We start from the raw sequence: 61414 nt of genomic DNA, 5'->3' as shown, positions 1-61414 counted from the left end.
CCCCAACAACGCAGCAATTATTCCTGGAGTTCAGCATTCCTACGAGTAGCGCAACCGACACAAAACGAACTCCCCGCGAAAATACCTCGCGCCGTCCATCGGGAGCGAGCAGGGGTGCAATCGCCAAGCGATGCTTTATGGTTTTGCTATATTGTTCTTATCGTCCACCACATGCGGCTGACTGATCGCGTTGATACGCGGGACGGACCGTCGCTCTGGTCACTGGCCAAGCGCGAAAAGCACGAAAAGTATAGTCATCGTAAAGGCATAGTTCCACGATTTCACCCCATTGCGAGCATCCCGCTAAATCTGCGCTTCTTGCCGCTAGGGACGCCTTCGCTCGGGCAGCAGAGTCTGCACGGAGCCTATAGTGAGCCACATTTTTTTTCACGCAAGCACCGACGACTGGACGACTGGACGTGAGCATACGAAAGCTCAAGTCGACGCATCCAAATGCCAACAATGCTACCTGGCGTGTGGGAAATGTGGTTCGAGAGAAAAGCTTGCTAGTAATGCCACTTTTGATTAGCCGAAACCAGCCACATTCAGGTAAATATGAAGCAGTTACGTTTGCGAAAACAAAGGGTATCAATTATTTGCGAAAACGTTAAACCAGTCACGTATTCGCAGTTTCGGAGAACGCCGAGTGATGCGGAACATATAGTGGCTTTCACGTAAACATAGCTGGCTACGCGATCACACAAGCCGCGCACAGAAGCACCGCGTTGACAACTCTTTTCGACGAAAGCCTCCTGGTCGTTGTAAATATGCGTGACCCCCCAAAAATGCTCTGCCGAGGTAAGGACGTCAGCCTTTGTACTGCCGTGCACACCCATAAAGGCGGAGCCCCACTTTCCGTCGAAAAGGTCTGCTAGGAGAACGCGCTCGCAAGGAGCAAGGCAGCCAACACAAACGCGTGATGCAGCGGTTGTTTACGTTAAAACCAAGTGGATGTCGTGAAGTGGGGCGTTCTGCGTACAGTTGTGAGACACGCACTTCAAAATATATTTTAAACATGTTCTAGGCCATATGAGCCACTGATATTTCTTACATGATACGTGTGTCTAATCTATTCCAAAATTTATCTCGCCTTCAAAATTTTGTGTCGGTACTCCTTTAACAAAGCAAAGGTTAAGCGCCGCACACTTCGATGTATAAAGACACTCACTTGCGAAAAGCTACCTGACCCAGAAACAGCCCTGGGAACGTCCCCTGCTGCGAATGAGCCCCACAGCCGCAGCTTCATGGGTTTTATCGAATGAACCGCTTTCACGTGACCGTCTGGTTGCGTCATATTAGCTGAGTCACGCTAGTTCTGCGACGATCTTCAAAGTGCGATAAGAGGCCGGCCCTTTTGCCACAGCTTCCGCTGGGACACTAAACGCCATGTGTTCGATCAGTTGTCGGTCGTTCGAGCATGGAACACGTAGACAGGTAGACGTAAAGCTACTACGGCAGGTACTGTGACAAGCTACGCTCAAGGTACGTGTGGCCAAAAAACGGCCGCCATTCATCTAAAGGGGGCGCCAGGTCAGCCCCATATCGCTTAGCGCTTTACTTTTTGAAAGCGAGATCAGGTGGCCTTAGAAAGCGTAGTTGTAAAGCGAGATTCAGTAAAGAACAATGCACTTTGTGGGAAAGGTAAGGAAACGACAGAGCATGTCCAGATTGAATGTAACGATATCCACCCAGGTGTGTTTGGGCACGAGCCTACATGAAGCCTTGAGTTTTGGGGACAACAATAAAAAGCTGAAAACGACCGCGATAGAATTAAGTGGATAGAAAGGACAAAAAAGTCACAGTTTCGCCAAAGGGCGAAGCATGAATGCGATAATAAGAAATCGAAATGTCCACGAAGATCCAGAAGCAGCTCGATACTTGCAGCGTGCCGCTAAAGCACAAAGAAGGACGCCCTAAATGAACGCACAGGCATGCACAGGGCCAGCGTGAACTAACAACTGTCACAGTTGTTACGCCTATGTGCTTGAGCAACATGCTGCAAGTGTCGACAATGGAGAATCAGACGCTTGCTTGCTTACTTGCTCGTTTTCTTGCTTGCTTGCCGATTAAATCATGGCTCTTACCCACTACGGGGGATCGGCCATGAAACCGGCGGTTAATATAAGTGGGGGAATTTAGACGTTCTTAGATATTTCTTCTTTTAAACTGCGGCGTGTGGAGTGACCCTCTGCATCTTCTACCACAGGGGCCGTCTGATGCAAGGTGTGCCGGGTATTCTTTGTCTTTTTTTTTCCCCTTCACATCCCGAGTGGGTACAGAAAATGGCCACTTTGTCGTGCGCGTTTCAACGGCAGTATTCGAAATGAAAGAAATTAGGAGTGCTGCGTCTGCAAGTGTCGACAATGGAGAATCAGACGCTCTTAGATATTTCTTTTTTTTAAACTGTGGCACGTGGAGTTACCCCCTGCGTCTCCAGCCACACGGGGGCGTCTGTTGCAAGGTGTTCCCGGTGTTCTTTCTTTTTTTTTCTCTTCCACATCACGAGTGGGTATAGAAAGGGCCACTTTGTCGTGCGCGATTCAAGGGCAGTTTTCAAACTGAAAGAAAATTAGGAGCGTTGCGTGACAGAAAATACGCTCACGCTCCTCCGAGATTTGCTTACCACCAGCGGTACATGGTGTGTATACATAGCTCGCCGTTATTACGCCTGCGCATACATGGCGTGTGGCTTAGTATAGTCTAACGCAACGCGCAGGGGACCGAGGGGTTGCTGGTTCGAATCCGCGGTCGGGTACTTCAGAATTTTCTTCTGCTTTATTTTTTTGTGCCTATTTTAATACATATACATATTACATATCCGGGACGTGACGGCGACGACAAAAATCAGCCGAGAGTGTCCATATAATTGCTATCGCAATAAAATAAATAGTGCGGAAAGGTCATTCAGCCGTAAGGGACGGAGATCTGGGCTGTCTATTTGTTTTTGTTTTATACAATAAGATCGATGAAGTCGAAGTAGACACACCATTAGGCCGACTTAAAAAACTGCGTTTCTTTCTCTTTTTTTTTTTCGATGCAGGTGGCGCACTGTCATCGAACCGTTATAAAGGGGACGCTCATAGCGCCCATTCATCTTTACTCAGTTGGGCCCATCCCGTGATTGCTTGATGCGCAGGGTTACGGCCATTCATATTTCTTTACAATCATGGCGGCCGAGGACCCTTGCTGTTGAATTCCAAGAACTGTTTACCTCCTACTTTTACCCCCTGAAAGCCGTGGACCAAATGCAGGCCGTTCCATTGCGAGAATGATGTCATGGCTTCATTTTCATGTTTTTATCTATTGCGAACCACGTTTTTTTCGTGCTGAACACATCGGTGGGGGGGCTGCTCTGCAATATGCCCCTCCTTCTCCCCTTAATGGCGAACCCTGCTCACGCTTATGGATGGGTGGTTAGCACACGTGCCATTCTCATAATCATGTGGCCTCAACCATGGTCCCCCTATCGGTGTCTGTGCACAAAGCTGTCTGGCGTCGCTATTGCGCTCCTTTAGGCGCATTGGGAAGCGCGCGCAGGAGGAGCCTTGTAATACGCGAGAGTATTCTCTTAACCGAACATTTAAGCACCGTACAAGGACAGCGCGACACACACGGTACCCAACACCAGCTTCCAATAGACATCCGATGTGTAATCCTGCATTCATTTTTTTTGGCCCCATTCATTCCTCCTGCCGATGACCGTGTGCATCCTGCTCAGAGAGGAATATGCACGACCGGTGACTGAACCTAACTACGAGTTGTTTTTTTTAGGTGGGGAGATAGGCCACGCGAATATGGAGGCGCCGCACATTTATGAGCCTCATCTGCTGCGTTCCACCAGAGAATAGCTTATTCAGCCTACTCACAACGCTATTTCATAAAATTAGTAGGTGGTGCCCTTCCACCTATGCAATGCCTGATGTACAGGATGGCTGCCAAATGTCCTCTGTTGAGCAAATCTCAATAAACACCGACGAACGCCGACGCGCCAGTGCCACTACCAGACACCTGAGTGAAGGATAAGCCTCGCCTCCAATTTTCTTGCGACTTAGCTGTTTTTTTTTTGCGATAGCAATTATATGGACACTCTCGGCTGGATTTTACCGTCGCCGTCGTCATGCGCCGTATATATATATATATATATATATATATATATATATATATATTGTAAAGGACGAGATAGAGACAACGCCCGTTCCTGGGCCAAGCTGTTCTATTCTCTGTCCTCGTCTTTCTCTACCTCGCTCTAGCTGCCGCGCGCCAGGGCCTCGGTTGCGCCTCTTCGTCATCACATCACACTCGGCCATGACTGCGAGCGCGCGGAACAGTCGACAATGTCTCTGGTGGGCGGTTGGCTGCATCGCGCGTGGTCGGTCCCGACCACGCTGCAAGTTGGTTGGGAGACTTGCCAGAAGTGCCTCTGGTGGGCGACACTCGTTGAATAGCGGTGGTCGCTCCCGGCCACGCTGCGACTTGGCGTGTGGATGAGTCACAAATATCTCAGTTCGGCGACACTGGCTGCATGGCGGTGGTCGGTCCAGGCCCCGCGGCGACTTGGCTTGAGAAGGTGCCTCAGCGTGCTCTGGCGGGCGACCTGGTTGATATAATGTGGTCGTATGTAGTTCGCACGTTTATCCCGTCGCAGTTGGCAGAACAGGGCAGGATGTGGTGGGCCCTGTAGCGCCACTTGCTGCACCGAACGAGGCCACCTGCGTTTTTTGCAGTGGTTCGAGGGGCGTCTAGGTCTCTTACTAGACGTCTGTGGCAACGGGAAGCTCAGTTCACGCGTTGACCTTGACACCGCTTGTACTTTTGCAGCGTTGTCGCTGTGGAGCACCACCCCGCCGTTCCGAAGTCAGCTTTTCTTGAAGACGCGCTGCGCGCAGCAGGGGCATCCTCGCAAGAAGCCGTTCCAACAGCCCATGCCAAAGTTAGTGGTAGTCGTGTGTGCTCACAACGTGTTTTTTTTCATAACTATGCGTTAATTAGTATAATTAACCTTATTTATTTAAAGCGATTTTATCTCCAAGTAGGCCGTCTAAAACTAGAGGCCGGGTTTAGGCCCTAAAAAGCTCGTTTTAGGCGCCAAAAAAGGGAGGCAAAACCACAAAATGTGGTATTAAGTCCATAAATATTTAATTAACACATAATTTAAAAAGGGAACTGCGCGAGCTCTATCTACGAAAGCAAAACAAAAATGTTATTGCTTACGATGGCACAAAGGCGTTAAACAGTTGAACATAGCCGTACACGTGCTTTGTCCCGCACGGTTCGCAGAAACACGGTCACTCCCTGTTCTGCACGGTGAGTCAGGATTCCACTGTCGAATCAACACACACGCACACGTGTCTTCTCGGATGACTGAGAAGGGCAGAGCACGAGCAGTGAGGCAGATCGGCAACACCTGAAGGGAGTTGTCCCGGTATGTGGGAGAATCGCGTAGAGCCAATTTCTCCCCTGCCAGTGAATCACTGGCGTAGCCAGGGGTGAGAGGAAGTTCAACACCCCCCCCCCCCCCCGAACACTTTTCAGTTTTGCAGTGCATGTTATGCATATGCACGCATGCATACAAGCGCACTCACGAACATAGATAGAGTTGGTTGTGAAACCCCTCCCTCCCGAAAAAAATTCATTCGATGATGCAGATATGGCTACAATTAATACAAAAACACGCCGCGTGCGACACATATTATTCTTTTCTTTGCTCTTGCACTCTCATTTCTGCTGACGGCTCTCCACAGTCTTGCATTCGTGAACCGCGCACGCCGTGTCTCTGCGCGGCGAATGTGCGTGTCCCACTTCACGGCTGCTAGCAGTTGTTTCTGGGAGTTGGTTGAGCTACAGGACTAGGTTGAACCCGATAGTTCCGAACAGTCAGTGCTGCGCGGTAGCATGAACAACGGTCTCAAACTGCTCCCGGGAGCGCAACTTGAGGCTAAATAGTGTGAATACAAGCGCCAATTTTGAAAATAGGCATTTATAGGCACTTGTGAGCATTTAGGCACAAACGTCAAAAATAGGCATTTAAAGGCACTATAAAAACACTATAAAACCTTTCTTAACCTCTAATTCATGCTCACATATCAAAGTGGCACGATAGGAGCGCAACGAAAAAATAGGCATTTCCCTAAAATCCGGTCTCTACTAATAACCTCAGCATCAAACATTCATTAGTGCTGAAATCTTTCTAGTTGATTTTTTCTAGAAAAACCGAAAGCGCGCGATACACGTCAAATATCAAATAGACACTCGCTCGCGCGACGCTACTCAAGCGCCTCAAGCTTACTTTGGACTAAGCGGACCGTTAATCACTGCGTTATATAGGGGGAGGGAAAGCAGTAGAAAGCCGCTGACGCGTTCATCAAAGGGCGTGAAGCCTATGCACCGGGGCATTTCTGTGGTAATGGAAACCTGCTGGCCATCTGAAATGTATGCCCTCGTCGCATTGAGATTGTGGAAAAGTTTAGGGGAATAAGGACCAAGGTATATTGGCAATGGGCGCCAAACATTGGCCTCAATGCGTCTACACTCAAAGCTTAGTTAATTCCAAGGCAATGACTGAGATACACCTACCAGTACCATGTTTATATGGCTGAGATCTAGAACAAGGCGGTCCGCGAGGGTGTACATAGGCGTTCCATAAACAAGCAAATGAACAAAGGAAACGATTAAGAGTGTACTAAGTAATTACATTCCACACGCCCGTTGCAGCATTCGGATGCGGTGAATTCGCAAGATCGTCTCTATTTTGGAGACGGCATTGTTTAGTAGTCTTACGGAGACCGAAACATCCGCCTTCAGTGCGTTGCGACATCAAGTTCAAAGATGATGTTTTGGTAAAAAGCTCCAAAAGTACAACTCAAGAGTAGATATATAGCCTTGTGTAGGCGTTTCTTCGTGAACGCGATATTTACAAAAAAAAAAGTTATAGTTTGTTGCTTAGGAGAAGTTAGCGCTATTATATAACGCTACTCCTCCTTTTCACAGATATAGGATTCGTGAAAGTCACGCAATGGAAAAAAAAGTTACATAAAAGCGTACCAACGAAGAGTACTTGTAAGTCAGATTTTTCTTCGTTTATGCATGTATCTCCAGGTCTCATTATCTGGAACAGGGAGGGAGGGGTGTTAAATAAATAACAAGCACATTAGGTTGCGTCAACCGCTGATCCATTTCCCATCTTTCTTCAAGCAGAAGTAAGTGGCACAGCGCATGTAAAATTCATTACTTTCTAATCATAAGGAATATTCATTCTAAATAGTGTAAATATAAGAAACGGCGAAACGACTTTCGAGGGGAAAAAAGCGAGGATATAAGCCTGTGTGCTAAACTATAAATATATACGAAATAAGAACACATAAGACATATATTTTATACAATGATAACTAAGTAGAAAATAAACGTTATATAATGAAAATAGTTCGAATGTAGCAGGGATATAGGCTGAATTCTCTTGATACAGCACTGAATATAGGCGAAGTCCATTAAGAAAAAAATTAAGCTAGGTCATTTCTAAAAATTGCTTTTGAAGACACCACTTGAACCTTTCGACGAACATGAAGTTCAAGAAAGACCAGTGTAATTGCGTCTATGCGCCTTTCCAGAGCTACAACCATCCACTGTACTTGTTTACGTTGGACCCCGTCGCCGCTCACTTTTCATTGAACGCAATACAGCGATGCTTATATTTACAGGGCAGTGCATGTCACAATCGAAAATGACGATGACGAGGACTGCTAACAAGGCTGGTCTCATTACGTCACGAGAATGCAGCACCGTTTTTACATTCACTGCAACCGAATATTTGATTGTGCACTGTCCATATACTCTTCCCTTCTTAGAGGTTGCGTTCGCAGCACAAGCTTACAGCATGTCGCCAGATCAAAAGCACACTTTCACAGCTGTCACGGTATTCACCTCTGGAGAGATTAAAAAAATTCGGCAGATCGCACGTACCGTGGGAATCGATGTTATGCGAAGCATGCGCGGGATGGTGACTGTGGCGTAATTTTTTACATCGAGCGAAACGTTACGGAATGACGATCAAGAAATGTGGAAGTGGTATACGCACACTCATATGTTGAAGAAACGCATATGTATTATATAACCAGTTATTTACAGTTGCGTAACGTTGTCAGCAGCAACATGGGTGTTACCAACACCAGACGCGGTAAGCTGACATGTAATGCTTATATTCTTCAATTCTGGATAGCGCGAATCCTAACAGCACAAAGAAGAAACACATATACAGTACAGGGGTTACTCGCAACTAAGCTTCATTCAGGAAAGTTTCCTTGGATATGCACACAGACGAGTGGCACGCGCAGGCGCACGGCTCGTACGTTACAGTCACACTTGTTGCAGTTTCGTTACAGTTGTTATGCTTATGCTTGTCTGTTATGACGGAGAACGCACACACGTTTCACGAACCCGTGTGTGTGTAGAAGTGGTTCTTGACAGTTCTTGAACAAGGTCATCATCACCACCATGATCAGTGAGCACCAGCAGCTGGACCGGACTTGTTAATCGGATCCGTTCGTGATCGCGGATAGTAGAGGTCTAAGTGTAGTGAAGTACACGGTATAGCACAGCTGGTGGAAATCCTGGATGCCTCTTACGATGAAATGATCCTGATGCCTTCTGTCCTGGACGAGGCAGCGAGGTTTCTTGATGGCCTGTCCATATCAAGCCTTCTTTCACGCAGTATAAAGACCAGGCGTTGTTGGGTCTTGAAAAATCAATCTTGAATTCACCGGTAATGATGAGCGGCCTGGTTCTCTCGGCACATTTATTGTAGCAAGCATTGACCCCGGTTTTTGCGTATAAAACGGGGTCCGCGTTGCGGACAACGTGAACGAGTGCATGGTAGTTGAGCGTCTTCCAGGGTATCTTCTGTCTTCAGCTTCCTCACTATACTGTCCGCCGTGGTGGTGTAGCAGTTACGGTGCTCGGCTGCTGACCCGAAGGTCGCGGGTTCGATCCCGGCCGCGGCGGTCGCATTTCGATGGAGGCAAGATGCTAGATGCCCGTGTACTATGCGATCTCGGTGCACGGTAAAGAATACCAAATTGTCAAAATTTCCGGCGCCCCTCGCTACGGCGTCTCTCATAATCAAGCGTGGTTTTGGGACAGAAACCCCAACAATTATTGTTATTATTATCAATTCCTTGCGTGTCAATGTGTGTGTTCGCGTTTAGTGAGTTTGGTTGCGACTTTGTATCACCTGTGGCACATACCCGGAAAACATGAACTCCGCTATGCGGGTATGTGCCACGCGTGACTGGAGAAAAGGGTTTCATGACGTACGCGACAGGCATTTGCGTTATTCATGTCATGACCAATGAATAGTGTTTGTCATACACTGATTCCCTGCTGTGCCATTTTGGTGACAACCAGGAGCGCCCAGATGTAGGCGGCTAGGTAGATAGATAGATAGATAGATAGATAGATAGATAGATAGATAGATAGATAGATAGATAGATAGATATAAACGTAGATAGAAAAGCCCAAAATGCCTGTGGTTCGCTAAGAAATGCTTCACATTTAAAATTTCGGTTGTGGCGAAGCAATTGGTACTGTTTAACGGTTGTGTTCTCCAGTGGCTCCTAGTGGGTCGTCCTCTTGAAAACGCCGCTCGCTCTCGGAGCCCGTGCTTTGGCCTGGACTGTCGCCATAGCGAATTGTCGCCGAGTCCCGTCCAATAAACCGCTTAACAAATTGGAGGAGAGTGCTGTGCTCCCATTCGATGCCTCTGGAGCTTCGATCCCGTACCCTACCAGCTACCATGCCTCAAGACGGCGCCCAGCAGACGCCTTCGCCTACACCGACCTCATGCCCCGGTGTCCCTCGTATCCGCGACCCCCCAGTCTTCACTGGCGCAGATGGGACCGACGTGGAGGACTGGCTCGCGATCTATGAACGCGTGAGTGTCCCCAATAAATGGGACGAGGCGGGAAAATTGACCAACTTGGTTTGCTACCTCGCGGGTGTGGCCGGCCTGTGGTACAACAACCACGCATCCGATTTTACGACGTGGTCCGACTTCAAGACCGCCATCATTAACGTGTTTGGCCGCCCTGCCATTCGTAAGCTGCAGGCCGAACAGCGTTTGCGAGAACGAGCTCAGCAGGCCGGCGAAACCTTTACCAGCTACATTGAAGACATCCTCGATTTGTGTAAGAAAGCCGACGCCACCATGTCGGAATCTGACAAGATGAGGCACATTATGAAATGCATCGACGACGATGCCTTCACGATGCTGCTCGCCAAAAACCCCAGCACAGTGGCCGAGGTCATCACGCTCTGCAGAGCTACGAGGCGCTGCGCCGGCAGCGGTCGATGACCCGTCGCTCTCCATCCCGCGACGCCGAGCTCGCTGGCTTGTCGACCATATCCGACCACCCCGCCTTGCTCGCAGAGGTGAAGTCATTCGTGCGCGAGGAAATTGCGCGCCAGTTCTCGCTGCTGGACTTTGCTCAACCTCAGTACGTTCAACAGCCGTCAACCACTCTTCTCCCTCCCCTCCGTCGAGCGATTGAGCAGGAAATCGCGGAGGTCATGCCTGAGAACAACCAGCACCATCCAGCTCCTGCACCACTCAGTTACGCCCAAGTTGTCGCCAGGACGTCCCCATTAATACCTGCGGCAGCCCCACACAGTTACGCCGAAGCCGCCCCTAGACATCAGTCCTTCGAAGCGGCTGTGCCGGCTACCTACGCCGACGTCATGCAGAGGCCACGACTGCAGCCAACGATGCAGTCATGTCAGTCGCCACCCCGTCAACCACGTTCTGCGCCATGGGCGGGCCCTGCTCCAGCAAACCGATGGCGCACACCTGACAACCGCCCCATATGCTTCGCATGCGGTTACGCCGGCCACGTGGCGCGTTACTGCAATCGCGAACCAACCGCCTCAAGTCGTGTCGCCCGCCACCAGCCAGTCAAACCGCACATTTTACGCCCCACCTACGCCTCTGTCGCCGACGTCACGCCAAGCTCCATCTACTCGGCGCTCTCCGTCTCCACGACGTCGCTCACTGTCGCCGATGCGCCCACGTCCGGTCGCTCGCGACCAGGAAAACTAGTCGTCGCAGTCCAGGAGGCAAGGGCTGCGACGCTATCGAACTGCGAAAGCCCTCAGCGAAGCCCATCGAACGTGATAGACGTGTTTGTCGACGGTGTTCCCGCATCTGCCCTTGTCGACACTGGAGCCGCCGTATCCGTTATGGACCAAAAATTGAGCCGATTACTGCGAAAAGTGAGGACGTCACTTTCTGGGATGTCTCTCCGTACAGCGAGCTCCCAGAGTATTCATCCTACAGCAATATGCACAGCTCGCGTCGTCATTCAGGACGCTTTGTACGACGTCGAGTTCATTATAATTGCTGCATGCTCTCACGACGTCATCCTGGGATGGGATTTTCTCTCCCGCCACGACGCCGTAATTCATTGCGCACAAGCCGAAATCGAACTCTCCCCGTTCTCAGATCTGACGCCGGCAGACACTTCATCGGTATCGAGCAAGATCCTCGTCAAAGACGATACCAAAGTGCCTCCAAACTCGTCGACGGCTGTGTCAGTCGACTGGGCCGGTCTCTCCGACACCATTGCGCTCATTTCGCCATCTGACCACGTTTGCACAAGGAGAGGCTTGCTGGTACCTTTCGCGACCGTCCAAGTCACTCAGGGCGGCACCGCTATTTTTGTTAACAACCCATCTCCATACATTGTTACGTTGGTGCGAGGGGAATGTCTTGGCAGAGTGGAACCCCTCGAAGACGCACAAGTTATGGACGCACCCGATGACACGCACTGTCCCAGTTCCGGTACGCTCAGCGCTGTTTCCGCGTCCGATTCGTCACCTGCTGATGTGTTTAGGTCCTCCATTGCTGACGACCTCACATCGGTCCAGCGTTCCCAACTTCTGTGCCTGCTGGAAGATTTTCGTTCTTCTGTCGATGACGGGCAATCTTCTCTCGGCCGCACTTCCGCTGTTACGCATCGCATCGACACCGGCGCCCAACCACCACTGCGGCAACGTCCATATCGCGTGTCTCCCGCAGAACGCCGGGTCATTAACGAGCAAGTCGACGATATGCTTCGACGCGACGTTATTCGACCCTCGGACAGCCCATGGGCCTCTTCCGTTGTTCTCGTTGCGAAGAAGGACGGTTCCGTGCGGTTCAGTGTGGACTACCGACGGCTCAACAAGATCACTCGCAAGGATGTTTATCCGCTGCCGCGAATCGACGACGCGATTGACAGCCTGCAAGGAGTCGAATTCTTTTCGTCTCTTGATTTGCGCTCGGGGTACTGGCAAGTACCCATGGTGGATGACGCTCGACCGAAGACAGCCTTTGTCACGCCCGACGGCTCGTACGAGTTCAACGTCATGCCGTTTGGTCTGTGTAATGCGCCCGCGACCTTCGAGCGCATGATGGACACCGTTCTGCGCAACTTGAAATGGCACACGTGCTTGTGTTACCTCGACGACGTCGTGGTTTTCGCTCCGGACTTCTCCACGTATCCCCAACGTCTGCGGCATGTTTTGACGCGTTTGCGCAACGCCGGCCTCCAACTGAATCTGAAGAAGTGCCGATTTGCAGCACGGCAGCTGACAATCCTCGGCTACGTCGTGTCCAAGGACGGAATCCTTCCTGATCCGGCCAAGCTACGGGCCGTGGCCGAATTTCCCAAACCTACGACCGTAAAAGAACTTCGCAGTTTCGTAGGACTGTGTTCGTATTTTCGACGCTTCATACGGAACTTTGCCACCATCATATCGCCGCTGACGAAGCTCCTTGGAAGTAACGGACCCCTAAATTCGTGGTCGTCCGAGTGTGACGACGCGTTCGCAAAGCTCCGTCGTTTGTTGACGTCTCCTCCCATCCTACGCCACTACGATCCTACGGCCCCAACGGAGGTACACACGGACGCCAGCGGTGTAGGCCTCGGCGCTGTCCTTGCGCAGCGCAAACCAGGGTTCCCTGAATATGTCGTGGCATACGCAAGCCGTACGCTTACCAGAGCCGAGACCAATTACTCAGTCACGGAAAAAGAGTGCCTGGCGATCATATGGGCCCTTACAAAGTTTCGACCTTATTTCTATGGTCGCCCATTTGATGTCGTCACCGACCATCATGCACTATGCTGGCTGTCGTCATTGAAGGATCCCTCAGGCCGTCTCGCCCGCTGGGCACTTCGCCTGCAGGACTACGACATCCACGTGCTGTACCGCAACGGACGCCAGCATGCTGACGCCAACGCCCTCTCACGCTCTCCCTTGCCTGACGACAATGCCCCCTGCTCAGTATCTCACATGGCTGTTGCTTCAATCAAAGTTCACACCATCGCTACCGAACAGCGCAAGGATAAATTGATCACTTCGCTGATCGACTTGCTCACTGATCCGTCGGCAACATCATCCACTCGCGCGTTGCGTCGTCAAGCCCACCATTTCGCCGTTCGTGACGACCTCCTGCACCGACGCAATTACAACGCCGACGGCCGCCAGTGGCTACTAGTCATACCCCGCAGTCTGCGTTCTGAAATATGCGAAGCCTTCCACTCTGACCCGCAATGCGCGCACTCTGGGGTATCCAAAACTTACCACCGCATACGACAACGATACTTCTGGCGTGGGATGTACCGCTACGTGCAGAAGTTCGTTCGCTCCTGCCTCGATTGCCAACGCCGAAAACCTGCAACGCACGTGTCGCCAGCAGGTCTACAATCATTACCTTGCCCTAACCGTCCGTTTGGGCGCGTGGGCATCGATTTGTATGGACCCCTTGCTCTGACTTCGGCTGGCAACCGCTGGGCCATCGTCGCTGTTGACCATCTAACGCGATACGCCGAAACCGCCGCCCTCCCGGCGGCTACAGCGCGCGATGTTGCCTCCTTCCTACTACACAGATTCATACTGCGCCACGGTGCACCCCAAGAGCTTCTCAGCGATCGAGGCCGTGTCTTCTTATCGGAAGTCGTGGAAGCCATTCTGAAAGAGTGCCATGCTGTTCACCGCAAAACTATGCTTACCACCCGCAGACGAATGGCCTAACCGAACGCTTTAACCGCACGCTCGGCGACATGCTGTCAATGTACGTCGCCGCCGATCACACCAATTGGGATGCCATTCTGCCCTTCGTCACCAACGCCTATAATACCGCCCCTCAGAGCACTACTGGTTTTTCACCCTTCTTCTTACTGTACGGAAGGCACCCGTCGCACACCATCGACACGATACTTCTATACAAGCCGGATCCATCTGAGTGTGCGCCTATTTCTGACACAGCCAGGCTTGCTGAAGAGTGTCGCGAGCTTGCCAAGACATTTACGACGCAGGAACAAGAGCTGCAGAAGAGCATTCGCGACGGCACCACCACTTCTGAGCCCACGTTCCTCCCTGGAGCGCTCGTATGGCTCTCGGTCCCTACCACTGCAAGTGGCCTCTCTTCAAAACTGCTGCCGAAATACGAAGGCCCATACCGGGTCGTCGAGCGCACATCCCCGGTCAACTACTTGATCGAACCCATCGAACCAGCTTCGGACATGCGACGTCGAGGACGCGACATAGTCAACGTGGAGCGCCTCAAGGCCTACTATGACCCACTCATAGTGACGAGCTGTTAGGTCGCCGGACGGCTCCCTTTTCGTACCCGGGGTAATTGTGGCGAAGCAATTGGTACTGTTTAACGGTTGCGTTCTCCAGCGGCTCCTAGTGGGTCGTCCTCTTGAAAACGCCGCTCGCTCTCGGAGCCCGTGCTTTGGCCTGGACTGTCGCCATAGCGAATTGTCGCCAAGTCCCGTCCAATAAACCGCTTAACACGGTTAATATTGAAGAGCACAATATTCAGTACTAGTAATTATCAGAGCGCGCATAGCAGACGTACATACCTTAAGCTTAAAATATTTTTGTTCCTCTGTAGGTACCCAAACCTGACATACAGTCGCCTTATTGAGGCCAAAACCTCATATGGCTCACGAGTCAGAATGGCTCACGAGTCCGAGCTCACGAGTCCGAGCTCAATGGCTCACGAGTCCGAGCTCATATGACTGACGAGTCCGAAACACGGACGGTACAAGATGTCAGGCGGGCCGATCCCGAAAGTATAGTCAAACACTGAGGGACGTGCAGAAAGAGTCAAGGGGGTTGGGTTGGGATTGCAGTAAGGGTATCTCAAGCGCTTAGCAGCGATAATTAGCACATCAGGAGAAGAAAATGTGAATTAATATTAATAAGGGAATGAAAGGGGATTGACATGACAATCAGGTGAATCAAATTTGGATTAATACCGCGATGAACAGATCTCACCATTTAGGTGACCGAAAAAGAACCAGTAATAGGAAGTAACAATGCAATCAAATGAGAACGTGAGTGTAATGTTATGAGTGTCGCATAAGCCTTCGCGTGTGCTCTGCTCAGCGTCACATAAAGGGACTGTAAATAGTGATGTCTTTCTTTTTTGTCTAAGGAAATTAGTGGCGTTAGGGCAAACAAAGAAGTGAAGCGGCACGCTTTAACGCCACTGCATCTTCGTAAAAAAATGTCTTTAAACACTCAGAAGAACGCGAATAGAGTTATGGCGTCAATATTACTAATGTTGTTGAACTTAAACATCATTGCAGTCATCATCATGTAACCATGCACATGTCGCACCTGGCGCCTGTTCCTCTAGTGGAAAAACGGAGACTTGATACGCGCCTGGACTGTAGCACGTCCTCTATGTCATGCTTTTGCCATCTAAGGCACCAAACGTCATTTCCAAACGTCATGAAGCAACAGAAAAAAATCTACCTTTTTAATGAAGAAAACAATGCTCGTATCGCTGAATAAGACAGACAATATTTCGATCAGCGCCACTTTCTTCAATCCCGTTCTGAACGGTGACCCCTCCTTTAATTAAACTATCCTCTATTTGAAATGGAAGCGCGCTGTGTTTAAAGCAGTTCCATTTGGCGATTGCCCTAGCTGATTTTTATTCTGCTACCAAGGCGGCGCCACTGTTCCCATTATTATCACACGTGTTGTCTATTAAACAAATCCTTGTACTCAAGATAGTTTTATTTCTTAGTATTTCACGACTTGTAGGATTTACTCACATAGCTAAAGAGTGTCGTTTGTTGTTTTTTAACTGACATTTATCAGCGAATTTGCGCTGACTGCTGAGCGTCGGATGAACAAATCATTTTTTTTAGATGTGAAGCATCTTATAGCGGAGTTCAATCCGGTGGTGGTGTGCGGCGTGAACACCCTTACTGCGCATGCGCAAGCCCTCTCCCCTCCCCCTCTCCACTTCCCCTCTTCCCTCTCCCTCCGCTTTCCCCTCCCTCCTCCCCTTCGTTTTTCCCCTCTCCCCTTTCCCCCCTCACCACTCCCCCTCTGAAACGCGGGCTCTATATGCCGAAACACTGCTTCGCATCGCCTCATGGTCCCCTTTAGCGGGAGATGGTGTGATTTTTTTCTAATAACCGCTTAACGAGCGCTTAGATGTAAACATCTTCTTAAGATCTAATGAAAGTCCTTGCCACTGATTGGCTTATTATTGCGCATGTGCTGTTAGGCGGCAATTTTCCGTCGGTACCACGCTACACAATGTGTACATTCATAGTAATACATGGGCTCTCTGGGGCATATGCAGGGCGGCCAATTTCTCGAGCGCGGAACTGTAAGCTCCGAGCCCCATTGATGGCTAACGAGCCGAGATGTATCGAAGAACTGACCGTGATGACTGTAGTACAGTTAGGCAGCCGAGCTTCCGTACTGAACGAAACAACTCTGTCAGTTTCGGAACAAGGAATAATCAACGTATTTTCTTTGGACCCGCTTTTATAGGCATGCGGTTGCTTATCCACTGCGGTACCAGCGTAGGTGATGACGAAGTGGCACGTCACGCAGTAGATGTTATCACGTCATGGCACGTCATGGCACGTCATCACGTCATGGCACGTATGGCACGTCATGCAGTGACCAGTGCTCATAAGGGGTACATTTGCCTCAATGAGGTCAATAATCAGTAAAGGCGGGTAAAAACGTCCTAAAAAGTATATATAGATGTGTGCGGTTTGATTACTTCGGTAAGACATATAAGGTACGATAACGGTTACATTGAGTTCGACAAGGACCCATAAGGTCAGGATGCTTCAGCGATGACTTATCTTACTTCAATATTTCTAATTTGTTACTGTCACATTCACTGCTTAGCGCTTGCGGCGAAACTGTGACTTTTTTTCGAAAACAGCAATATTGTGAATATATTTGAGCGCACGTGCAGTTTCAACACTAGTTGCTAGCTTCGTTGTAAAAAAAAAAAAGAATTTAAGGCAGCCTGACACTAGTGGTACCACTCCTGGAGGAAGCGTGCAGCGGGGCGGCCTTCCTCGATATTCTTTATTTTTTTCCTTCGTTTCTTCCTCTCTTTCTTCCTTTTTCTTTCTTCTCTCTCTTTTTTCGTTGGCTTCATTTGTCTCTGTTTATTTAAATTTCTTTCTTTCTCTCTCAATCTGCTTCTTTCTCTTTCTCGCTGTTGCTATCTCTTTCTTCCCTTTTTCTTTCTGACTCTATTTCTCGCTTCCTCTTTTGTTCTGTGTCTTTCTCTCTGTATCTTTTATCTCTCTTTCTTTGATTCTCTCTCTTTTTCTCTTTCTTTCTCGCTCTCAATTTCTCTCTTTCTTCTCTCTCTCTACTCGTTCTCTCACCCATCAGAGTTATTGCATCGCACGCCGGACAAATAGGCGCACGTGTCCTAGGAGCAAAGCAGAAGATCAAGAAGAGGACGAAGAGAAAGAAGAGAGCGCGTGCCGGTTCATGATAATTTTTGTTCGCGACTAACGGGAATTCTCGGAGCTTAAACGGCCCCGCTGTCAAAAAAATCACAGGGTCCCTTATGCATTCGCCAAAGACGACTCGAAGGCGAAAGCCATCTTCTTCTTTATTTTCTCAGTCGATGTACTAATCATAACCCGCCCCCCTCCGAAAGCTTTATGCTAGCTGACATGGTTTTGCACTGGCACGAGAATATGAGGCATTTCAAGCTTACTGCACCTCACCTAGTTTTGCACTGCTTCCGTGATTGGCCCACCTTCGAACAAGCGACGATGTCATGTGATGAAGTTATTATGTTACGTCACGTTATTTGACGTCACAAATCATGGCGAGCTGTAGCGTCATCACGATATGATGATTTTTTGCGTCATGGGTGTTGACACCGCCGACGCGGGACGCCGAAGCCGACGGTCAATTTTGGTGTTTGATGAGGCATCTAGGAATTTCGCCTTCAAAAATTTATCGAAATAACATGTTCATCATCGCCGTTCCTGACATGCACGAATTCTCCCCAGACAAGGCTTTGCGGCGACGTGTGTTCTTTTTTAGGCCGCTGTTTAAGCTAAGCCATGTATGTTTTCATTCCTTCTGTGCTTGATATTGTAGCGTAGGGACAAGGTCACTTTTCTTCAATCTCAGCAATGCTGGTTTCGTTTTCGGGATCCCTCAACAATATGTTCCATCGAGTAACCTTTTTTCAACGAAGTAGTCGAGAGCCTTATACCTATTATCAAGCCTGGGTGGGAGAACGGAAGAAGGCATGCAGAACAGACAAGCATACATGTAGAGCTCACCAGTGCGACACGGAAAGAAAAGCGTGCAAATCAAAAACCGAGCCTGCAGCAGAAAGGTGCTCGCCTGGCGCTGAACCTCGAAGTCGAATGCATTTCCCGCGGTAGGACGACAGTCTGGTTTCGCAACAGTCGTGCATGCTACTCTTCACGGATTATTTTACTGTCCACATGGCTCATTGTTCCCGTACAGTCAGCTTCAATAGTTCAGACACCACGTGACACAAGAAGAGCACGAATATTCCTGTTGCTTCGGGAGGCAGCATTGAATTCACATTTCCGGCCTGTTCTAAACCCGCTTACAAAGTGTACGATGCAGCTCGACCGAATACAGTAAAAAATTGCTTGGGCAATTTAAAGTTTTCTCGGACATAGTGGTCTCTAACTTTTCAACACCGACTGTACGTAGGTGCACAGTCGCCACGGAAAATGAAGTGATTTGCGGCTGGTGAAGCGAAATCGCGGCACACGGCGCTGCTGTTCCCGATAGTGTCTACAGCGAAAGTACCAAGCCCATTCCATTTTCCTAAGCGGGATCGGGCGGCAGACACCGACCAATCGTAATGCTTGAATTTTAAAAACTCCATCAGCAATATGTTAGTAGAAATAGAGCTCAAAAACACATTTTCTCACAGCGCCTGCTCAGAAAATAAAACAAACAAAATACAAAAGACGGTAGCCCTTCATTAAGCCGTAATGTAGTGCATTATACGCCATCGGACAGGTGGACCTTAAGATGGGTCGCTTTCTGCCGGCCACCCCTGCGTTAGAAAACGAAGTTGGCTTATTACTCTCGCTATCGGGGCGCTTGGTAACAATAGCGCAGCATGTCGCGATTTTGCTTCTCCGACCATATGTCACTCGGGCCCTTCCCCCACGGGTCACTACACGGCCGCTGTGATCACAGGTCACCACGTCAACGGCCTCTCATTTAGAGCCGACAGTGCGACCCATGCAGTGGAGGTTGCCATCGATTTGGCCGCCTCCCATCCAACCACTCACACTATTTTGACACAATCGCGCTCAGGCTGTTCTCGATATATCCAGGATTCCATCACCCCATTGGCTGCTCGTCTCCTTCAAGCCGCCTCCTGACGCTTTAGCCCTCACTCCGTAAGAACAGCCTGGACTCCAGGACACACAGGATTTCCCGGCAACGAGGCGGCGAATGCCGCTGCCCCCGCTTCTCTCCTCCGGGCTGCTGCCCTTCCATGTCCTGAATCGGATCCTGGAAACTCGAGTCTCACACGATACCGTGATATTCTGGATTACTATCGCACTTCGCGCCGACTTTACCCTGGCCCTGCTCGCGGTCTGGCGAAAGCAGACGAACGAATACTACGCCGCCTTCAGACTAACACTTTCCTTAGTCCGGCGGTCCCCCGGCACTTCATCCTGGATATCTCTGGCGCGTGCCCGACTTGTCAGGTCCTCGCCGACACCTTTCACGTCGTGGCTTCGTGTCCTTCAACTCCACTCTCTTTCTCATCCCTCTTCCCCATCCCAACTAGAGAGGCTTGGGAGGAGTACCTGCTCCGCTGTTCTACATTGGATGCGCAACGCTCCTTGGCGCGCGCGCCCAAGCAGTGGCCATCTCCAATGGCGTCCCGGACCAGGGACTGCCACTCAAGCACACAGGAGCTCTCTTGTGAGCTTCTTGAATAAAATGTTTACCACAACCACTATCAACTAATCTTGCTTCCTTTGTGACTGTACATATAGTGGGGCATAGCCTTACCGGGGTCAGTGGAAGAAGCAGAAGAAGACGACGCCTTGGTGCGGCTTCTTCTGCCGAACAGATAGGTTAAAAGCCTAACGCTCTACTGACTGAGCTAAACGGGTTTGCACTGATTTCACAAAAGTGGACTCATGAATAGTGGAAGCATAGGGGCGCACGAAAAAAAAAAAAAGAACAACTTCAGCACACGCCCGAGTTGGAGCTCGAGCCCCGGACAGTTAGATTAAAAGCCTAACGCTCTACCGACTGAGCTACCCGGGCTCACACAGAGTGGCCTCAAGCTAACCTAGGAATAGTGGAATCGCAAATGCGCACGAAAAAATTAGTTCGCCACTCGCCCGAGCTCGAACCCTCGGCCGTTAGGCTAAAAGCCTGACCGCGCTACAGACTGAGCTACCCGGGCTCGAATAGAGCGGCCTCAAGCGGGCCTACGAATAGTGGAAGCATAAATTAGGACAAAGAAAAGTTCGGCGCTCGCGCGAGCTCGAACCCTAGACCATTAGGTTAAAAGCCTAATGCTCTACCGACTGAGCTATTTTTTTTTATTTACTGACTGAGCTACCCGGGCTTGCACAGATCGGCCTCATGCGGACCTACGAATAGTTTAATCATAAATGCGCACGAAAAAAATAGTTCGCCACTCGCCCGAGCAGGGGCTCGAACCCTGGACCGTTAGGTTAAAAGCCTAACGCTCTACCGACTGAGCTACCCGGGCTTTTTTTTTTCTTTATTGCCGAAATCATATATTACAAGGCATAAAACCTGGCAGCCAGACTTTGGCTACCGCGGGATTAAAATCTTTTCATGCATACCAATACATCAAGTACGGAGATCCAGTCTGGCGGATTTGCGAGAGCGCGATACACATCTCGCAGACGCACGACACTTTCAATGAAATGTTCGCGAACAGGGCGTATATCTTTATCAACATGCTGATATTGCGTTCTCGTTTTCCACAAGGCGTGAAGACCAGGACCATGATAACATCGTACGGAAAGCCCCCGGATACGTCTACCGGCAAGAAACGAATGCCATAAGGGTCAAGGGGTAGTTGTTTCTTTAATGTGCGTTGAAGCACATCCCAATGAAATATTGGGTCCTAACAGTCTAGAAATACGTGTTCAATCGTTTCCGGTTTTTTACATAAGATGCAGTCAGTGGTCCAGGGTATAAAGATGCCTTTATCTTGGAGCCAGGTTTTAACAGCGAGTGTGTTTGTGTGCAACTGAAAGAAGAATGTTTTAACTGATGGTTGTATAGGCATTTTCTTTACTCGTTTGAGCACATCCTGTCCAGCACCTCCGCGATGTGGGAAACGGTACAAGGGCTCTGGTAGTATGTTTTCCACTAGGTCCTTATATAACTTTTTCTTCTTAACGTTAATTAAATAATCTAAAGAAAATCGTGCGTTCAGCAACCTGAACGAGAGAACCACCTCGCGCAGGTACCCGGTTACAGACCCGTTGATCATTTCGCGGGACGACGCTATAAGTTCAGGGAGTAGTCGCCGTAGCCTCGTTTGTATGATAGTGCGAAGGAACGGGTGATTTTGTTCCCGTAAATACATAAATCGCGACACAACCTGTCGCAAAAACAAATGAACAAGACCGAGGCCACCTTTCTTAATAGGGCGGAACAAATTCATTCTGCTAGTCCGCTCCCAAGTGGACGCCCAAATAAAACAGCAAAAACGCGGTGAAGTTTTTGTATGCTAACTCGTGATGCACATAACACATTCATCACATACCAGATTTTGGAGATCAGAAAAATGTTGCAGACAGTGGCTCGTGAAAAAATAGACAATTGCCTGCCTTGCCATGCAGTAGACTTTTCTTTTGCACTTCGCGCCTGGTCAGACCAGTGCGCTTCTGGATCACGATAAGATTCAAGTGGCACGCCTAGGTAACATGTTGGAATTGCCGACCAGCGTAACCGAGAGTATTGCTCTGGCGTAACATCCCAGTCACCATGCCAAAACCCGTAACTCTTATCCCAGTTTATTCGGGCACCGGTGCAGTCACAAAAGTCGCATACAATATTAGTGGCTTGTTTGATGCTCTCCCTGTCTGAGCAGAACACAGCAACGTCATCTGCGTAAGCCAAGACTTTGACGTGTGCTGTCTCCAGCCTGAAGCCCGTAATAGCTTCCTTGTGGTCAATGGCCAAACAGAGCGGTTCGAGATAAAGTGCAAAAAGCAAAGGCGACAAAGGACATCCCTGCCTCACTGAGGAGCGGACGTTCACGCTCTCCGTAAGTTCCCCGTTTACTATAATACGCATGGTGCAGTCCGTGTACGCCATTCTGACGCCTTCTAGTATTACATGGCCAACATTTGAATGTTTGAGAATGTCCAATAAAATCTCGTGCGAGACTCGGTCAAAAGCTTTCGCCAGGTCGAGCTGCATCATTGCCACGCGCTCGCCTAGAACGTCACAACATTCAAGAACACTTCGTGCGACGTGAATGTTTGTCGCTATGCTGCGGCCTTTAATACCGCAAGTCTGATGTGGCCCTACCAGCTTTGTAATAACCCCCTGGAGTCTTTTGGCTAATACTTTCATAAATATTTTTTAGTCCACATTGGTGAGGCTGATAGGACGAAAAGAGCCCATGGAGAGGCGTTTTTCCGGGTCATCACTCTTGGGTATCAGCACAACGTGCGACCTTCTGAATGAAAGTGGAACTCGCTTACGGTCGTAAGCTTCAGCGAAAACCCCAAGCAACACAGGAGCTACCTTAAATTTAAAAGCTTTATAGAAGGCGGCCCCTAGGCCATCGGGCCCGGGCGCCTTGCCCAGCGTCAAGTCGCCGATTGAGTCCTCGATTTCTCTTAGAGAAATCTGCACCTCCAAACGTGCTTTAACTTCGTCGTCTAGCCTCGGCATAAAAGGTAAAAATCTCTCCCGAAACCCTTCCATAGTGTTCCTTTGTTGTCCAAGCAGATAAGTAAAATGATCGGCTATCACGCGCATGATGACCTTCCTATCCAACGTGACATCGTTGCCACTAGCTATTTGACGAATTTCTTTCTGGCACGCATATTTCTTTTCGTCAGACAACGCGCGTTTTCTTGGCCTTTCACCGACCCACAATTTTTCCGCTCTTGTTCGTATTATCGCGGCCTTGTACTTCTCAGCATCAATTTGCTCCAGTTGACTCTTCACGTCTCTCATTTCCTTCCTAAAAACACCAGGTTGGATGTTTTCCATGCAGGTAAAATATTCAAGCCGCTCACGAAGCTCACGTTCACTTTGGTTCCGCTTATGCTTGAGGATGCTACTTCTTTCTATGGCAGCTATTTTGATTCTTTGTTTAAACTCCTCCCATTCAGCAGCGAGATTTATTGACTGCGAAGCGTGTAGCTTCTCCAGTTCGTCGGTTACTACGCTTACGAAATTATCGTCCTCTAGGAGCTTCTCATTAAATTTCCAAAGGTTCCAATTTAAATGTGGTTTCGCCTGCACTCTGCCAAAGCCGGCAATAACCAAAGAGTGGTCGCTGAAGGAAATAGGTTTCCCTTCGTACGCACTGCACAGCACAACAAGTTCGACTGAGGCATAGATTCTGTCCAGTCTTGCATGATTATCTCGCTGAAAATGGGTATAGATTGGGCGAGTACCATTGGAAAAAACGCAGCCCACGTCATCTAAACCGCGATCATGTACTATCTCCGATAACAACTCGGCGCTCTTATCGTGAATACGGCTCTTTTTGGACCGGTCTTCAGCTGCACAAACACAGTTGAAATCGCCTAGGAGTAATGGCACTTTTTCACAGTTTAGATACGTTAGAAACCTTTCAAAAAAAATTGTGCGATCTCTTTCGACATTCGGTGCGTAAGCACAGACAACGCGGTAACTCGTACCCGAAAGACTAAAATCTACCACTAAAAGGCGGCCAGATTGGCACGACTCAACCATTTGTACGCAACTACCAAAGTCATTACGTATGAAAACAGCACAGCCGCCCGAATCGCCAACAGCGTGACAAAAATGTACATTGAAATGAGGGCGAAAAACGGACACCATTCGGTCGGCAACCTCCTGGCTTTCTATTTTGGTCTCCTGAACTGCGACCAAGTCCAAATCGTTTTCGAGCAGTAAGCGGCTTAATTGGCACTGTCGCCTTCTAGCGCTTAACCCTCGTATGTACATTCAGGGTTGCTACGCGCAAAGTCGCTTTTGTTAGCTGGGCCATGGCTGCAAAAGAGGTTGCCCTTTCGAATGGTGTCCGTTGCGAGGAACAAACCAGAGGTGAAACTTATTGCGGTATTCTTCTCGCGGATGACACCGCGAAACAAAACCCGGCCAGTGGCCGTAAAGCTGTCGCGTTTGAAGAGCAGAGCAAACAGAGTGATCCACATTGCAGCTTTTTCCTACACCATTTGCGGCCCAACCCCACCCCTCCCCCCCTTTACCCGACATAAAACCCATATTTTACGAAGGCGGATTGCCCGCCCGCCGTGGTTCGCCCAGAATGTTAGGTCGTGGTCTAAATGGAGAGCGTCTTACACCTGGCGTTTTCGTCGGTGGCTCGCCGCCTCCACCATCGTCCCGCTGCGCCTCACTGTCGACGGTCCTCTCATGCGGCCGCTTTCCGGCCATTGGGCTCCCTTCGCTGTGTGAAGAAACCATACACTTCTCGACGGGTTCAATCACGCTCACTGGAGGCTGCACCTCTGGGGGCGTATCCCGTCTAGTCGGTGCAGTGTCGACGCCTTTGACGGGCTCCTGCTGGTCCTTGGAGGCTGCGTCGACTTGCCGCTTATCACGCTCGCCCTCCGGAACAGAGGACGATGTAGATGGCTGTGTTTCACGGGTGTTTGCTTGAGGCGTCGCCTCTTCCAAGTCATCCTCGTCCATGAGCAGGTCGGCGGTGTCGTCGCTGCCCCCGGGCCCTGTCACGCTGGCGTACGTTCGTTCACACTGGCCGTCTTCGTGACCGAATCGCCGACAAAAGCCACATCGCGGAATGCGGCACTCGCGGCGGATGTGGCCCGTGCCACGGCAGCGAAGGCAGAGCGGAGCCCTGCCCGGCACAACAACAAGGGCGTGCTCACCGGACACACTTAACTGGTGTGGCAAGTCGTCGATTTTGACGCCGGAGTGCAACTTCAGAGTCACAAGCCTCGTTGTAGACCCTTTGTCGGTCAATCCCTCGGCCCTCCAGCGCTCCCTGATGATGTCGGTGACTTTACCGAAAGGCGTGAAGGCAAGGCGCACGTCTTCGTCAGGCACACTGTGGAGCAACCAGTGCACCTTCATTCGGACGTCCCTGTTGGCCGGGTCGATGACGATACAGCGCTTGCTTTTAACTTGCAGTTCACCGATGCTGACCAGCTTCTTCAACGTTTCAGCGTCCTTGAAGGTGACCGCCCACACATGGCTCATGCGGTACGCCCCCAAGGCGACTACCTCGGGGAGTACCGAATGTTGAGCCAGAGCGTCGCGAAAGTCTTCTACCCTGTAGGGCCGAGCCTTGACGTCCGCGTGCAAAAACACGGTATTTAAAATAAACCGACCTGTAGGCAAACTGGGCAGAACAACCTGGTATTCGTTTTCCATTGCAGATAACCTGTTTCCGCGACCGAGCTTGGCCGATATCGCCGCTCCGTCGGAGCTCATGAAAACACGTCCGTACGCTGTCGCGGCCGGAAGTGGAATCCCTGAGCTACCCGGGCTTGCACAGATCGGCCTCAAGCGGACCTCCGAATAGCGGAATCATAAATGCGCCCAAAAAAAATAGTTCACCACTCGCCCGAGCAGGGGCTCGAACCCTGGACCGTTAGGTTAAAAGCCTAACGCTCTACCGACTGAGCTACACGGGCTTGCATAGATCGGCCTCAAGCGGACCTCCGAATAGCGGAATCATAAATGCGCCCAAAAAAAAATACTTCACCACTCGCCCGAGCAGGGGCTCGAACCCTGGACCGTTAGGTTAAAAGCCTAACGCTCTACCGACTGAGCTACCCGGGCTTGCACAGATCGGCCTCAAGCGGACCTCCGAATAGCGGAATCATAAATGCGCCCCAAAAAAAATAGTTCACCACTCGCCCGAGCAGGGGCTCGAACCCTGGACCGTTAGGTTAAAAGCCTAACGCTCTACCGACTGAGCTACCCGGGCTTGCACAGATCGGCCTCAAGCGGACCTCCGAACAGCGGAATCATAAATGCGCCCCCCCCAAAAAAATAGTTCACCACTCGCCCGAGCAGGGGCTCGAACCCTGGACCGTTAGGTTAAAAGCCTAACGCTCTACCGACTGAGCTACCCGGGCTTGCACAGATCGGCATCAAGCGGACCTCCGAATAGCGGAATCATAAATGCGACCAAAAAAAAAATAGTTCACCACTCGCCCGAGCAGGGGCTCGAACCCTGGACCGTTAGGTTAAAAGCCTCACGCTCTACCGACTGAGCTACCCGGGCTTGCACAGATCGGCCTCAAGCGGACCTCCGAATAGCGGAATCATAAATGCGCCAAAAAAAAAAAAAACAGTTCACCACTCGCCCGAGCAGGGACTCGAACTCTGGACCGTTAGGTTAAAAGCCTAACGCTCTACCGACTGAGCTACCCGGGCTTGCACAGGTCGCCCTCAAGAGGACCTCCGAATAGCGGAATCATAAATGCGCCCCCAAAAAATAGTTCACCACTCGCCCGAGCAGGGGCTCGAACCCTGGACCGTTAGGTTAACAGCCTAACGCTCTACCGAATGAGCTACCCGGGCTCGAATTGATCGTCCTCGAGCAGGACTAAGAATAGTGGAAGCATAAATTTGGACGAAAAAAAGTTCGGCACTCGCCCGAGCAGGCGCTCAAACACTGCCCTTTTTGAATTTTCCTTGATCCTTTGTAATCTGTATGCAGGCCAGATGACTCTTTTTCGCTCATGCTCCGTGCGGATTCATGGTGCTTATATGTTCAGCTGTTTTCACAAATAAGCAGTCGTGAGTTAGCGCTCCTTTGTCTGTCTTTCTCCTGTCCCTGTCAACTGTGCGTGCTAGAGATTTAACCATGAACACCTACCAACTCGCTCAACTATCAGTTTTACTGCGAGTAAAAACTACTGTTTGCCATCGCATCTTTTCTCCCATGATTCCTCGTCGTCGCGCCCATATGCCCGTCGTGATACTTCGCTCACTGGCTTTCCCGCGATTATCCGCTCCTTTTGTTAACGCGATGGCTGCCGTGAAACGTAAGAACCTGAAAGCGTGTATGCTTGGGCATGTTGGTCATTCATGTTCACTTTTTGAGCGTACAAAAAGAACAAGGACGGAAAAGAACGACGCGGACACAGCGCTGTGTCCGCTTCGTTCTTTTCGGACCTTGTTCTTACTGTGCGCTAAAAAATGGAGTAAAAACCTGCTATTCTCCGCAAAGCTAGTGATAATAAAAAAACTAGTGATGATGATAAAAATCCACACATAACGTGGATAAAAAAATTGAAGGACGCTTTATAAATTCCAAAGTGGGTTCGGCGAAAGCCTGTGGCCATTCGACTTTCCTGGCCTCGGTGCCTGGTGACGCGGCCAGTCGCTGCTGCCGCTTTCTTTCTGCTTCCCTGGCCTTGGTTCCCGGTGACGCGGCTACTCGCTGTTGTCGCTTCCGTTCCGCTTCACTGACCTTGATGCCCGGTGACATGTTAGCCCGCCGTATGATCATTCGCTCATTCTTCTTCTGGCGTTTGGTATTCGGGGAATCCGCATTCTTGGAGCGCTTGTCCGAACCGCTTGCCGTGGAATCATCACCAGGCCGCTTTGGAGTCGTCCGATTAACTCCACTGCTGTAACGAGACGTCTGACGAAGGAGCGTTGCCGACCGCGCCGCTGTGGCATCATGTGATTGCTGAGAGAGTGTGAGGGGGCACGGACGGACGGACGCATGGACGGTCGGACTCGCCGCCACTGTGCCATCACGTGGTTGCTCAGAGAGGCGAGCGGGAGAGGCCACAGCTGGCACCGTTCCAGGGCACGGACGGACGGACGGACGGACGGATGGACGCCGCGAGTATGAGCCATTAAAGGCTTTCACCTTAAAAGTCGGACATCGTCGTTGCGTACAGCCTGCCAAGAAGCACGCTTAGTATGATATTGCAGAAGAAAACCGACCGTATGGCTAAAGCGGACTAGAGGTTTCCGGCGTTCGACGAGTACGCACGGCACAACGCGTATGCCATTGAAGCGCTATTTGTATTGATACCATATTTCCTCACGTAGAACCGCCGCTGCACATAACCCAGATCCCCAACTACGCACTACGGAAAAACAACAAAAAAATTAAAAGACGCCGCGTATTGTCGTGAAGCCGCACTCCTTGCAATATCGTTGAGCAGAGCCGTGAAGCGAATTCGCGTGTCGAAATTCGCACCGGAAATACGGCGAACTGTTTGATAGTTTCATCTCGAACTAATTTCTGTTTTTTGCGAGATCTATATATGCGGGTTTGACTGTATATCCCCATAGCACAAGCTTGGCCGATGCACAAGATAGGGAAACTTTGCTTTGTTTCAGCTGTGGCTCGACCAGTTATGTCAGTACCTCCGGGATTAGCTCACATGTTTTCATCGTGGCTAACAGCGCGAAAAACACAGACGAAGAAGAGAAGTGCACACGGCACAGCGCTGAATTTCAACTGAATTTTTATTTAAGAAAACGATAACATATATAAAAGGCGAACAGAACACCTCGTGACTAACCCGGCCTTGGCCATTCGACTAAAAAGTACACTGCGCACCTAAGCATTGTCAAGTAGATCTATAGAACGCGAAAAAATGCAAAAATAAAAAAATAAAACGTAACCAAGAACCGAAAACCAGACACGAGGTAACATAATATCCTCATCCACTATCTAATACGGAAACTTCGTTATCCAGTAAGACAATGGATGGCTGGCTGACACATTGAGACCCGTTCTTATTTATAAAGAACGCCTACGTAATCTCTCTTGATAGTTTGTCTGGGTGCCTGAATAGCATATTTATTTTATCAAAAAGAGGGTGGCACTCACAATAGCGACAATGCATATACAAATGCGAATGCGCAAAGCCTTTCAATGAACTGTGGTGCTCCCTCAACCGAATATTCAAACACCGCCCGGTCTGACCTATGTACTGAAGGCTGCATGAAAAAGGAATACACAACGTTGTGGATGCAAGGAACAAACTTCAAAGCATGTTTCATACTGCATTAGTGATCTGTTCTACTCTCTCTTCTGTCTATGCGCCTATTTAGTGCCTGACAAATTCCATTCAGCTTGGTTTTACTCGAACATCCGACGTTTATCATAAAATACGATGCGACTTTATTTAATCTGTGTGAAAAGGAATGAACATATGGGATACCGACAAAACGGCTATAATCTTCTCCACCGCGCATTAGTGAGGGCTGCCCCTTGATTTCCCGAAGCAACTTATCGCAGGTCATAGAAATAAGAGAATTAGGATAACCGGCTTCCCGCCGCCTCGCCAACTGATTTTTAACGCTGTCAGTGATAAGATGGGGGTAGCACTTGTTGGGGCGGCGGAAGTTGCGATACCTTGTTTATTCAGTTTGGAGTTCCCTGACCTGAAGTCAAGAAGAAACTTCTTTGACCTCGGTTGACAGTACCATCAAACATGATCTGCTTTGAAGGAGAGCCTAAGGTCTAGGAACAGCAACTCTTCCTTCTCTGGAACTTCAGAGGTAAACCTAAGACCTTGTCCCTGTTCCTTAAACACCTTCACAACGTCGACAATGGATCTCTGGAAGTTATGCCTGCTGACGAAAACCAAATAATCATATATATAGAGGGGGAAATGTGCGAAGCTATGTCACCCACGTTACATTTAATTTTACGATCAACGAAAATTAGAAAGATGTTGATCAATGCAGGCGCTACGCAGGAACCTATTCAAGCTCCTGCTATTAAGATAACTATATTTCCTTGTCACTCAACGGACGTGGAATTGAAGTAAAATTCCAGAAGCTTTAGTGAGCTAGCGACCGAAATTTTGCGACTATCGACGAAGCCTAACTCATTCTTTTGTCCCTGGATGCAGTTCTTCCGGAATTTTAATAGCTGTGCATGCGGCAAGGAATAATACAGAACTTCTATGTCTATACTAAAGCCTTAGCAGCCCCCGTAGGTATTTTGCTCTAAAAACTGCACTATGAGCTTAGAGCTGGAGACAAAGAAAGGGTCTTCCAACTTAAGCTGTGCGAGGTGTGTCTGCAGGTACTCTGAAACGACACATGACCAGGAATTTCTTTCCGAGACGATGGTCCTAAAAGGATACCCTTGCTTATGTGTCTTAATTTACACTAAAGAAGGCATGCAGAAGAAGTCTTTTTTCTCGCCTGACACAGTTTGCGACTTTTGTTAAGCCAGCCTTATTCAACAAACCAACAGCCGCAATTTAATCTTAACCGGATGAGCGGAAACTTCGCGAAGATTCTTAACGATTGCTGAGGCTGCTTTTTCTAGAAACATGTGTTCCGGTAAAGTTACAAAATGCCCTTCTCTGTCAGACTCAAGAATACGTTGGCACAGAATTTAATTAAAGGTCCTACTCGTCTTGAAATTCTTGAATCCCTTGACGGCTTCTCGAAGACATCCACGAACTCTGAAACGCACCGTGGTCTGTCCACTTCTGCTTGGTGAGCCCCGGTCCTGGCTAAGATGACCTTGTCCGGTTGCTTTAGACGCAGCTCGAGGTAGAACTTAGGCCCTAGTTCAAGGACCCGTTGGAACTCATCTGGTAAGCTTGGTCGCCGATGATGGTCACTTTCCCGGTTCCCTTCCCTTTTTCCTTCTTCGGCAGAGTGGGACGAACTTAATTCCACAGGAATTTCGTAGCTAGGTGTGACACTTTAGTCCACTCCCTTAGGTGGCGCCGATGCTGAGCTTCGGAACTCTGGGTTCCTCAGGCTATACGAAGATCCTTGCAGAACCTTATTTGCTGCCACCATTCTGCTCGTAAGATGCGGCACATCCTCCTAGAGTGAACCTCAGATGGAGTCATGCACCCAGGGACAAATGACAAGATGACTCCGACGGAGTCCTCTTTTTTCAGGGACAAATGGAAACGTCGTGCCAACTCTAGAAATAACTTACGCATTTAGAACAAATCGAAAACCGCCATAAGTGTGCCTAGATGGCATCCCTGCAGGCACTTGTGCACGAGTGTTGCGATCACCACATAATCGTATCCAGCGTGAGGTCCAGGCAGAACTGCTTCACTGGCAAGGACGAAAACACCGAGGTGCTGACGGCTTAGGCAGTAAACGCGAACTTTATTTCGCACAGAATAAAAAAATATGTGGTCGATTGTCCAAAGAAACTTGGTTCGCGAACGGAGCTCAAAACTCTCAATTATATACAATCGATCCTGGAATGAAATATCAAACTCCGATTAAAATTAGCCGTTCTGTAGAAACATTAATTCACAGACTTCGTCTAGGCACTGCCTACACTAAGAGCTCCCTACATAGGATAAGAAAAACTAACTGCGCTACATGTACATGTGAAGAGAAGACATAGAACACCTCCTTCTACACTGCAAAATTACGCTGTTCCCCTAAAAAAATGCTTAGGAAAACTAAACAGACTGGATAGACGGCCGCTGTCTTTAGCGAAAGTTTTGGGTCCATGGCCAACGAAAAACCTTTCAAAACATTGCTGCACGCGCCCTAGTACAGTTTTTAGAAGAGTCGGAAATATCAAAAAGATACTGATTCACATTTGTAAATATTCTTCCCATTGACATACTTCAGGTCACATGTTTCGCGTTGCTCTTGTGATTCAAGACAGCTGTGTTTAAAGAGCGCGCAAGGGCCCAGTGACTGTTGTGGAATCGCATTACACAAAGGACTGTGAGAGGAACTCTTCGGCAAAGTGCGAACGTTTCTTGTGTGTGAACATTGTCGACACATGGACATTATGAATGGCGTGAGAAGATTTCTTTTCAAAGGACATTGCCGTGAGTGAGTTTTACAATACTCTACTTTTCTTTATAAGCTCGTGACGGAAGGTAATAAGTAAGGGAAGAGGAGTAGCCGGAGCCATGTACAGGCACCAACCTCTCCTTACACACATTTAATAAAAAAAGAATTAAATAAAATGCGCTGTCAGAACGAAATAAATGTGTAAAAATGCAAGACGCCAACAAACATTCTGCCGGCAGACGATGACAGCTAACGCACCAACGGAGCTGTACAGTGAATCAAGCGCATTTCAACACTACCACATCAGGGAAAACCGCGGCTTGGAGCAAAACCGCGACCTGCGGGTCAGCAGCCGAGCACGGTAACCACCGTACCACCATGGCGGCTGGAGATACCGTGATTAATCAGACTGAACATAAAAATAAGATTCATCGCCTTGCAGTTTATATGGACGTCCTCACACTACCAACATAAACTCTCTTGACAGGGCGGCAAGAAACGCGTTCAACTAGTCGTGCTGAGTCCTCGAGGTTAACAGTACGGCAGCTTACCTGCACAGCTAACATGGCTGGTGCTGAGCACATGCAAGGCGAACTACAGGGCAACTGTCACAATGAGGTCATATCCATTATAGGAATGTTTATAGATGCACAAATGATCTTCGATGCTGATTGTGAGTGCATGTATTGCCCTGAGTGCCCCGTCCACAACAACACCAGACGATATTCAGATCACGTGGAGTTCAACATTTCAGAACGTCTCAAAAAATATTTTGTAACATCGGAAAAGGGATTTCATATACTAAGTTCCCCATACCGCTCTAGCCCGATAACAGCCACAAACCACTACACGTATCATTCCTCAAGGCCCAAGCTGTTACGGCTGGGACAGGTGGCTTATCGATGGCGCCGCTGCCTACTGTTAGGACTCGGGTCCGGCGGGTCTCGACACTGGTAGCTGGCACCCGTCGTCGGACCCATCATCCAACTTTTGGAGAGAGGAGAAGCGTTCGTAGAAGCGGGCATTCTACCCCTGCACCACTTTGGCGGAGCCGCGCGGAACTCTTAAACGACGACACGTTGCAGACTACCGACCGCAGCGCCGCAGGTGGGTTGACCCAGTTTGGGCCACTTTCTGTACATTGGTGCTGACTCCACTGTTCTAGTACACTCTAGCTAAATAGTGTATATAAATAGCGCGCCGTTAGTATGCTGGAGGAAGTATGCCAGGTGGCCGAGCGGCTAAACGCATCGCGCCACGGAGGAAGGGGTCGCAGGTTCGAAAGCCCGGTCCCACTCGAACCGGAGATTGTTCATCATTTATTTGCAGCTACCTCGAGCTTTCGCTCACAACCAAGATGCCAAGCCCGGGACCGGTGTTTCTGCGAAACGAGCTCTTTAACGCTATCGTATAAAAATTGTCCACGTGCAGACAACGAAGGGGCAGGAGCAATCGAAGAGAATGGCAACAGAAACGATAGGAACGAAAGCGCCTCCCGATGGCTCAACGAAGGAAGACTAAAGGATATAGGATGGTAATGAAAGAAAATAGCCAAACACTCCTTTTGTTTTTACACCTCATTACAGCATCCCTTTACTTTAGTACGCAGTTTGAATATATATGAAATCGCATGTGCAAAGTTGACGGAATTTTCGCTTGGCTACCAGCGTCATGGGGACGCTTTATTTCCAATACCGAAACAAGCCGAAGTTTCCAGGCCCTGGCTCAACCGAGCCAGTTGTATACGCCCATCATTTGCAACTAAACTGCTGATTCACCGTCGAGCCGCCTGTCGCTCTTCGTGTGCATTGCGGTTATCCACCTGTTTGGCGTCAGTGCTTCGCGGTGAAAGCAGGAAGCGTTATCAGCCTTTTTGTCAGTTACACTACGCACTTCATCGCGCAAATTTTGAACCTTGAAGGTCCGGTACGTATGCCATGTAGTGCGAAAAAACTGAATTAAAAAGCGATGTCCGGAATTGCCGGGTATAGGCCGCGTAGTGATGAGCTAATTACGGCCCGCACTAATAATAATTGTCGGGGTTTGAAGTCCAAAAGCCACGGTATTATTATGAGAGACGCTGTAGTGGAGGGCACCGGAAATTTCGACCATGTGGGGTTCTTTAGCGCGCGCCTAAATCTCAGCGTACGGGCCGCGAGAATTTTTCCACATCGATGCGACCTGCACTGAAGAAAGCCGAGGGCAGATAACTGGCGAACACTCCACGATTACGTACTAGTCTCGCCTGTCATGCGCAATGATATCTACCGTTCAGCTCGCTTGCTATCGCAGTACTGCAAATTGAAGAGTCGATACCATGTTCACGCTCAAGATTGTGCCGATTGCGATTTCAAAGGCGCATGCCAGCAATCAATATTTGAGCATCTAACACAAGGCGCGAGCATTCGCGGTAAAAAGAAAATACTAGACTATTGGGGAATAAAAAAAAAGTAAATCACCACCGTGCGCTCCCAATTCGACGAATGCAAAATTGACAAATTAAACATTAGTATAGGAAAAGCAATTTATTTTATTAAACACCGGTGCCGTTAAACGGAGCGTCCGATGAGGTTAGTAGGCCTGACTTGAACCGGCCCCGTCACCTCCTTTGTGGCCGACCTGAGATGGCTGACTCCCGCCGCTCTTTTTCGGCAGCAGCTCCTGCGGAATGTTGGGCAGCACGCCGCCCTCGGATATGGTGACACCCGAGAGCAGCTTGCTCAGCTCCTCGTCGTTGCGAACAGCCAGCTGCAAATGTCTGGGAGTGATGCGGGTCTTGTGGTTGTCGCGAGCGGCGTTCCCCGCCAGCTCTAGCACCTCGGCTGTCAGGTATTCCAGAACGGCTGCCATGTAAACCGGGGCACCGGCCCCGATTCGATCGGCGTAGTTGCCCTTGCTCAGCAACCGGTGAATGCGCCCCACGGGAAACTGAAGTCCCGCCCGCGAGGAACGAGACTTGCCCTTCGTGTTCTTCGACGCTTTCCCTGCTGGTGCCCGACCGGACATTCTGGAACAAATGGCCTGAAAGAAGCGGAAAGTCGTAAAGCTATAAGGGCACGCCACGTATAGTGCGCAACACTTTTTCACGCAACCACTGAGGACTCGGCGCGACAACACCAAAGTGTACGTCGACGCTATCCAAATGCCAACAATCCAACCTGGCGTGTCGGAAACGAGTTTCGAAAGAAAAGCTTGCAAGTAATGGCAGTTCTTGCGATTAGCCGAAACCAGCCACATTCAGGTGAAAGTGAAATAGTTATGCGAAAACAAAGGGTGTCAATTATTTCCGAGAACGTTAAACAGTCACGTAAGTAAAGAAGTGCCGACACAAAAAATTCAGTTTTCTGTTGCAATAAGTTGCTAACAACCCACTTATCGCGGCGAGATACCCCATTTCCTGGAGCGCGCGAGGGTTAATTATTTGGAGAGGGTTTCACATAACTGCGATGCGCCCAGTCGCAGTTTCAGAGAACGCCGAGTGAAGCGGAACACAGAGTGGCTGTCACGTAAACATAGCTGGCTACGTGAGCACACAAAGCTGCGAACACATTATGAGCACCGCGTTGACAACTCTTTTCGACGAAAGCTTCCTGAGCGTTGTAAAAATCTGGGATGTTGTAAATATGCGTGACCCCCCGAAAATGCTCTGGCGAGGTAAGGACGTCAGCTTTTGTACTCCCGTGCACACCCATAAAGGCGGCGCCCCTCTTTACGTCGAAAAGGTCTGCTAGGAGAGCGCGCTCGCAAGGAACAAGGCAGCCAACACAAACGCGTGATGCAGGCGGTTGTTTACGTTAAAACCAAGTTGGTGTCGTGAAGTGGGGCGTTTTGCGTACAGTTGCGAGACACGCACTTCAAAATAGGTTTTAAACATGTTCTAGTCTACATGAGCCACTGATATTTCTCACATGATGCGTGCGCGTCCACACAAATCTATCCCCAAAGTAATCTCGCCTTTGAAGATTTGTGTCAGTACTCCTTTAACAAAGCAAAGGTTAAGCGCCGTACACTTCGAATGTATAAAGACACTCACTTGTGAAAAGCTGCCTGCCGCAGAAACAGTCCTGGGAACGTCCACTGCTGCGAATGAACCCTCGCAGCCGAAGCTTCATGGGTTTTATCGAATGAACCGCTTTCACGTGACCGTCTGGTTGCGTCATATTGAGCCGAGTCACGCTGGTTGTGCGACGATCTTCAAAGTGCGATAAGTGGCCGGCCCTTCTGCCACAACTTTCGCTGGGAAACTAAGCGCCATGTGTTCGATCAGTTGTCGGTCGTTCGAGCATGAAACACGTAGACATATAACCTGTCTGCAATAAGGTAATGTTAATTTTGAAAGAACATTTTAGTGCATATAGCGAATGGGAAAGTTCGAAACATGCGTGAAAAAAGTTGGCGGCAAGTATTGGTAGCGAGCGTATGCAAACAGTAATGACCAGTACTCGCGCTCACCTCTGTGAAAAATTAATTTATGGGGTTTTACGTTCCAAAACCACGGCATGATTATGGGGCAGGCCAAAGTGGAGGACTGTGGCTTAATCTTTTACAATCTCGCGCACCTAAATTTAAGCTCGTGGGTGTTCTTACATTTCGACCCCATGGGAATGCAGCTGCCGTGGCCGCATTCGAAACACGTATCCTCGAGATTCGCACAACGACATCCCACCTGCAAAACTACTATGGCAGGTACTGTGACAAGCTACGCTCAAGGTATGCGTGACCAAAAAACGGCCGCCATTCCTCCAAAGGGAGGGGCAAGTCAGCCCCATACCGCTTAGCGCTTCACTTTTTGAAGCGAGGTCTGGTTGCCTTAGAAAGCGAAGTTATAAAGCGAGATTTAGTAAAGAAGAAAAATTCACGTTGTGGGGAAGGTAAGGAAACGACAGAGCATGTCCAGATTGAATGTAACGATATCCACCCAGGTGTGTTTGGGCACGAGCCTACATGAAGCCTTGAGTTTTAGAGACAGCAATGAAAAGCTGAACATGACCGCGATAGAATTAAGTGGACAGAAAGGACAAAAATAAAGAGTGGGGAAACAAGGTCATTCTGCGTATGAGGCGGAGATCTGGGCTGTGAATTTGTTTTTGTTTTATACAGTAAGATCGATTTAATCGAAGTAGACACGGCATTAGGCCGGTTTAAAAATATGTTTCTCTTCTTTTCCATGCTGGTGGCGCACATGTCACCGCCCCATTATAAAGGGGACGCTCATAGCATCCAACCATCCATCCATCTTTACTCAGTTGGACCCGTCCCGTGATTACTTAATGTACATGGTTATGAGTTGAATAAACTTTATTTGCCCAACGGTTGATATTGTGCCCGGGGCTAGGCTGCCAGGGATTCACCATTCGAGGAACATCTTTCGAGGTCCTCGGCGACGGCCCTGGCCCGCTGGACGGCCCACTCCTGGTCTTCGGGGGCCTCGCTGAGAAGGGCGGTTCGCCATCGCTCAGCAAGGCCCTCGCTTCAGAGGGTTTTTCAGGTGTCCTCATCTTTCCTCGTAGTGTATCGTCATTTCTGTCGCATTCCCAAAGTACATGGGCCATATCGGCCCGTCCGTGCTCGCACCACGGGCAGCCAGGCGATGGGTGCAGCGCGGGCCACAGGAGGTGCAGGTGGTAGGGGTTGGTGAAAGTACCCGTCTGCAGCCGCCTCAGGTCAACCGCCTGCGACCTGTCCAGACGCACGTGGGGTTCCGAATATATCTTGCGGTCTTTCCTATAGTGCCCAAGCACCTCGTGGTACGTGGCCGGGAACTCTTCGGCATAGCAGTCAGCGTATATCTGGTCCCTTGCTCCTTGCGCCACGACTTCGGTTGCCGCAACAACGGAGGTGGTGGTGGTGTCAATAGCGGCGGCGCCGGAGCCGGTGGCCTCCACCGCCGTTCCTCCACCGGAGTCCCTCAACACAATGGCGGCGCCTGCTCCCTGGGTGACCGCGTCGCGGTGGGTAAGTTGCCTCGCGACGAGGTGGGCGCGCTCATTGTGGTTGGGCAGGGTGCCGGTGGGTCTTTGGCCGTTGGCATTGCTGCGGTTGCTTTTACGGCTGCTGGTGTAGATAGCTGCATGTGCGCGGGGAACCACTTGAGGGCTTTGTCCGTAATCGTGCCTGACCTGAAGTCCCCAGCCCTGGCGTTTAGCATGCGAGCCACCTCCTCGGACACCCAGCCTTTGGTGTAGTTGCGAGTCGCTGATTTTGAATCGCTGATAATCAACGTGTCTTCCGCACCTCCATGGAGTACCGCGAGGGCTATGGCCATCTCTTCCGCAGCTTCGGCCGACCGCAGCCTCGCAGATGCCGTGACCCGGACCTTTTCCTTCGTATCCACGACCGCCATGGAGAAAGCAGGTACCGCCGCTGTTGGCTGGCCTTGTCTTTGATGTTGCCGCTGGCGCTGTTGCCGTTGTTGTCGTAGCAGTAGTAACGGTGATGGTGGTGGCGCCCCCAGTTCGTCTCGCACGTTCTGTTGGAGCGGCGGTGGTTGTGGTTGTTCCCCGTTGCCGTCACCGGAGTGCCGTGGATACCTGGCCGCATCGACTAAGAGAACGCCCTCTCGTCTTCCGTGCTGCTTCAGGATCGCTATCGCTCTGCGTTTTCGGCGTTGCAAGTCGTGCACGGGGTGCATGTTCCTGGGGATGTTTTCTGTCAGTATAGCATCCCTGACTTCTGGTAGCAATGCTTCCTTTAGTCCCCGCGCCTCGTGATAACGAATCCCGAGCTGGTCCAGAATGCGTCTTCCCGTTCTGGTGCCCGACAGCCTCTCGAGCTGCGCGATTCTCTGCGCCTCGGCGATCTCGTCGAGCGTGTTGTGCACGCCCAGCTCGAGGAGCCTATGGGTTTCCGTGTACTGGGGCACACCCAGGGCTGTCTTGAAGGCCTTGCGAATCGCCACGTTCAGCTTGTCGGTTTCGCTCCTGTTCCAGTCGGCGTACGCGGCGACGTACGCTATGTGGCTCAGCGCGTACGCATGTAGCAGCTTTGTCACGTTGTGTTCCTTCAGCCCTTTCCTCTTTTTCGCTACCCGTCGCACAAGGTGCGTGGCGGCGGCCACTTTCTTCTGAAGTCGCGCAACCAGCTCGCGGTTGGCACCGTTCTCTTCCAGCCACAGGCCGAGCACTCGTATTTTGGACACCATCGGTATTCGGGTCCCCTCCTTCGTCGTGACGTGGATTCCCAAACGACGGGCGTCCACTACAGCCTGCGGGTGAGGTCCTTTCTTGCGCGGTCTATGCAGCAGGATTTCCGATTTATCTGGAGAGCAGACGAGCCCCGTGTCTTCGAGGTGCCGCTCCACCTTCCGGACAGCCCGCTGTAGTCTTTCTTGCATTTCGCCGACGCTCGTATTCTCCGTCGTCCACACGGTCACGTCGTCTGCATAGATCGTGTGATTGATACCCTCGATCGCGTCAAGACGCTCCGGTAGCCCGATCATGACGAGGTTGAAAAGCATGGGGGAAAGCACAGAGCCCTGCGGCGTACCCGCACCCCCCATGCCAACCGTTCGCGGCAGAGCCCCGTCGATCTTGACCGTCGCCTTGCGCCCGTTCAGGAAACATGGTTATGGCCATGGATTTTTCTTTACAATAATGGCGGCCGAGAACCCCTGATGTTGCATTTGAGGAACTATTTACCTCCTACTTTTGTCCCATGAAATCCGGGGACCAAAGGCAGGCCTTTGTGAGATAGGTGTCATGGCTTCATTGTCATGTTTGTATCTATTGCGAACCTTGTTTTCTTTCGTGCTCGCCCCATTGGTGGGGGGGGGGGGGGCTGCTGTGCCATATCCCCCCCCCCCTTCATGGCGAACTCTGCGCACGCGTATGGATGGGTGGTTAGCACACGTGCCATTCACTTAATCTTGTGGGCCTCTACCATGGTCCCCAACTATTTGGTTTCTCTGCGCAAAGCCCACCGGCGTCGCTATTGCTTCCCTTCAAGTGCATTGGCAAGCGTGTGCAGGAGGAGCCTGGTAAAACACGAAAGTATTCTGTCAACCGAATATTTTTTTAAGCACCGCACAAGAACGGCACGATGCACAGGGTACACAACACCAGCTTTACAATAGACGTGCGATGTCTGATCCCGCATTCATCTTTTTAAAACGAAAGTGTTTTATGCCGGGGTCCACTACGGCTCCACTGACGCATTTCCGTCACGGATATGACGTTGTAAAATATACAGACTAACATATGGCAAAACAAAAACTAAAAGAAAAAGTTTTTCGGCACGTTTATGGTCATACTAATGCGTGCTATGTATATACACCATTTGCCGGTGGCGGTACACAGAGCTCGAAGGGCGCGCTATAAAGGTCGTCGCCCCACGCGTTGAGATGAGCGTACGCCTCTACAGGGCGTGGTCGCTCGTACGCCTTGCGCTCGCTCGTACGCCTTTGTACGCGTTGCGCTCTCAGCGCAAGTTTGCGTTGAAGTTACAGAGAGCACGAGGGTCACTTCGCTCACTGCAGCGGCCGGTTTTGCGAAAGGAGAGCGCTGCTCACAAACAAATAAAGTACAACTGTCACAGTTCGCGCTCATCCTGTGTATACTTGTGCGTTCGTTTCTGCGTCCTCCTTTGTATTTGACCAGCGTGCTTTAACTGTCGAGCTGTGACAGTTGTTAGTTCGCGCTCATCCTGTGTATGTTCGTTCCGTGCGTCCATTCTGCTTGAGCAGCGTGTTGCAAGTTTCGAGCTGCTTGCCGTTCTTCGCGTGACATTACAACTTGTACCTATAGCATTCATTCCTTCGCCCTCGGGGCGAAACAATGCACAACAAACGCCCAACTGCGTCTGTGGAGACACGTTTTACTTTCGTGTTATACCGATTCCTATGACAGAGGGATCAGCCATGTTTTTTTTCGCCCCATTCATTCCTCCTGCTGATGACTGCGTGCATCCTGCTCAGAGAGGAATATACACGGGCGTTGACTCAACCTAACTACAACTTTCTTTAACGCAATAGCGTTAGACCGCTCGTTTCGCAGAAATATCGCCGTCGGCGTCGGTGACGGCTTCGTTGGTTATGAGCGAAAAATCGTCCGTGACCGAGAAATCGAGAAAGATGCAAATAAAATAAACAATAAATATCTTCGGTGCCATTGAGGATCGAACAAGGCCGTTTGCGTGGCAAGCAGGTGTCCTACCACAAAGCCACGATGTTACTTGCAATTGCTTCGGAAATAAACACTACATAAATGTCATGTAGCGGAAGGAGTCTCCTTAACGCATTTTGTTCGGCAGGTATCACGAGGAAAATGAGCCCATTCGGCGATTTATAGGCGCATTGGCGAGGCCATCAAACTACGTTTTTTGCGCGACGCCATGCTTCGAACAAAGCCGGTATAGTGCACCCACCGCCGCTAAAAACATACACAGACGAACTTTCAAACAGCGCCAAAAATTGACAACTATGTCCATCTAGCGGAAAACATATCAAGCAAGCAGCAAACATTAGATTATGGTCTGCCATCTGTGAGGCATTGTGGAAAAGATGTCTCGACTACAGCAGAGCCTATATGGTTCTGCTGTTCTAGCACAGGGAAGTGCTTTAGATTGGAAACCTGTACCATTACTATAGATACATCGCGCGCGCGCGTGTGTATGTGTCTGTGTGCGCGTGTGTGACAACACACATTAATAAGTATGCACTTAGTGGTTGAAGTGCGCACTAGGGGCCGGATTTCGCTATCGCGTTCAACTCTTAAAGGCGAAGCTTAAGGGTCCCCCAATTTTTTAGGCAGTGGGATAGGCCATGCGAATAAGGAACGGCCGCACATTTATCACCCCTGTTATGCCAGGGCTCGCAACCCAAACTTCCTTGCTTCGGCAAGGCATTCAAGTTGGTAGAACATCTGACGCAAGTGGCGTCAACATCGATACGCTGTCTGATGCAACCAACCTCAACACCAGCGAGGTGTCTGATGCAACGGGTGCCAACCAAGGCGGGAGTCTCATGCAACCCCCGGCAACTCCTGCGATGCGTCTGACGCAACCGACGGCAATTCCTCACGCAACGTTCGGCAAGCCCTCTCAACCACGGATCCGATTCCAGCCAGCGACCAACGGCGGTTCCTCGTTGGAGGCTTCGAACTACTGGCTGATGCAAGGGATCCCAGGGCTATAAAAGAACCAAGCTACGCGGGTAGAGGGACACCGACCGAAGAAATCCCGGGCCGTCGTCGCACCTCAGTGCGAGCCCAATAAGCTGTCGGCCCCAGGGCCGAATATGTAACGCCTCTGTTTATATGTATATAAATTTGCCTTAACTCACCGTCGCCTTCTCCGCTCCGTCTATCAGCTCTGCGCAGATGCAGCCGCAAGCTGAGACACCTGATACCCAACACCCCTCATCTGCTGCGTTCCACCAGAGAATAGCTTATTCAGCCTACTCCAAGCGCTATTTCGTAAAAGTAGTGGGTGGCGCTCGCTTTTCTACCTATGCAATTCCAGATGTACAGGATGGCTGACAGATGTCCTCTGTTGAACAAATTTCAATAAACACCCACGAACGCCGACGCGCGAGTGCAACTTACTTGTTTCTTGAAGATGACGCAAAAGGAGAAGAAATCATGCTCTTATTTCGACCTTTTTGCGTGCTCAAAATGATATTTATCGAAGACGGAAGCCCGTCTGCTCGGGATGAACCATGGCGCGTGTCATTGGTGGAAGACAATCGTTCGATTTAGTCTGGCGACGTACACTAGGGGGACCGTTGTAATAAAATCCTCTCGCTGTTGGCGCGCTTTCACATTCGCTCGGAGTATTCACGGTTTACCGATGATTTCCTCCGGAGCTTCGCCCCATTCATCATCAGTCACTCCGTGGAGGTGCTGTGGATTTTTTTGAAAAGCATGCGCTCTAGCAATGTTCTTCCTGCTGTAAATTAGTGGTAGTCGCGTGTACTCACAACGTGTTTTTTTTTCATAACTATGCGTTAGTTAATATAATTAACCTTCTTTAGTCAATTTTTTAATTCTTGCTTGAATCTGTAAAACATATTCTTTTATCTGCAGGCCGCCTCAAATAACCTCAGCATCAACCATTTATTTTGCGCTGAAATATTTCTACATGCGTTCTCCGAGAAAAACCGAAAGCGCGCGAAACACGTCAAATATGAAATAGAGACGCGCTCGCGCGACGCTACTCAAGCGCTTCAAGCTTTCTTTGGTTAATAAGGGGCGCGTTCTTTAATCATTGCATTATAGAGGGCTTCACGAAGACCCGCCGCTGACGCGTTCATCAAAGAGCGTCAAGCCTCGTACCAGGGGCATTTCTTGTACATCGACATTTCTTGTGATTAATGGAAACCGGCTGGCCATCTGAACTGCATCGCCTCGTCGCATTGAGATTGCGGAAAAGTTTAAGAGGATAAGGACCAAAGTATATTTGACAATGGACGCCGCATTTTGGCCTCAATGCGTCTACGCTCACAGCTTAGTTCATTTCCAAGTCAATGACTGAAATACAACTACGAATACCATGCATAATGGTTGCGATCTGTAAACAAAGGCGGTTTCAGAGGGAGTACATAGGCGTTCCATAATCAGCCAAATGCACACCGGAAACGAGTAATAAGTGCACTAAGGAATTACATTCCACACGGCCGTTGCAGCAATCGGATTGCAGTACATTGGCAAGATCGTCTCTATTTTGGAGACGGCATTGTTTCTAGTAGTCTTACGAAGAACAAAGCATCCACTTTGAATGCGTTGCGACATCAAGTTCAAAAGATGCTGTTTTCTTAAAAAGCTCCAAAAGCGCAACGCAGTCGCAGGTACGTATATAGACAAGCTTGTGTAAGCGTGACTTCATGCACGCCAGATTTTTTTTTAATTATATGCTGCTTCGGAGAACTTAGCGCTTTAATATAAACTCGGCTACTCTTTTTCACAGATAACAGGATTCGTAAAAATCACAGCAATGAAGAAAAGGTTACATAAAAGGGTACCTAGGGAGAGTTCTTGTAAGTCAGACTTTTCTTTGTTTATGCGTGCATCTCACAGGTCTCATTATCTGGAAACAGGTGAGGGGAGGGGGCTGTTAAAGAACTAACAAGCACATTAGGTTCCGTCAACCGTTGATCCATTCGCCGTCTTTCTTTCAAGCAGAAGTAAGTCGCGCAGGGCATGATGAAATTCATTACTTTTGAATCAGGAAGAAAGATGCATCTTAAATAAATATTAAAGACAGCGAAACGACTTTCGAGGGGAAAAAGCGACGGTATAAACGTGTGTGCTTTTAAGCTATGCATACATACATGTAAACGAAAGAAGAGCACGCAAGAAGTATATTTTATACAATGATAACAACTAAGTTAAAAATGAACGTTATACAATGAAAAATAGTTTGAATGTAGCAGGAACAAAGGCTGAATTCACTTAATACACAACTCAATACAGCAGAAGTGTATTAGTAAAGAAAGTAAAGCAGCTCATTTCTGAAAATTTGTTTTCGAGACATCACTTTAACCTTTCGACGAAAGTGATACGTGTCTGGATTGTAGCACATCCTATATACCATCGTGATTTTGACACCTAAAGCACCGAACGTCATTTCCAAACGTCATGAAGCAACAGAAAAAAATCTATCTTTTTAATGAAGAAAACAGTGCACGTATCGATTAATAGCGTCACTTTCTTAAACCCCGTTCTGAGCGGTGATCCCTCCTTTAATAAACTGTCCTCTCGTTGAAATGGAAGCGCGCTGTGTTTAAAGCAGTTGCATTTGGTGATTGCCCTACCTGATTTTTATTCTGCTACAAAGGCGACGAAAGTGTTCCCATTAACATCACACGTGTGGTCTATTAAACAAAGCTTTGTTCTCAAGATAGTTTTATTGCTTAGTATTTCACGACTTGTAGGAATTTCAATTTTTATCAGCGAATTTGCGCTGACTGTTGAGCGTAAGATGAACAAATCTTTTTTTTTTCTGGATACCTCTTAACGAACGCTTAGATCTAAACATCTGCTTAAGCTCTAATGAAAGTCCTTGCCACTGATTGGCTTATTAATGCGCATGCGCTGTTAGGCGACAATTTTCCGTCGGTACCACGTTACACAGTGAGTACATCCATAGGGGTATATGCTCTCTGGGGTATATGCAGGGCGGCCAATTTCGCGAATGTGGAGCTGTACGCTACAGGCCCCATTGATGGCTAACAAACCGATATGTATGGAAGAACGGACAGTGATGACTTTAGTAGAGCTAGGCAGCCGAGCTACCGTACTCAATGAAACGAGAGTGTCAGTTGCAGAACAAGGAATAATCAGCGTTTATTATTTGGACACGCTTTTATGGGCATGCGGTTGCGTATGTCAATCTGTTTCTTTCTCTTTCTTATCTTTCTGACTCCTCTTTCGTTCTATGTCTTTCTCTCTGTAATTTTTACCTCTCTTTCTTTGATCCTCTCTCTTTTTCTCTCTTTCCTCTCTCACCCTGTACTCGTTCTCTCGCCCATAAGAGTTATATCGCATCCCACTCCGGACAAATCGGCGCACGTGTCCTAGGAGCAAAGCAGAAGGTCAAGAAGAGGACGAAGAGAGCGCGTGCCGGTTCATGATGATGATAACTTTTGTTCGCGACTAACGGTGATTCTCCGAGCTTAAACGGTTTCGCTGTCAAAAAGCTCACAGGGTCTGCTATGCATTCGCCAATGACGACTCGAAGGGCGAAAGCCATCTTCTTTTTCTTGTTACTCGACGTAGTGATGATCACCCACCCCCCTCCGAAAGCTTTATGTAACTAACATGATTTTGCACTGTCGCGAGAATAGGAGATAGAAGGCATTTCAAGCTTACTGCAGCTCACCTGGTTTGGCACTGCTTCCGTGAGCGGCCCACCTTCGACCAAGTGACGCTTTCATGTGATGAAGTCATTATGTTACGTCGCGTTATTGACGTCAAATGACGTCACAAATTATGGCGAGCTGTAGCGTCATTTTGACGTCATATAGTGGCGTCATCACGATATGATTGATGATCTTTTGCATCACGGGTGTTTGCGCCGCTGACGCGGGACGCCGAAGCCGACGGCCAATTGTCGTGTTTTATGAGGCATCTAGGGCTTTCGCCTTCAAAAAGTTATCGAAATAACATGTTCATCATCGTATTTCTGCCATGCATGAAACCCCCCAGACAAGGCTTTGCGGCGACGTGTGTTCTTTATTAGGCCGCTATTTAAGCTAGGTTAAGTATATTTTCATTCCTTCTGTGCTTGACATTGTAGCGTAGGGGCAAGGTCACTTTTCTTCAATCTCAGCAATGCTGGTTTCTTTACCGGGTCCCTCAACAATATGCTCCATCGAGTAACATTTCTTCCAACGGAGTAGTCGAGAGCCGAATACCCATTCTCAAGCTTGAGTGGGAGAACGGAAGAAGGCATGCAGAACAGACGAGGATATATGTGAAGCTCACCAGTGCGGCCACGGAAAGAAAAGCGAGCAAATCAAAAACCAAGCCTGTGGCAGAAAGCTGCTCGCCTGGCGCTTAACATCGAAGTCGAATGCATTTCCCGCGGTAGGACGACAGTCTGGTTTCGCAGCGGTCGTGCATGCTACTGCTCACGAATTATTTTACTGTCCACATGGCTCATTGTTCCCGTACAGTCAGCTTCAATAGTTCAGACACCACGTGGCACAAGAAAAGTACGAATATTTCCGCTGATTCGGCAGGCAGCGTTGAATTCATATTTCCGGCCTGTTCTGAACCCGCTTACAAAGTTTACAGTGCAGCTCGATCGAATACAGAAAAAAAATTGGTTGGGCAATTTAAAGTATATTTCGACATAGTGGTCTATAAATTTTCGACACCGACTGTACGTTTGTGCACATTCGCCACGGAAAATGAAGTGACTTGCGGCTGGTGAGGCGAAATCGCGACACGCGGCGCGGCTGTTCCCGTGAGTGCCGATAGCGAAAGTGCCAAACCCATTCCATTTTCCTAAGCGGGATCGGCCGGCAGACACCGACCAATCGTAATGCTTTAATTTTGAAAACTCGATCATGAAAATGTTAGTCGAAATAGTGCTGAAAAACACGGATTCCCGCACAGCCTGCTCAGAAAAATAAAACAAACAAAATACAAAATAATACAAGTCCATGCACGCAGGCACGGCAGCCCTTGATTATGCTGTAATGTACCGCATGATATGCCATCAGACATGTGGACTTTAGGATGGGTCGCTTTCTGCCGGCCATCCCTGCGTTAGAAAACGGAGTGTGCTTGGTACTCTCGCTATTGGGGCGCTTGATAACAACAGCGTAGCATGTTGCGATATTGCTTCTCCGACCACATGTCGCTACAGCTAATCTTTTTCCTTTGCGGCTGTACATATCGTGGGACATATCCTCAGCGGTGTCCGTGGAAGAAGCAGAAGAAGAAGACGACGCCTTGGTGCGGCTTCGTGACTTTCCCCGCTTACAAAGTCCGTATCCCACGAAAATAACAGCGTCAAGCACCGGTTCATGCTCATGGACAGGTTCGGACAATACCTGCAGAATATCCTCGACCGGCAGGGCAAGACGCTTTCTTTGAAGCACGCTTTCAGCATCATCATGCCCGTCTTGGAGTGCTTCCACAGCTACGAGTACATCCACACCTATGCCGATATGAAGGCGTCCTGGGTGCCACATTGTTTTAGCAAAAACAACGAAAACAAGCTATATCGGCAGGACTTTGGATTCATCTATCGGTGCACGGAAAACGGCAAGCGCAAGGAATACGAGGACGATTGGAGGAAGGCGCACGACGGCACCATTGAGTTCACGGGTCCGCACAACCACACTGGTGCGCACTCGCGAAGGGGTGACGCGGACCTGCTGGGATTCAACGTGTTCCAGTGGCTTTGTTGCCAACTGCTCTGGGAGGACGACCTCAAGAACCCCGAGTACGTCAGCCAACAAAAGAAGGCTATTGTGGAAAACATCCCCCTGCTGATGATCAGATGCTTCCAACACGGGGACATTCCATGTGGAATCACCGAGTTCCTGCAGCACGTGTATTCCGTGAAGTTTAAGGACACGGAAGATTACAAACGGCAGACAGGGATCTTAGAGAAGAGCATTCAGGCGGCGGGTTTCAAGCCCTCCAGCAGGCTAGTCTTCATGCCACCGAGGACGCAGCGGCGGAAGTCGTTTTCGCCCAAGAAGTACGGGCTGCAAGAAATCACCTTCGCCGAGGACAACATGGGGGACAGCGGGAACGAGATGGACGCGGAAGAGCTGCAGACAGCCAAGGTCGCCACGACGCCAGTCAAGACGCCACTCCGGAAAAGCGACCACTGGACGCCCGCGGTAACAGTGTCCGCCTCATGCCTGGACGGCGTCGTCGAGCTGGAGCCCAAGAAAAACGTGGTGTCATCACTTTCGGGTTGGACAAGCTCTGAAGACTTTCGAAAGAATGGTTTCTGTGAGGACAGCAAAAGCCCGGGCTTGGACAACCCCAATGCAACAGCGTATGAGCATCAGATAGGGTTTCGATAGCAATGTACCCCTTTACCGGAGATACAATACTGGATGGCCCGAAAACGTCCGCTACGTTTCACCGGTTGTCAAACCAAGCCGTCGAACGCAGTCTGACGATGACTGTAGAGAGCGAGGAGAAAGCGGTGTTCACTATGGAGTTAATGCGTAGTAAGGCGTTTCCCTCTATAGACTCATAAATACCACGTATTGCTAAGTTGCATGCATGCGACCTATGTTTTCTTGTAGTTAATAATTATTAAAGAATTAGCTGCCGTAGACTGCTTTTTTGTTATCTGGTGCATATAAGAGAGAGAACTTAACTGCCTATCAGAATTCATAATATACAATTTATTCATTAAAAATCGGCAGATCCCACGTACCATGGGAATCGATGTTATGCGAAGCATGTGGCGGGAAGGTGAGTGGCGTGATTTTTGTACTGAGCGAAACGTCACGAAATGACGCTAGAGATATGTACACATTTCATACGCATACACATATCTTGAAGATCCGCATATGTGTTATATAACTAGTTGCTTCCAGTTGGGTAACGATTCCAACAGCGATATGGGTATTACCAACACCAGAAGCGGTGAGCTGACATGTAGTGCTTATACTTGTCCGTTATCACGGAAAACGCAAGCACGTTTCACGTAACCATGTGCATGTGCTGAATGGGTTCTTGACAGTTCTCAACAATATGATCATCACCGTGGTCACTGAGCACCAGCAGCTGGACAGGACTTGTTATCGGATCTGTTTGTGACCGTGGTGACGAGGGGTCTGTGTGTAGTGAAGTATGAGGTAAAGTACAGCTGTTGGAAATAGTGGATGCCTCGGTCATTTCGTCGACCAATTGTTTGTCGGTAGAGCCGGCGATATGTCCGAACCTGAAGTCACCCATAACTTCTGTAAGCGCGAAAAACACGTAGGACAACGAAGAACACAGGACAAGCACTGCTTTTAACTGAAATTTTAATGGGAGGTGACACCAAATATATAGGTGTAACCATCAGGAAGGAAAGGGAGAAAAACTAGACGACAAAAAAAAAGAACATTCGAAAAGAAACACACTATCACAGTGCGCAGTCTACTCGTGCTAACACGTGTGAACAGCGTATGCGCAAGCAAGGGTCTAAGTGATGAAAACCTTATTACACATCACACACATAGCATCAGCAAAAGATGTGCCAAGGCGCACACTATGTGACTGCACAATGCGCAGATTGCAAAAAGTGACGCTCCTTGCTTGTCAAGGTAATCGAAGGAGCGCTAACCGCAATTAAATCACCCCTCTTCATATCGGCGGCCTCGACAATAAACCTGGAGTGAATGTCCTAGTCGCGATACAACACCACGGTGTTATCTAGAAATGGTTAACACCCACATTCTCGACAGTGCGCCGCGAGATGCCCATCCGCTCCTTTACGCACCTTTTTGCGATGCTCACTTAGACGGACATTAATACGCCGCTCCGTCTGCCCTACATAAACTCGGCCACAGGAAAGCGGAATTCTGTAAATCCCCCCCTCCGAGCAATCCACAAACTGGTTTCGATGGTTGAGTGCACACACCTTTCTTCGCTTCTTCACCGGCGAAGTGGTAGGGCATAGCCGAGATAACTTCTCAGGTGCCGTTTGCAGATAACTTCTCAGGATAACTTCTCAAGTCACCCTTTGCGTTTGTGCGCTATAGACCGTCGAGGCAGGGAGCCCTTGATAGCGCTATGTAGACCAACATCAGTGGATGGCGCTTATCGTATTCGGTCCCGCTCGCCTTTCCCACTGGGTGCTGTCTCCCCTTTTTAAATCTTCTTGTGTGTCCCCGTCCGTGTCCCTCTACGACGCGTCCTCACTCGTCGTCACAGATATGCCCCTGGAACAACAGAAGGAACGCTGGTCTTCTTCCATTATGGACCTATTGGTTGAACCAACGTTGCTTGCAGTCCCTCGACAAATGAGCCGTCAAGCACACGATTTCTTTCTTTCCAGAGATTTTTATATCATCGCGACTATCTCTCCGATAAATGCAAATGGCTCTCATTCCGCGTCACTTACGTTCAGCCATATGCGTCACATCCCACGCTGGCCTACAATGCGCAGATGCCGGAGTATTGAAGAGTTACACCTTCATCCGACTCCGCTACTGTTGGCGCTGAATGTACCGCTTCGTACGCTACTAGGGGCGCTCCTGCATCGCGTGCCAGTGCCGTTAGAATCACCCCTGCCGTTTACTCGCTCCGTTACAAGCGTTGGCTGGTCCTCCTCGCTCCTTCGATCGCATCGGCGTTCATTTGAGTGGGCCCCTTCCCATCACTGCTGCTGGCAACTGCTGGACAATTGTTGCCATTGGTCACCTCACACGCTACGCAGAGACTTCATCATTGCCATCTGCATCGGCTAGTGACGTAGTGATGTTGCCTCATTCATTTCACTCCACTTCATTATACGGTACGGCGCACCACGTGAGTAGCTTAGAGACCGAGGACGTTTATTGCTGTCGGACGCCGTCGAAGCGACTATAGCAATGAAACTTCTTTCACAAGATCGCCACGGCCTAAAATCCTCAAAGGAATGGCCTAATAGAACTCGAACAGTGGCCGATATTCTGGCAATGTACGCCACTTCCGACCTCTGAGACTGGATCTTGTCCTTCGCTTTGTGACCTACGCCCATAAATCTCCTACATAGACGAGGACTGTATTAGTATCTCATTATTTCCTTCTAAATGGACACGACCTCCCCTGAACGCTGCACAGGATATTTCCTTGCCACCCTGAAGTAAGTTAGTTGACGAGAGCTTCCCAAGCTGCTAAAGTCGTTCAAGAGTTTCGCCATATTGTCCGAGCTCTCACCACTGCTGACCAGCAGTGCCAAAAGCACCATCTAGACGTCTCGAAGCCTTTAGCGTCGTATACCTGCCACTGATTCGTGTGGTTCTTGATTCTTTCAGCTAACCCCGGCCAGTTAACGAAATTTCTTTCGAAGTACCACGGCCCGTACCGTGCGGTCAAGCAAAGTTCGCACGTTAACTACGTCGTCCAGCTGCCTGAGCCTCCTTCGCATCAACAATCTCGAGGGCATGAGATTGTGCATATAGATTGGCTAAAGCCTTACTATCACTGTGCCGTTGTTCTCTGCCAGTAAGTCGACAGAGTAGATCTTTTCCGTAGGGGAAGTAAATGCAGTCAAGAGGACCCGCACTAATCGCAGAAGAGAGCGCTGCTCACGCAGAAAGAATGCGACGATTCGGCCGTGCAAGCTTTGCGCTTATCCCCATATTGCTGGCGTCTGTGTTTATTAGTAGGGCTTATATGAAACGCTCCATTATATTATTAATAACTGTCGTCAGGCTTTCCTTGGCTTCATTGCATGTTGTCGTTTAATGGTTGCCATTAAGTAAAAGCGGGCCCCACGGTTCCCCTCTTTCTCGTTCAATAAATACTAGGCACAGTGATAAGAAATAATGAAATGTGTGGAGTTTACTGGCTGTATTTCCAGAAGCGAAACCAAAACAAGCAACTAGATCGTCTGCGAAACTGGAAAAAAATGCCACAGCGTTCGCGTGATTCGAACTCGGGTCCCAGCGATTGCGCACGAACTGCCGGCACGGCTGCTTATTAACCCCTTGGGCCACTTCGTGCGTTGTTCGGAGTGCTATACGATGGGTATTATCAAGATATTTCGGTCAAAGACTCGACTGCTTTGTAGAAAACGTCATTTTGGAACGTGTTTGTCTTCACGCCGAAACATGATGACCGGTTGAAATGAAGGCTATGTCATTGTGCTACTTGCATCTCCGGATGATTCGCTGGTTTCCGTGCAGTTTTTGTTTTCAGACGGCCCGTTTTTGTCCTGAAAAACAAGGCGCCATTCAGGTAGGTTCTATAGGTTTCTATTGTTTAAACTTCACAATTCGTGGGGCCAGAATTTAAAGCCCCAGTGTTAACAGTTCTGCATTTGGGAAGTGTGGTACAGCTCCCAGAATATGTCTTTCTACGGACTTTTAGAATTTGCGCCTCTACGGCTTTTTTATTGTCGCAAAATGAGCCTCTCTCACTGAAAACGGGGGTGCTTCGAGCAGTGGCCCCTATAAGAGCACCGATTATCCAAGGTCCCTGAAAGCTGGATCAGGGCCGCTATCCCATGTAATCCAGCGGCAGCGTGGCCTGGGAATGTTTCACCACCCCTGTACAATACTGAAGCGTGTCATTCGACAGGGCACACGCCCTTGCAACGCATTGCCGGACTACCCGCCGTTATGGCACAGGGACTGTGCTTAGCGCTACAAGAACGAGGGTGCGGGTTCGATTTTGGGACACGGCGGTGTTTCTTTATAGTTAAAGACGCGTTTCCTTATAGTTAGATGCACGTTAATAAGCCTCGCGTGCGCCTAATTATTCTGGATTCCCCCACGCACTGCGGTGTGTCTCATAATCATATGATGGTTAAAAACGGATGATTAAACATGCTTTCTTTTTTTTTTAATTTAGAAACTCTCATCAGTAGCATTTGTTATATACGTGCTTTCAGATTCAAGATAGAAAATACATTTGTGTTCCACTTAGGCTTTCATGAAAAACTATCTTTTGTGCATCGAAGCTCGAAAATATTACAGTGAAACCTCGGTGATACGAATCTCACAGAACCACCAAAAATATACGTATCATCAGAAATTCGTATCACTAGAAAGCATAGAAAATTAGCATATGCGACAAAAGAAAGCTTGCGTACATTTTCAGTTATTGTTTGTCAGGGCTGCGGCAACGTCAGGAAGAATGCTGAATGATTGTCAGTTAAGGTTTTAGATGTCGGCAATCATACCAGCACTCGTAGATATACGGCCCGTACGCGCGCATTTAATTAATGAACCAGGTGCTTTGTGACCCGCAACACTCGGAGGCCGTGACGCGTCTCTGAAGGTTCATTCTGACCGTAGCAAAAGTGTTTTTCTTACACCGTGACTCTGACGATTTGGCGGTGTGGCGCGCATGCCCACGCTTGCGCTCGCGTGCTCGCACGTGCTTGGCGCGTCTTCCGCGATAGCGCGGACAGCACCTCTTCGAACCTGGGTGGTAGCGAACGTTCGTATCAAACGTCGCTGTGTGAAAATCGGTTCGCAACAACCGTATACCAAGGTAAATGTAAATGGTAGCGAAGCTTCCATAGAAGCCCATACGTTCAGAAAATGGCTGCTCATCAGCTGCTCATGGGGCTTGGCGCCATCTGTGTGAGGAGGGAACACTTCCGGCGGAACAAAAAATAAAGCGGATGTGACGCAATATCCGGTAAAAAAGTGACGTCATTTTGTTGGCACTAGCGCGAAATTTGACCTCAAAATATTTTTCCTAGGCCCCTGATCACTAAGGACTCGCGCTACAGCGAGCCGGCAAGCCCTTGGCGAATGCTCTTGAAGCCAACGCTAGCTAAACTAGTATCGACCCGTGAATAAACAGCCGTGTTTAAAGTGTACCGTCGTGGAATTCGCCTTGGTTTTACCAGGAAACTTTATTCTCTGAGCTTTTATTCTGCGTTCGTGTGATCTTCCACAGCGTGAATAACGTAGGCAGCAGCGTACATCTCATATTTGCAGCGTTGCTTATTTGCTTCGCACATGCGCAGGGGACTTAAAGAGCGCATTGCATGCGTGCTTCAGTTCTACGAGCAAGAAATGACGCCTGGTCACGCCAAAATAATGATATTTCAGTTTTATTCAATAGTCACAATAAGCAATTTAACACACCCTACACAATGAGCAACAAATGGCATAAGTACAAAAGGTGCGTACACTACGTGCACTATGTTTTGCCTTTTGTTCCGATAAATTAACCTTACGGTAACGTATCAAGACATGCGAATTGTAGCGATCGTAGCGCGACAGATAACTTAGCGATCCGCTCACCGATAACCGGAATATAGTAGGCACCGCATGTTCACGAAGGAAACCGGGCAGCAGGAATACTGATCCATGAAAATCCAGCAAGCACACTACTCCGAACCGTTGCCCCGGTGTCTTATCTAGAAGAGAGGGCTCGCCAGGCGTACGCGTGTTGCTATTGCATCCTTGGAACACCACATCGTTTCCGCTAGTACCGAGGAAAGCGTTCGGCGTGAAATGTTAGCCGCCTCGTGCCGTTGTCCGTTGAACACCGTATCCAACACGTTCACCAATGATGAAACGCACATCGCAACTTCGCGCACACAAAAATCAAATTCTCACCAAATAATTGACAGAACGCATGCAAGTGCGAACACACCAGAACACCTGAGGGGGCGTGTCGCCGCAGACGAACTTTACGCGCGCCTTTCCGAACACTACAAGGACTGCGTCGCAGAGCAATGGCATGTGTCATTCTTTAGAGGGCGCTAATAAGAAGATTTTTGATAATGCATATATATTTTCATGAATTCTTTGTACACTGGATCTAAATAAATGTTATTCTGAAATAAATCTCGGTATATTATTTTGTTGTTGAATGAAATTAGGTTTTTTGTTATTAGTGTTTGTTCCCACCACACCTAGTCGCGCTTCAATCGCTACTCCCATAACTCCCCATGCTGATGTCGCTGACAATAGGATCTGAACCGCTTTTCGCCCGAAGCTTCGCGACCTATTTGGATAGACCTTGCGTATACTCCCTTACATTGAGGCCAACGGGCCTTGGCCGGGACCAACGATAAATTTGTATCACCCCGAAATTCGTATGAGCTGTGATCGTATCACCGAGGTTTCACTGTAACTAGAACACCAACGCATTTTGTCACATTTAGGAACGCACAGCTCGAAATAGGCGCTATCGTCAGACTGCGTTCAAGATCGATACGAGTTTCGAAGTCAGCGGCTGCAATTCATGAGTGGCAACATGCCTCTGTAGGAATTGGCCCAAAGGTAATTAAAAAAACTTTGATAGTTAGCAAATTTATATTTTATATTATTTATATTTTATATTATTTATACTATTTATATTTCTACTGCATACAATGTCCGCCGCTGATAGTAATCTGGATCAAGGAGTAATTTTCCTACATGATGAGGGTTATATTCAAAATATTGTCGGTGGCGAAAGAAACACTTAATTGTACTACTCGCATCTTTCACTGCGCTTCAGGATAAAAAAAAAAATGTACTGAGATAAAGAGCAGCATTTCACTTTGACTGCTGCATAACAAAACGCCAGCCTCGATGACGTAAGCGAGTTTTTCCTGTAGGCAGTTCGCTGTAATTATCGAACCTTATTGTTGTCACCACGTTGACAACCTCAGTAACAGCTGTGTCACTTCACATATGATAGGGTACGACGACGTCTTCCAAAGTTCAGCGTATTATCCAGTACAGCTAGGGGCCGCCCATATCGCACACCCGCTCTAGGCCAGCTAGATTGGCGACGTGCGCATCGACCCATCATAAGCGCTGAATACGCCCCCCTCACGCCTCCTATTAAAAAGGTGTGCGCGCGGCATCTTTCCTTAACAGTTCACTTCCCGGACGTGGTGTGCGAAGGTAGTACATTCTCTTACTTTGTTCATCCGCAATGTCCGCCAGTCTGTACAGCGTCCCGACAAGTCCCACGTGTGGGTTCGTCCGTTCGGTGGCGAAGCACCTCGACGTGAAGCTATGCGTGAAGAATCTGGATTTCTCTAAGAACGAGCACCTCTCCGAGGATTACGTGAAGGTCTGTCACCGCTACTGGCGTAGTTTTTTCTTCTCAATTTTATTTCTCGCGTCCGATGTGAACCCTCGTATACGTAGGAACCTTCGGTCAGCAGCACTACTAAGGGTTCAACTAATTATGTCCTAGATCCGGAGCAAATTTTTCGCATGCATCAAGCGTAATGACGCGCACGTTTTCTTACTGCCATTCCTCGACTGATTCTGGTGCGCTCAATGCCAGCACGTTCATGGTAAATTTGCTACCTGAGCTTTTGGGAATAACATCATATTTTCTATGAACGTGCTGACTGCACTCGGCAAACGAAAGAAACTCGAGGAAAACGCAGGTCAGTATTATGTGGTTTAATCTTTTAGTTTCTGACTTTAAGACGACGCATTTTGGAAAATATCGCTGTATCAAAAAAAAAACCCTACTTATTACCATGTCGGACAGCATTTACGGCATATTGCAAATGTCGTAGTTTAGACCTTGCCAAGACATAATAGTAATAATATCTGGGGTTTAACGTCCCAAAACCAAGATATGATTATGAGAGACGCCGTAGTTGAGGGCTCCGGAAATTTCGACCACCTGGGGGTTCTTTAACGTGCACCTAAATCTAAGTACACGGGCCTCAAACATTTTCGCCTCCATCGAAAATTCAGCCGACGCGGCCGGGATTCGATCCCGCGACCTTCGGGTCAGCAGTTGCCAAGCCATAGGCAAACTCCATTGGTGGTGGCTGTAACTCAAAAGTTGTACGAACTGTCATTGTACAACACATTACGCCCCGAGGTTCACTCAGTATAGACCAGTGTCAGCTTGCTACGTGTGCTCATTTATACTAACGACGCCAATTTCTGTAACTACAGCCTTGCTCTGCCGAATGTCCTGTTGCATCTTTGCTTCGTCCTGCATGACCTTGTTTGGAAGGCAAACTGTCAGTGGTCTTGTTCCACTCGAACTGGTGCAATACCAGGATACTACAATTTTAACTTGCTCTCCGCATGTTGCGGATTTTCTTCGATGCTTATGTGAGTGGCCTATAGGGCAGCAGTCGGCTTTCTTGCCAGTCCGTTTGGAGTGTATTACCGAACATGATACTTTTTTTGTTGGTCTAGTATATCTATTCCTCTACCCTTAGTAGGTGCAGCACTTATCGTCCAGTTGGACACCGTTAGTAGTTCGTTTATCACTGTCACCACGGTGCGAAGAACGACCATGCACTTGTTTTGAATCGGTTCATGCATTATGCAGTGGGCGTGTACAGAATTTCGAATTTGTAGTATCGCAAAAAACGGCGAGAGCCTGTCGCACCGCCGAAAGTACGGCTATGCGCACGCCTAACATCTCGGGCGAATATCACCTTAGCTGCTTGTCGGCTATCTGCGTGGTCCCATTCATGAAATAAGACCCACGTGTTGTAACGTACGCAAGACTAGCGTCCTGTGATGCTTTTACAGCGAAAGCTGTTACGAGATCATTTCAACGGCCGTTTTTTGGCGCGTACTTGTCCGCCGCCGGTGTCCGTAACCGCTATTGCACGAAATAAGAAAATAAAGGAAATAAGAAAAAAAAATTCCACAATGCAACGAGGTTCGAAACCTGGGCCCTCTGCGTGGGAGCCATGTGTCTAACCTCAGGGCCATGCCGGTGCATGAAACTGCGTTTAAAAAAGACCCTATACAGGCTTCATGTCCGGAAGGAACACATTAACATATGTAATGTAGTGTAGTAGAAGAGGAAAAAAACAACCAGGCGTCACACAAACGCGAATTCTGTAACGGGAGTCACACAATGCGAATTGCGCAACGAGTGGGTGGTTGTTGCATGCTTCCAACCCATTACAAAGGCCTCTGTGATAATTCTCATCGTCATTAGCCACAGCTCAACAATGTGCACATAATGCCTTACAGGTGTTTAGCCAGTACCACGGTTCTCCGCGAATGACGAAATTGCTAGCGGCTGCTTCCCTACTTCATAAAATTATGATGACTTACAGCGTAGTGCGTTCCCCGCAAGTGCACTTCTATTGGTTGCCAAGGAGCCCATAAGGCTCTCACGATTCATTTCCTCAGGCTCTCAATAAGTTAATTCCCTCTCTCTCGCTCTCCGGTTAACGTATGTTATAAACGTGGTGGGACAGTTAAATAACGGCCGGGCGTTCACACAATATGCATTACGAAACTAGTGGGTTGTTTAACGCTTCCAACCCATTACAAAGGCTCAGCCATAATTCTTCATCGTCATCAACCGTCGCATCAACAAAGTACACATAATGGCTTACAGATGGTACCTCGCTTCTCCACAGAATACGAATAATGTCGTGGTGGGTGCAGCCCAACTTCCCAAAATTATGATTTGTGGCGTAGTGGGTGCGTTGCTTATGTACTTGTATAAAGAGCCACAAGAGAGTTTATAACGGGCTCTAGTAATGCCGCTCTTCCAGCTTTCGCTGTGACTGTGCTGCGCTTTCCGCGCAGGCCTGGCGATTTTTTTCCCCTCCGTGTTTCCGCGCATAGCAAAATAGCAAGATAACGTATACATTTGAGGGCGTTTTCTTCGCATGCTCATACTGTAAATATCACCATTGTAAGCCACTGACACATGTGATGAAGCATTGCTCAATGTTGTGGAAAAGGTTGTACGTCTAGCTTCTAGCGTTTTCTTTTCTGCTTGAGGAGCCGTCGACGGCAGGCGTCGCACACGGGGCGATGCGATAGCATGCGCCCTTCTTGCGACAGAGATAGGCGACGTGTTTCATCTCTGCTTTCTGTTTCATCCCCGCGTTCGCCCCTGCGCTCGCGCGCTTTTACTCCGCGTAGAACATACGATGCGCGGGGCGATGTTACCGAAGTGCGACTTTATACGGAACACGACTTGTAGCGCGAGTGCACAATTGCTCGCAAACGCGACGCCCAGCGGCGTTGATAGATATGGATACGACTGCTACCGAAGCGTGCCACCGATTTTCGATGTGAAACAGTGCTCATAAAAGGAGTTTCCAGGTGAAAAACTGTCCAACTCCGTCGTGCGCTTTATACACGCTAGCTGGCGCTAACTCTTTCAGTATTATTTGTACGCGCCAAAGTACTTCTCTTCAAACGATATTTTTGCACTATGTGAACTTGGCGTACTTTTATTGCGATAGCAATTATATGGACGGTCTCGGCTGGATTTTGCCGTCGCCATGCACCGTATATATGTGTGCGTGTATATATATATATATAATATATATTATAAGCCCAAAGAAAAATAATTCAGAAAAATGCTTCCTAAGCGCGGAATCGAACCAGGGATCTCTTGCTCCGCAGCGAGTGGCGCTAACCACTACGCCACGCAACGCAAATCCTCCACGTAGCTAACGGCGAGCGTTATATACACACCCTTTACCGCTGGACGGACTCGGAGACGGCAGGCGCTTATGTGCGTTTCTTCTTACCAGCGAGATGGCGCGAAGGACGCATTTAAAGTCGTCGGCGAGTTTCGCTCGCCTCTTCTTATATTTGCGCAGGGAGGACCTTGCCCTTCCCGCTGTCTGCTCGCGCGGTTTTCTAGGTGTGAGGCGAAGAGGAATGTTCAAGCTTTCACCGTGATGTCCCGCGCTCATGTTTACGGAGCGTACGAAAGTCACTCGAGCTCAAGGGACGCCGCTAAACGAACAAACAAGATGAGCGCGAACTATGAAGTGTCACAGCTCGACACTTGAAGCACTCTAGTTTCCTTCGCTGCTTCGGCTCCTTTGCAACAGGAGCGCTTTTCAAACTGAGAGTATCCATTGGCGAGCCTCACTTCGTATAGCATTAGTTTCTTGCTATCGCATTCATTGCTTCGCCCTTGCGGCGAAACTTTTTTTTACTTGCTTACCGAATCATTGCTGCTCTTTGACCCTTTGTTTTCTTGCAGCTTAACCCCTTCGGGAAGGTGCCCACGTGGAAGATAATGGTTTATTGTGCACGAGAGGTACGACAGCAAACCTTGCGCAAGCGTAGAAGGGTCCGCACGATCATCAGTACGCTCTACTGGCTCTGACGTTGTATTTCCACTGATTCCCAAAATGCTCTTGACAAAAGCATTAGCCACAGCATAAAGCTAGTCGTGTCCCCATGTCGTTATAAATTTCTACACGCTTCTCTAGCCCTCCTTCAAACATTTGTATCAAGTAAACCTACTGCGAGGGCATAGGCCGCATTCGTATCTTGCAAGTGGACTGCTAAATATCTCGCGCTGCGATTTACCGTAGACTTGACGCAATGTTGTCACTTCGGTGTCAAATACCAATTAGCATCTGCAGAACGAACCAAACTGACCACTAAAAAGAGCTCGCACGACATTTCTTGCCTGCCTTACGTCTCCACCTCTCTTCCTTACTTAGCCATGCACTAGGGTGCAAAAGAGTGCGTCACAGGCGCAACTGAAAGAGCGACTGTGTGCTTCCACTTTATTTTGGTTTAGTACCTAATAGCATTAGAGATGCGAGTTGGGCAGTTGGAACTAATTAGTGCAAAAAAAAGGACAACGGATAAGGCGAAGCAAACACAGGACGGCACGCTAAACAGACAGGCCACGTTTTTCTTCACCTTGTTCGTCGTCCTTTTGTGCTAATTAGTTACGTCTGAAGTAGTACCTACTAATCTCTGTGCAATTCGCTACGTAGGGGGGAAGTGGTGATGGCAAACGTCGTTCACTATCATCCTCCTTTTCTATGTATCGTACAGTACTGTCGTGTGTTCGACATTAGGTGATTCAATGCCGTACTCCCAGCCTTCTGCAGTGTACAGTACATAAATATCTTCTCGTACCCTATGCACACGCTTCTTTCACAGCGCTGCCATCGCCTATTACCTGCTCCGCAAGTACGCCCCTACGTCACAGTTGTTACCCGGACTGCCCGAAGAAGCGCGCGCCGTATCGACCAGATCCTGGCCACCATCGCCAGTACTATTCGGCCTCACTTGTGGAATTTTGCGTAAGTGCCGAATATGTTCTCGCAACAGCTATATACCTAGAAAGTTGCGGAATAGGCTCGG

The 61414-nt window shown here is 49.0% G+C and overlaps 2 protein-coding genes and 8 non-coding genes across 10 annotated transcripts; 1 reads left to right on the top strand and 9 right to left on the bottom strand.

Annotated features, from left to right (window-relative positions):
• Window positions 1–20994: 20994 nt before the first annotated feature.
• Trnak-uuu (transfer RNA lysine (anticodon UUU)) lies at window positions 20995–21067 on the bottom strand. The gene has a single exon. It is a non-coding gene; the product is annotated as a tRNA-Lys (tRNA).
• A 5040-nt stretch (window positions 21068–26107) lies between these two features.
• Window positions 26108–26180, bottom strand: Trnak-uuu (transfer RNA lysine (anticodon UUU)). The gene has a single exon. It is a non-coding gene; the product is annotated as a tRNA-Lys (tRNA).
• Window positions 26181–26255: 75 nt separating this feature from the next.
• On the bottom strand, window positions 26256–26328 carry Trnak-uuu (transfer RNA lysine (anticodon UUU)). Its single transcript has one exon. It is a non-coding gene; the product is annotated as a tRNA-Lys (tRNA).
• Window positions 26329–26403: 75 nt separating this feature from the next.
• On the bottom strand, window positions 26404–26476 carry Trnak-uuu (transfer RNA lysine (anticodon UUU)). Its single transcript has one exon. It is a non-coding gene; the product is annotated as a tRNA-Lys (tRNA).
• Window positions 26477–26554: 78 nt separating this feature from the next.
• On the bottom strand, window positions 26555–26627 carry Trnak-uuu (transfer RNA lysine (anticodon UUU)). The gene has a single exon. It is a non-coding gene; the product is annotated as a tRNA-Lys (tRNA).
• A 76-nt stretch (window positions 26628–26703) lies between these two features.
• Window positions 26704–26776, bottom strand: Trnak-uuu (transfer RNA lysine (anticodon UUU)). The gene has a single exon. It is a non-coding gene; the product is annotated as a tRNA-Lys (tRNA).
• Window positions 26777–26855: 79 nt separating this feature from the next.
• On the bottom strand, window positions 26856–26928 carry Trnak-uuu (transfer RNA lysine (anticodon UUU)). The gene has a single exon. It is a non-coding gene; the product is annotated as a tRNA-Lys (tRNA).
• A 74-nt stretch (window positions 26929–27002) lies between these two features.
• Trnan-guu (transfer RNA asparagine (anticodon GUU)) lies at window positions 27003–27075 on the bottom strand. Its single transcript has one exon. It is a non-coding gene; the product is annotated as a tRNA-Asn (tRNA).
• A 7705-nt stretch (window positions 27076–34780) lies between these two features.
• On the bottom strand, window positions 34781–35294 carry LOC119378129 (histone H2A-beta, sperm). Its single transcript, XM_037647372.2, has one exon. It carries the CDS (start codon window positions 35272–35274, stop codon window positions 34840–34842), a length of 435 nt encoding a protein of 144 aa, XP_037503300.1. The 5' UTR covers window positions 35275–35294; the 3' UTR covers window positions 34781–34839.
• Window positions 35295–47734: 12440 nt separating this feature from the next.
• LOC119378130 (serine/threonine-protein kinase VRK1) lies at window positions 47735–48751 on the top strand. The gene has a single exon (XM_037647374.1). The coding sequence runs from the start codon at window positions 47735–47737 to the stop codon at window positions 48749–48751; it is 1017 nt and encodes a 338-aa protein (XP_037503302.1).
• The last annotated feature ends 12663 nt before the right edge of the window (window positions 48752–61414 follow it).

This window comes from Rhipicephalus sanguineus, unplaced genomic scaffold, assembly GCF_013339695.2.
Source record: "Rhipicephalus sanguineus isolate Rsan-2018 unplaced genomic scaffold, BIME_Rsan_1.4 Seq7007, whole genome shotgun sequence".
NCBI lineage: Eukaryota > Metazoa > Arthropoda > Arachnida > Ixodida > Ixodidae > Rhipicephalus > Rhipicephalus sanguineus.
Note: the sequence above shows the minus strand (reverse complement) of the source record. Positions and strands in the feature narration are given on the sequence as shown.

Bases quoted from the DNA above. Each gene is read 5' to 3' on its own strand.
- LOC119378129 (XM_037647372.2), bottom strand. From the start codon at position 35,274: ATGTCCGGTCGGGCACCAGCAGGGAAAGCGTCGAAGAACACGAAGGGC.
- LOC119378130 (XM_037647374.1), top strand. From the start codon at position 47,735: ATGCTCATGGACAGGTTCGGACAATACCTGCAGAATATCCTCGACCGG.